This window comes from Coregonus clupeaformis, chromosome 17 (assembly GCF_020615455.1).
Source record: "Coregonus clupeaformis isolate EN_2021a chromosome 17, ASM2061545v1, whole genome shotgun sequence".
In the NCBI taxonomy this organism is placed as follows: domain Eukaryota; kingdom Metazoa; phylum Chordata; class Actinopteri; order Salmoniformes; family Salmonidae; genus Coregonus; species Coregonus clupeaformis.
Genome location: NC_059208.1, coordinates 12,212,130 through 12,283,046, shown reverse-complemented (window position 1 = coordinate 12,283,046; position 70,917 = coordinate 12,212,130). Strand labels below are relative to the sequence as shown.

The 70,917-nt window shown below is 46.8% G+C and overlaps 5 protein-coding genes across 6 annotated transcripts; 4 read left to right on the top strand and 1 right to left on the bottom strand.

Moving 5' to 3' along the window:
- Positions 1-10,691: 10,691 nt before the first annotated feature.
- ahdc1 (AT hook, DNA binding motif, containing 1) lies at positions 10,692-14,634 on the top strand. Its single transcript, XM_041902085.2, has 3 exons — positions 10,692-12,014; positions 12,162-13,900; positions 14,173-14,634. Exons 1-3 carry the CDS (start codon positions 10,986-10,988, stop codon positions 14,531-14,533), a joined length of 3,129 nt encoding a protein of 1,042 aa, XP_041758019.2. The 5' UTR covers positions 10,692-10,985; the 3' UTR covers positions 14,534-14,634.
- A 5,172-nt stretch (positions 14,635-19,806) lies between these two features.
- LOC121586606 (methyltransferase-like protein 24) lies at positions 19,807-38,332 on the top strand. 2 transcript variants are annotated; one of them, XM_041903434.2, is made up of 5 exons: positions 19,809-20,435; positions 32,234-32,332; positions 33,114-33,244; positions 33,503-33,764; positions 37,108-38,332. In XM_041903434.2, exons 1-5 carry the CDS (start codon positions 20,163-20,165, stop codon positions 37,417-37,419), a joined length of 1,077 nt encoding a protein of 358 aa, XP_041759368.1. In that variant the 5' UTR covers positions 19,809-20,162; the 3' UTR covers positions 37,420-38,332. The 2 variants fall into 2 exon arrangements, with proteins under 2 accessions (XP_041759369.1, XP_041759368.1); XM_041903435.2 differs by lacking the exon at positions 32,234-32,332 and having other exon boundaries at positions 19,807-20,435.
- Positions 38,333-38,813: 481 nt separating this feature from the next.
- wasf2 (WASP family member 2) lies at positions 38,814-54,320 on the top strand. Its single transcript, XM_041903433.2, is given in 11 exon segments — positions 38,814-38,928; positions 44,179-44,342; positions 45,238-45,372; positions 45,793-45,946; positions 46,023-46,140; positions 51,791-51,912; positions 52,133-52,294; positions 52,514-52,758; positions 52,761-52,814; positions 52,817-52,981; positions 53,089-54,320. Coding segments are annotated over 10 exon segments (1,446 nt in total). The 5' UTR covers positions 38,814-38,928; positions 44,179-44,209; the 3' UTR covers positions 53,247-54,320.
- A 4,137-nt stretch (positions 54,321-58,457) lies between these two features.
- On the bottom strand, positions 58,458-61,107 carry gpr186 (G protein-coupled receptor 186). The gene is made up of 2 exons (XM_041901958.1): positions 60,900-61,107; positions 58,458-59,885 (listed from the first exon to the last, which is right to left on the bottom strand). The coding sequence occupies exon 2, from the start codon at positions 59,865-59,867 to the stop codon at positions 58,866-58,868; it is 1,002 nt and encodes a 333-aa protein (XP_041757892.1). The 5' UTR covers positions 59,868-59,885; positions 60,900-61,107; the 3' UTR covers positions 58,458-58,865.
- A 6,327-nt stretch (positions 61,108-67,434) lies between these two features.
- cd164l2 (CD164 sialomucin-like 2) lies at positions 67,435-69,977 on the top strand. The gene is made up of 6 exons (XM_041901957.1): positions 67,435-67,854; positions 68,421-68,507; positions 68,729-68,806; positions 68,984-69,019; positions 69,127-69,274; positions 69,521-69,977. Exons 1-6 carry the CDS (start codon positions 67,767-67,769, stop codon positions 69,534-69,536), a joined length of 453 nt encoding a protein of 150 aa, XP_041757891.1. The 5' UTR covers positions 67,435-67,766; the 3' UTR covers positions 69,537-69,977.
- Positions 69,978-70,917: the final 940 nt, after the last annotated feature.

Sequence of the window (70,917 nt, the reverse complement as noted above, 5' to 3'; positions counted from 1 at the left end):
TGATTGGGTGGGCCTGGCTCCCCAGTGGGTGCACAGAGGGCATTGAAAGTTGTGAAAGATCAAAGGTCTAGGGGTGTTATTGATGTGTGTGTGTGTCTTTGTGAGGGTGTATGTGTTCTCTCTCTCTTCTCCCCTTCATAACCTCTGTGTTGCTTTCTCTTTCTCCCTCTCTCGCTCTCTCTCTCTACTCCCTCTACCCACACCCCCTCTCTGTCAAGTTGCTCTCTCTCCCTCTGTACTATAATCAGAGCCATATGTTGGAAAGGAAGGCTGGCTGACGATCAATGTTGGGGAAGCTACTCTAAAATTACTTCACACTAGAAGAAGTTAAGCTACACTAAAGCAACCCTTAAGCATTCAATTTTTTAAAAGTAGTTCACTACAGCCAAGCTACTTGGGAAAAATGTCACTCTGGGGTCAGGTGATAACATTATGTGCAATTTAGCCTAGCAGCCCAGCTAGCGCATAACGTTTTGAGAACCATATGTTTCTAAGAGCTTGGTGAGAGCATGGTTTTCCTATGGTTATTTTGCATACAACCTTCCCACAAAGTTCTGGGAATGGTGCAGGATACCCAGATAGCACATAATGTTCTGAGAACCATATGTTTCTTAGTGTGAATTTCAGTACTTCAGAATAATGTTTCCAACAGGTTTCCTTATGGTTCTATTTAAAGTAATGTTTTCAAATTGTTCAGAGAACATTAAGAAACAGTGTTCTTCTGTGGGAATGTCATTACTTCAGCATAACGTTTTCTAAAGGTTTCCTCATGGTTCTATTTAAAGTCATGTTCTCAGAACATTCAGAAACAACATTCTTCTGTGAGAATTTCAGTACTTCAACATAATGTTTTCTGCAGGTTACCTTAGTCATGTTCTCAGAACATTAAGAAAACTTTCCGTAAAAACCACAAGAAAAACATTAGTAACGTTCAAAGAATGTCCTAAGAATGTTATTTAAAAACATATACATTCTGTTCTCAGCATCTACAAAACGCTCTTCTTCTTCGGTGGGGTTTAACGGTGGTTGGCATCCAATATTAATGGTGCATTACCACCACCAATTGGACTGGAGGATAAATCCATTATACTTTGTGATACAAAAAGGGGAAAATGGAAAAAATTATCCTGCAACTAACCCTACACTCATTAAAACCCACCATCCCATTCCACTATTTTGACCCCATCTGATCCTACACCAGGCCAACGGCTTGGGAGGACGGGACACTACCACTCAACACACCCCGTAACTCTTCTGCAATAAAATCTAGTAATCCCAAGTACTTCTCTGCACCTGCCACAACAATACCTATTTTCGGTGACTTACATTCCATTTCTGCGGTACAGTTGATAACCATGACAATGAATGCTAAAAAGCCAACCATACTGAAGCACATTTCATTCGTAGGCCTATCACTCTGTACTGGCAAAAGTCTACTACTCACCAGGAGCCTCTTAGGATCCCTCACTCTTGACCCATCTTCTTCTACTTTCTCCACTGCCTCAGCATACAACACCTTCTGTACAACTCTGACCCTGGCAACCTCAACCTGCCTCTCTCGCACCTGACATTTCTGATCCCCAGCAACATGGGCACCCCTACAGTTAACACATACCACTTCTTTCACCGATACTACACATTCCTTTGTCCCATGCCCTCCTGCACACTTCTCACATCTAGGAACCTCCCTCTACACACTGCTGCAACATGACCATAAGCTTGGCACCTGAAAAACCGTAGTGGGTTCGGCACAAAAGCTCGTACAGGATAACTGATATATCGTAACATTACTTTGTCGGGTAATGACTCAACATCAAAACTCAAAAGGACAGACAGTGATTCTACTGTTTCACCGCGCTCGCCACCGGGTTTGCATCACACCAAACGGCGGGCGTCACAGACACCTTATCTTCAACTTCAGTTGATCCACCTGCACCATTACCACTACCCCAGTGATCACTCCTTTCAATGGCGTCCTGTTCCTGAGAGCAAAGCAAGTAACAGGTCTTTCACGTGATGCGGAGCGCCTGCTCCCTCTGGACGGAGAAACACAAAAAAATCACCACAAATCCACTTCAGGTTACCTTCCCCAATTAAACAGTACCCAACTCCTTCTTCACCCAACCTGACACCACTTATGGGTCAGCCAAAAGGCAGGGGTCCACTTTCTCCAAAGATTTCATTCCTACTGGACCAGATTCATCTTTATCATGACCATCGTTGCGAGGCTCGGGCTCCGAGATCTTCACCACACCTGCCACTTCAGGTACAGTGGGGAAAAAAAGTATTTAGTCAGCCACCAATTGTGCAAGTTCTCCCACTTAAAAAGATGAGAGAGGCCTGTAATTTTCATCGTAGGTACACGTCAACTATGACAGACAAATTGAGGAAAAAAAATCCAGAAAATCACATTGTAGGATTTTTTATGAATTTATTTGCAAATTATGGTGGAAAATAAGTATTTGGTCACCTACAAACAAGCAAGATTTCAGTCTCTCACAGACCTGTAACTTCTTCTTTAAGAGGCTCCTCTGTCTTCCACTCGTTACCTGTATTAATGGCACCTGTTTGAACTTGTTATCAGTATAAAAGACACCTGTCCACAACCTCAAACAGTCACACTCCAAACTCCACTATGGCCAAGACCAAAGAGCTCTCAAAGGACACCAGAAACAAAATTGTAGACCTGCACCAGGCTGGGAAGACTGAGTCTGGAATAGGTAAGCAGCTTGGTTTGAAGAAATCAACTGTGGGAGCAATTATTAGGAAATGGAAGACATACAAGACCACTGATAATCTCCCTCGATCTGGTGCTCCACGCAAGATCTCACCCCGTGGGGTCAAAATGATCACAAGAACGGTGAGTAAAAATCCCAGAACCACACGGGGGGACCTAGTGAATGACCTGCAGAGAGCTGGGAACAAAGTAACAAAGCCTACCATCAGTAACACACTACGCCGCCAGGGACTCAAATCCTGCAGTGCCAGACGTGTCCCCCTGCTTAAGCCAGTACATGTCCAGGCCCGTCTGAAGTTTGCTAGAGTGCATTTGGATGATCCAGAAGAGGATTGGGAGAATGTCATATGGTCAGATGAAACCAAAATAGAACTTTTTGGTAAAAACTCAACTCGTTGTGTTTGGAGGACAAAGAATGATGAGTTGCATCCAAAGAACACCATACCTACTGTGAAGCATGGGGGTGGAAACATCATGCTTTGGGGCTGTTTTTCTGCAAAGGGACCAGGACGACTGATCCGTGTAAAGGAAAGAATGAATGGGGCCATGTATCGTGAGATTTTGAGTGAAAACCTCCTTCCATCAGCAAGGGCATTGAAGATGAAACGTGGCTGTGTCTTTCAGCATGACAATGATCCCAAACACACCGCCCGGGCAACGAAGGAGTGGCTTCGTAAGAAGCATTTCAAGGTCCTGGAGTGGCCTAGCCAGTCTCCAGATCTCAACCCCATAGAAAATCTTTGGAGGGAGTTGAAAGTCCGTGTTGCCCAGCGACAGCCCCAAAACATCACTGCTCTAGAGGAGATCTGCATGGAGGAATGGGCCAAAATACCAGCAACAGTGTGTGACAACCTTGTGAAGACTTACAGAAAACGTTTGACCTGTGTCATTGCCAACAAAGGGTATATAACAAAGTATTGAGAAACTTTTGTTATTGACCAAATACTTATTTTCCACCATAATATGCAAATAAATTCATTAAAAATCCTACAATGTGATTTTCTGGAGAAAAAAAATCTCATTTTGTCTGTCATAGTTGACGTGTACCCATGATGAAAATTACAGGCCTCTCTCATCTTTTTAAGTGGGAGAACTTGCACAATTGGTGGCTTACTAAATACTTTTTTCCCCCCACTGTAATTCATCCTCATTCTCTTCCATTACAGAGAAAGGGGATACCTAGTCAGTTGCACAACTGATTGCATTCAACCGAAATGTGTCTTCCGCATTTAACCCAACCCCTCTGAATCAGCTCGGTCTGGAGTACAGCTCTTTCTGTTTGTACTTGACGCCACTCTTCCTCGACACACTGTCTCCCTCGTAGCTAGCTTCATCGGATTCAAACTCATCATCTGCTTTCTTCACTCTTCTTATCCTCTTCTTCTTTTTCTGTGGGGTTACTCTCCTCATCGACCTAAAGCCTGGAAATATACAGTAAATTCGGAAAGTATTCAGACCCTTTGACTTTTTCCACATTTTGTTACGTAACAGCCTTATTCTAAAATGGATTAAATAAAATGTTTCCCTCATCAATCTACACACAATACCCCATAATGACAAAGTGAATACAGGTTTTTAGAAATGTTTGCAAATGTATTACAAATAAAAAAAAGAAATACCTTATTTCCATAAGTATTCAGACCCTTTGCTATGAGACTCGAAATTGAGCTCAGGTGCATCCTGTTTCCATTGATCATTTTTACATTTACATTTACATCATTTAGCAGACGCTCTTATCCAGAGCGACTTACAAATTGGTGCATTCAATTTATGATAGCTAGTGGGGCAACCTTTTTTGGGGGTGGGGGTGGGGGAATAAGGATTATTTTATACTATTCCAGGTATTCCTTAAAGAGGTAGGGTTTCAAGTGTCTCCGGAAGGTGGTCAGTGACTCCGCTGTCCTGGCGTCGTGGGGGAGCTTGTTCCACCATTGGGGTGCCAGAGCAGCGAATAGCTTTGACTGGGCTGAGCTATCATCCTTGAGATGTTTCTACAACTTGATTGGAGTCCACCTGTGGTAAATTAAATTGATTGGACATGATTTGGAAAGGCACACACCTGTCTATATAAGGTCCCACAGATGACAGTGCATGTAAGAGCAGAAACCAAGCCATGAGGTCGAAGGAATTATCCGTAGAGCTCCGAGACAGGATTGTGTCGAGGCACAGATCTGGGGAAGGATACCAAAACATTTCTGTAGCATTGAATGTCCCCAAGAACACAGTGGCCTCCATCATTCTTAAATGGAAGAAGTGTGGAACTACCCGATGGTCAATCTGACAGAGCTCCAGAGCTCCTCTGTGGAGATGGGAGAACCTTCCAGAAGGACAATCATCTCTGCAGCACTCCAACAATCAGGCCTTTATGGTAGAGTGGCCAGACGGAAGCCACTCCTCAGTAAAAGGCACATGACAGCCCGCTTGGAGTTTGCCAAAAGGCACCTAAAGGTCTCTCAGAACATGAGAAACAAGATTCTCTGGTCTGATGAAACCAAGATTGAACTCTTTGGCCTGAATGCCAAGCGTCACGTCTGGAGGAAACCTGGCGCCATCCCTACGGTGAAGTATGGTGGTGGCAGCATCATGCTATTGGGATGTTGTTCAGCGGCAGGGACTGGGAGACTAGTCAGGATCAAGGGAAAGATTAATGGAGCAAAGAGATCCTTGATGAAAACCTGCTTCAGAGACCTCAGGACCTCAGACTGGGCGAAGGTTCACCTTCCAACAGGACAACGACCCTAAGCACACAGCCAAGACAATGCAGGAGTGGCTTTGGGACAAGTCTCTGAATGTCTTTGAGTGGCCCAGCCAGAGCCCAGACTTGAACCCGACCAAACATCTCTGGAGATACCTGAAAATAGCTGGGCAGCGAAGCTCCCCATCCAACCTGACAGAGCTTGAGAGGATCTGCAGAGGAAAATGGGAGAAACTCCACAAATACAGGTGTGCCAAGCTTGTAGCGTCATACCCAAGAAGACTCAAGGCTGTAATCACTGCCAAAGGTGCTTCAACAAAGTTCTGAGTAAAGGGTCTGAATACCTACAGTGGGGAGAACAAGTATTTTATACACTGCCGATTTTGCAGGTTTTCCTACTTACAAAGCATGTAGAGGTCTGTAATTTTTATCATAGGTACACTTCAACTGTGAGAGACGGAATCTAAAACAAAAATCCAGAAAATCACATTGTATGATTTTTATGTAATTAATTTGCATTTTATTGCATGACATATGTATTTGATCACCTACCAACCAGTAAGAATTCCGTCTGGAACAGACCTGTTAGTTTTTCTTTAAGAAGCCCTCCTGTTCTCCACTCATTACCTGTATTAACTGCACCTGTTTGAACTCGTTACCTGTATAAAAGACACCTGTCCACACACTCAATCAAACAGACTCCAACCTCTCCACAATGGCCAAGACCAGAGAGCTGTGTAAGGACATCAGGGATAAAATTGTAGACCTGCACAAGGCTGGGATGGGCTACAGGACAATAGGCAAGCAGCTTTGTGAGAAGGCAACAACTGTTGGCGCAATTATTAGAAAATGGAAGAAGTTAAAGATGACGGTCAATCATCCTCGGTCTGGGGCTCCATGCAAGATCTCATCTTGTGGGGCATTAATGATCATGAGGAAGGTGAGGGATCAGCCCAGAACTACACGGCAGGACCTGGTCAATGACCTGAAGAGAGCTGGGACCACAGTCTCAAAGAAAACCATTAGTAACACACTACGCCGTCATGGATTAAAATCCTGCAGCGCACGCAAGGTCCCCCTGCTCAAGCCAGCGCATGTCCAGGCTCGTCTGAAGTTTGCCAATGACCATCTGGATAATCCAGAGGAGGAATGGGAGAAGGTCATGTGGTCTGATGAGACAAAAATAGAGCTTTTTGGTCTAAATTCCACTCGCCGTGTTTGGAGGAAGAAGAAGGATGAGTACAACCCCAAGAACACCATCCCAACCGTGAAGCATGGAGGTGGAAACATCATTCTTTGGGGATGCTTTTCTGCAAAGGGGACAGGACGACTGCACCGTATTGAGGGGAGGATGGATGGGGCCATGTATCGCGAGATCTTGGCCAACAACCTCCTTCCCTCAGTAAGAGCATTGAAGATGGGTCGTGGCTGGGTCTTCCAGCATGACAACGACCCGAAACACACAGCCAGGGCAACTAAGGAGTGGCAAAGTAAGAAGCATCTCAAGGTCATGGAGTGGCCTAGCCAGTCTCCAGACCTGAACACAATAGAAAATATTTGGAGGGAGCTGAAAGTCCGTATTGCCCAGCGACAGCCCCGAAACCTGAAGGATCTGGAGAAGGTCTGTATGGAGGAGTGGGCCAAAATCCCTGCTGCAGTGTGTGCAAACCTGGTCAAGACCTACAGGAAACGTATGATCCCTGTAATTGCAAACAAAGGTTTCTGTACCAAATATTAAGTTCTGCTTTTCTGATGTATCAAATACTTATGTCATGCAATAAAATGCAAATTAATTACTTAAAAATCATACAATGTGATTTTCTGGATTTTTGTTCTCTCACAGTTGAAGTGTACCTATGATAAAAATTACAGACCTCTACATGCTTTGTAAGTAGGAAAACCTGCAAAATCGGCAGTGTATCAAATACTTGTTCTCCCCACTGTATGTAAATGTAATTTTGTAATACATTTGCAAAAAATAAAAATAAAACTGTTTTTGCTCATTATGGGGTATTGTGTGTAGATTGATAAGGGAAAAAAACGATTTAATCCATATTAGAATAAGGCTGTAACGTAACAAAATGTGGAAAAAGGGAAAAAGGGTTCTGAATGCACTGTATACACTGAACAGAAATATTAACGCAACATGCAACAATTTCAAAGATTTTACTTAGTTACAGTTCATATACGGAAATCAGTCAATTGAAATAAGGCCCTAATCTATGGATTTTACATGACTGGGAAGGGGGTGGGCCTTGGAGGGTGGGCCTTGGAGGGCATAGACCCACCCACTTGGGAGTCAGGCCCACCCACTGGGGAGCCAGGCCCAGCCAATTAGAATGAGTTTTTCCCCACAAAGGGTTTTATTACAGACAGAAATACTCCTCAGTTTCACCAGCTGTCCGAATGGCTGGTGTCAGATGATCCTGCAGGTGAAGAAGCTGGATGTGGAGGTCCTGGGCAGGTGTGGTTACACGTGGTCTGCGGTTGTGAGGCTGTTTGGACAAATTGCCAAATTCTCTAAAACGATGTTGGAGGTGGCTTATGGTAGAGAAATGAACATTAAATACTCTGACAACAGCTCTAGTGGACATTCTTGCAGTCAGCATGCCAATTGCACGCTCTCGCAAAACATCTGTGGCATCCTGACTTATCAGCCTCTGAGGCTGCTATTGAATCTGATCAGCCTGCCAGGAATAGAGTGCACCCAGTCTTGATCATATACATAATGCACTGACTGCTAATCTGCCTGCAAGGAGCTTTACCTATGAAACAGCCTACAGGGCAGAATCCCGACTTGAATCTGATCAGCCTGTCAGGAATGGAGCTCACCCACTCTGTACATTTAAATATTATCCATAAAACATTAAGTGTCCCTTACAATTATACACATACTGTATCAGTTACGCAAGCTAACAACCAGCATAGATAACAAACTAGCTAGCTAACAAAACTAACTAGCTAGCTCAATCAACCACAAGACTAGTCAAGTTAGTTGTGTTGTTGCTTGCATGCATGCGATTGGCTGTGGTCTTGGGGTTGGCACACAGCCTGGGAGACAGGGCTGCCTGTCAGGCATCGTTCAGGGCTTAAATGCCCCACAAGGGCTTAAATGCCCAAAGAGCTCTTAGCTCAAGGTAAGGGACATTTAGCTTGCTAACATTCTAACTTATAAATTGACAATGAGCTCCAAACACAAAAGCATGATGTTAGCATGATGTTAGCTTGAAATGTACCATCCCTTAGTGTAGCAATCAATAAAAACATATCTATCATCAATCTATCATCAATACGTCCACTACTATTTATAGTTTATCTTGTGATCTCGACAAAACAACTTTTGTTATGTCGTGATCATGAGATAAATAAGTTGTGATCTCGACATAACGAGGGAATAATTGTTTTATTAATATGTCCTCTCTGGACTTCCGTACACTGACACTGTGTCACAATAATACAAAAAATGCCTAAGCAAATGAATTTCATGTGTCCTATCTGTGCTTCGAGTTCAAAACAGTTAACCTAAGCTAGCAGTGTTATTAAAAGTCTTATTGAAACATGTAAAATTGAACGTTTTTTTAACGTTCCGTTTTACCGGTCAGGAAACGTATGGCTTCGTTCCCAGAACCAATGAGAAACCAAAAACGTACGTTCCCCACAACTTCCAAGGAACCAAATGTGCTAGCTGGGAGGTCTGATATAAAAATATAAAATAAATGATTGCCTATTTCACTCATATTTTCTTATATTTTTGCAAGAAAAGTAGTGTGTAGTTCCAGTAGTTAGCTACACCACTAAATGGCAAAAAGTACTTCTGAAAATACTACCAAGATTTTAATTTAGTTCAACTACCACCAAGCTACGGAAACATATTGTTTAATTACTAGTTGAACTACATGTAGTTCACTACTCCCAAACACTTCTGGCAGTGGAAAGGATTGTGTGTGTGTATGTGTGGTTTTTAAGATACCATTCCATTCTCATTTGGCTCACATCTTACTGTGTTTTTTTTATACATCCTTCCATCTCTCAACCCTCCATCTCTCTATCCCTCCATTTCTCTATCCCTCCATCTCGCTCTCTACCAAACAGAATCTGACTTCTATTCATAATTTCTCTGCCTCCCTCTGCTGGTTAATATTCACACATTTCTCTTTCCCTGTTTGGGACTGTAAAGTCACAATTGTGTGTGTGTGTGTGTGTGTGTGTGTGTGTGTGCCTGCGCACGTGCGTGGTGGGTAACCTTCTAGTCAAACATCACGGTTGTCCTGTTAATGGCTGTCCATCTCCCTCTTCCTCCTTTTCTCTTTCTCTGGCGCTCTCTCTTTCCCCCCTTTTTTCTCTCTCTCTCCCCCCTTTTTTGTGCTTTCTCTTTCTCACTCTCTCTTTAGAAGTGATGGGCAGTCGAGAGCAGCAGCTGAGAAAGAGAGTAGAGTTTATAGTGTGTGTTAGAGACGAGTGTGTAGTGTGTGTGTGCATGAACTGTACTGTCATACTGGCGACCCAAAGAACCACAGCAGACAGACAGCCAGGCCACAGGATAAACTCTACCAGAATGGTAAATGACAGCACTGGGATGTTATGCTGTGTCAATGTTGTATCATTGTTACTTCTTGGTTACAGTAGAGGAAAAGTTCAGTAGAGGAAAATGAAACTGTTACATCAAAGTTATTGATCTGTTACATTAAAGTATTTGGGGTCCACACTAAGGGCTCTATTCAATCTGTATCGCTGAAGCGTTACAGATTACTCAATAAAAATGTAAAGGTCATTTTCGATTGAGCCGACATATGCCGCGTTTACCGTGAATGCAGTCTCCGCCTACGTGGGAACATTGCCTTTAAATTTCAGTCACGATGTAACGCTAAACTTCTAAGATACGGATTGATTCGAGCTCTAAGTCTGTTTACAAAACAATCCCAATCCTAAATGAATGACAATGATTGACATCATCTAATCCCAACGTCTCCCTTTAACATTAAGTTAATTATCTGTTAGAATCTACTGTTTGGAGTGTGTTGATCTTATGTATTTCTCTCTCCTCAGGTCCCTAAGCCTTCTGGATATAAGCCTGTGACTTCAGAGGAACACACATAAACACAGACAAACGGAGAGAGGGAGAGAGCTCCCTAACCTCTCCGAAGAGGATCACTGGGGCTCAACACTCTCTGACTTTGACATCATCATCGCCATCACCCTGGGTGGATGAGCCGCCTGTCTGGACGCCTACGGTCGGGGGGAGGTGGGGGGGTGGGGTGCGACGGGAGGGCTGTAGCGGAGGAGCAGGGGTGTGAGGGGGCGCAGGCGGCGTATGGGGGGGAAGGGGCTGTAGGGGTACAGGAGGGGGTCACAGTGGAACCCAGCGCTGAGGCTGGAGCTCAGGAGACCTTTGAACTTTTACCCTCCCCCTCACCCCCTTCCCTGGCTAACGGTCTTCACCTGCACAGGAGGCCTGTCCTTGGAACACGCAGACGGAGGCAGACAGAGACACATACACACACCGACACACACACCGATGCTCCAACACACACACCTGGACAGACAGTCATAGGCATGCAGACACACAAGGACGTCCAAATGCACACACCTGCAAAGACGTGCACGTACGCTCACACACACACAGGCGCTTACACACACATGGATGCTCACACACACTCGGACTCTGCCGGTCCAGAGCAGCCCAGAACTGATTCATCACCAGAGACTCACACCAGATCACCTCAGCGACAGGCCCTCCTGCCTGTCAATCATTCAGCCTGCACCAATCAGCAAGCTGCTTTCTCTCCCTGCAGCCCCCCTCCTCCACACTCTGCAAACAGAGACACGCCCCCAGCCATTAGCCCTGCCCCTATTATTAGTTCAACACCTCTTGATCTCTCTAAACCCTCAAAAGCTATTGGTCCAAATCTTCCAGGCCATTCTCCTATTGGTCCACCCTGTCCAGACCTTTCTACTATTGGTCCAGACCCTGTAGATCGTTCCCCTGTACCTGTTGAGGGTGAGAGAAAGTATGCGCTTCGTAGCTCTGGTCGACCTCGCTTCCCCTGCCAGCTACGCAAGTCTTCCCGCATCCGCCGATCCACCGAGGATGGAGAGAGAAGGGGAGGGAGGGAGAGCGAGAGGGAGGAGAGGGAGGAGGAAGAGGAAGAGGAGAAAGAGAGCGTGAGTATACAAGTGAAGGTAGAGCGCCCCACAGTGGAGGAATGTCTACCTGCAGCCTCCAAGCCTGCAGCCTCCAAGCCTGCATACTCACCTGTACCAGTACCCGTAGCACCACGCCCCTCACCACACCCCTCACCACGCCCCTCCTCTCACTCCGCCCCCCGGCCATCGCCCAAACCCCAACATAGAACTTCAACCAAATCCCAACCCAAACCTTCAACCAATGCCAAACCAAAATCCCAACCCAGACCATCGATGAAAGCCTCACCCAAACCTTTGCCCAGATCAGCAACCAATCCCAGACCAGCAACCAATCCCTCGCCTCGTCCATTGACCAATACCGTGCCCCGGCCGGCAGTGAAGAAGGAGGAGCCTGGTGATCTAGATCCCCCCACCAAACGGAAACGCCGGTTCGTTGGTGTAAGTTCAAGTTCTAGTATATTATTAATCACATAGCAGTCAAAACAAACCAAATCCCATCTCGTCATGTTGATTTGACATCACTTGACAACCAGATTTCACCCGGGAAATAATATTTGTGTTTGTGTGTTTGTGTTTGTTCCCCAGGTGAGGCGTATCGTGGTGAAGGTAGCTCGTATCCCAGTCAACCTCAGCCGACGCCAGAAGAGCTACAAGATTTCCTCCATGGAGACAGTTGAGAAGGGCGGGGCAGGTGGCGAGGGCAGGTTGGAGGGAGCCGAGAGGGGGACAGCGGTAGTCCGAGAGCCGACTGCGCTCCTCCGTATGAAGAACAACGGGAAGAGCGTGATGGTCATGTTCCCGCCTGGAGAACTCCCGGTGATCCTGAAACGTCGCCGCGGCCGACCTCCCAAACAGGTTGTACCTGGAACGCCGGATAAAACCACCGGTGGGAATGGCGAGCCCAAGAAACCTCGTCGGCGCCGGCGGGCCAAGCTCCCGTCTCCGCAACCGTCGTACGTGAACGACACCAACGACGTGAAGACGGAGTACGGAGACGTTCTGTCCAAACTGGCATTCCTCAACCGCCAACCGCCGGCCACTGGCCGCTGCTCCCCACCACGCTGCTGGACACCCAGCGAACCGGACAGCTTTCACATGCCGTCCGACAATCCTGGGATCTCCGCCCTGCTCCACCGACTCACAGGGTTCAGACGCAGGGGAGGCAGGGGGGGAGCCATTGGGGGCAGGGGAGGAGGAGCAGGGGGAGGAGCAGGTGGAGCCGGGGGAGAGTGTTTCAAGAGCTCCTTCAGCGACTTTTTTGAGATGATCGGGAAGAAAAGGAAAGCGACCCCCGCTCTGTCAGAACCAGGGTTACTCAAGAAACGAGGGAAGGGTGGGGGAGGCAGGGGAGGAGGGGCTGCAGGGGGGGAGATGGGGGTTGGGGGTGAGGGGGGGAAGCCGGTGAGGAAACGACGCTCGCGCAAGAACGGGGTTCTGAAGGGGGAGGCAGGGGGGCAGCTAGAGCAAGACTGGTCTAATGGGGGAGTTGTCTGGGGGGAAGAGGGGGGAAGCATGAGGGAGAGAGGGCCAGGAGGGTACCAGGTCTGTGGCTCCCCGAGAGGGGGCTTCCCGTCCTGTGACGGGGGGAGAGGAAGTGCGTACGGCAGCCCTGGGGGCAGCAGAGGAGGTGGAGGTGGAGAGGAGCCACAGGGTTTGTTTGCTGGATATTTCCGCTCCCTGCTGGACTCTGACAACTCCTCAGACCTCCTGGACATCTCCTCCAATCGCCCCGACCCCAGGAAACCTCTTCACACCCCGGGCTACGACTCCTCCAGCCCTGCCCACGGCCCAGCCCCTCGCTGGTCCACAGCCTTCCCCAAACGCAGCTCCAAAGGCGAGCCAAGGGAGAACCCAACCCAACATCATCCCTCTTCCTCCTCTTCTTCCAGACCTCCTTACAGTTATAACCTGTCCCAGAACTCCCCTACCACCTCCTCCTTCCCCAAGTCCACCCCTCCCTCCCTCCCTCTGTCCCGATCTCCCAGCTCCCCCCATCCCTCCTCCTCCTACGGTCAGTACCCGTCCAGCTATTCCTCCTCCTCTCCTGCGGGGGGCAGCACAGCGCCACAAAGACCCGCAGACTGCAGCTTCGCAGCCTACGGGGCAGCAGGGCTGAGTAAGGCCTCCACGGCCACCACCGTAGGCCAGGGTCAGATGGGATATTCCAGTTTTTCCAAGCGGGGCTATGGGGGCTACCCTGGGCATGTTGGACCATCTTCTCCAGGGAGAGGGGGTTATATGGCCATGGCCAAGAACAGCCCCTTCCCCTCCTCATCATCTCCAGAGGGATACAGACACTACCCCTCCAACCAGTGGAACTACAGGTAAGTAGCTTCAGGTAGGTCTAAATTGCCTAGAACCACAAAGTTTGGATTAGATTACTCTACCACAATCCTACCCTAACCTCTTATAAGTGTGTACAGTATGTGTTTGAGATACATTACACTACATTGCAGTCGGACTGCTTAGAATCCCTGATCTACAAAATCACCTTGGGTCCCAAATAAGTACTTATTATGTTATTAAGGTTAGCGTGTCTGTGGTTCGCCTTGCTGAAACTGATCCTATGCTGTGTGTGTGTGTGTGTGTGTTGCAGGCAGGGCTATGGTGGCTGGGCGGCGGACAGTCTGGGTCATCTTTACCCAGGAAGCTACAGTGACTATGTCACCCCAGGCCCCAGCGAGCCCAAAGACATCCTGGACATCTCAAACTACACCCCCCAGAAGGCCAAGCGACAACCCTTCCTCGAGAGCCTATCAGAGTCCTCCTCTGACTCCTCCCACCTAGGGGTCACCGGGTCAGGAGGCGGGGTCAGTGGCGGAGGCTCGGGGTCAGGCTCCGGAGGCGGGGCTTACAGGCAGGGTGGAGGGAGGGAGTCTCTTCCTATTGATGGAGAGGGTAGGTCAAGGCCAGTCCAGCCTATCAAGTCTGGAGAAGCTGATGATGGACTGGCATGAGAGCGCCTCAGGCCCCTCCTACAACTGGAGCCAGAACGTTCTCTTCCAGGGGCAGGGGAAGCACAGCCGGGGGCGCAGGAAACGGAATGCCACCGAACCCCAAACGGAGAAGGAGGGGGGTGGCGGACCAGGAGCAGGACCAGGGCCCACCCCAGACTCTCCCACCAGCCCCCCAGCCCAGACCCAGCCCTCCACCCCAACCCAGGGCTCTGGTGGCAAACGCAGTGGAATGGGGGGACGGCAGGCCAGGGGGGTGAGAGGAGGCAGAGGAGGGCTGTCCCCGTCCCCTGGAGAGCGCCCCCCAGGGGGGAAGAAGAGTAAGGCTGCTGGGGGTGGGGTTGGAGGTGGAGGTGGAGGGGGTTCTGCTCAGGGGGGGTTGTTCCAGGAAGGCCTTGACTACTACAGTGGAGACAGCAGCAGCCTCTCCCCCCTCCCTACCCCCGCCCCACATCTCGGCTACCCCACCGAACCCTGTGAGTACCCCTCCCCGTCCCCTTACTCCGCCCACCCCTCCACCCCATCCTCAGAGGAGCACTACCCAGCCCTGTTCCCAGGTGAGGCCTCATCCTCCTCTCTCTCCCCTGGAATGACTTCCGCATCCTCCTCCTATCCTCCCAAACTATCCCCCGCTCCCCAGCCCTACCACCCCCCTCTCACCCCTGCTCCTCCCCCCGCCTCCTTCTCCCCCTCCTGCTCCCCATTGCCACGGTTACTGCCACAGTGTGGAACAGCGCTGAGCCCCCCCCATCGTAACCTGGCAACCACCTCCAAGGACCACTTCCCCTCCCAGTATGATTCTCCCAGCTACTGTAGCTCCCCCTATTGGTACGGAGGGGCATCGCTCAGCGGCAGCCCCAGCCCCCACGCTAACACACACACCACTACACACACACATGCTAACGCACATGGCAACACACATGTACACGCTAATGTTAACACTCATGCTAGCCCTAACAATCACCCTAACCCTAACCCTCACACTACTGCACACCCACACACCAACACACACACACACCCTAACAGCAACCCTCATGCAAACATGAGTCCACACACACCTCAGACAAGCATGAGCCCACACACACACCCTAACCCCAACACCAACCCTCACACACACACCAACCTCCACATCAACACACACCTTCATTCAAACCAGAACCAACATCCTCATCCACACCCCCACCCTAACACTTACCCCCACCCCCATCCCAACACCACCCAACACTCCCACCCTAACCTCTCCTCACACACTCACCCCCACCCTCACCACAACCCTAACCTCTCCCCCCACTCCCACGCTCATCTCCTGCTTTATGAGGAGCGCCCCCCTCACAGCGCCATGCCCCCCCATGGTCCCACCCAACCTCACAAACGGGACCTGCCCCACCACCTCAACTCAGGGCTGCGACCAGCCCCCCTGCAGCTCTCCCCGTACCCCTCCCCCCACCACAAGCCCCCCCTGGCGTCCTCGCCGCATTCTGAGGACATGGGTTACCCCCCGTACCCCGGGATGCACCCCCGCTACCACCCACAGCCCCCGCCTCGAGGAGGAGGAGGAGGAGGAGTGCTCTGTCAGCTACTAGACCCCCCCAGCGATGACAGCTTCAGTGTCACCAGCTTGTAGCTGCAGGTAATACACAAGAGGACCTACTCTCTCTCTACTAAAGGGTTAGACACAAGAGGACCTACTCTCTCTCTACTAAAGGGTTAGATACAAGAGGACCTACTCTCTCTCTACTAAAGGGTTAGACACAAGAGGACCTACTCTCTCTCTACTAAAGGGTTAGACACAAAAGGACCTTCTCTCTCTCTACTAAAGGGTTAGACACAAGAGGACCTACTCTCTCTCTCTACTAAAGGGTTAGACACAAGAGGACCTACTCTCTCTCTCTCTACTAAAGGGTTAGACACAAGAGGACTTACTCTCTCTCTACTAAAGGGTTAGACACAAGATGACCTACTCTCTCTCTCTCTACTAAAGGGTTAGACACAAGAGGCCCTACTCTCTCTCTCTCTCTACTAAAGGGTTAGACACAAGAGGACCTACTCTCTCTCTACTAAAGGGTTAGACACAAGAGGCCCTACTCTCTCTCTCTCTACTAAAGGGTTAGACACAAGAGGACCTACTCTCTCTCTCTCTACTAAAGGGTTAGACACAAGATGACCTACTCTCTCTCTCTCTACTAAAGGGTTGGACACAAGAGGACCTACTCTCTCTCTCTACTAAAGGGTTAGACACAAGAGGACCTACTCTCTCTCTCTACTAAAGGGTTAGACACAAGATGACCTACTCTCTCTCTCTCTCTCTCTCTCTACTAAAGGGTTAGACACGAGGACTTACTCTCTCTCTGTCTACTAAAGAGTTAGACACAAGAGGACTTACTCTCTCTCTCTACTAAAGGGTTAGACACAAGAGGACCTACTCTCTCTCTACTAAAGGGTTAGACACAAGAGGACCTACTCTCTCTCTACTAAAGGGTTAGACACGAGGACTTTCTCTCTCTCTACTAAAGGGTTAGACACAAGAGGACTTACTCTCTCTCTTCTAAAGGGTTAGATACAAGAGGACCTACTCTCTCTCTACTAAAGGGTTAGACACAAGAGGACCTACTCTCTCTCTACTAAAGGGTTAGACACAAGAGGACCTATTCTCTCTACTAAAGGATTAGACACAAGAGGACTTGCTCTCTCTCTCTCTCTACTAAAGGGTTAGACACAACACCTATAGACATTTATTAACATCTGTTTCATTCATAGAATAATCCCATTTAGCTATGTAAAGGTTTTACTGTCTAACAATCACATCATAATTACGGTTTCTCTCTCTCTCTCCCCCCCCCTCTCTCTCTGTCTTACAGGTGCATTAAATCTCAACCTTTTTCAGATTTGTAAACTTTTTTTAAGGAGAGACTTTCAGAGACAAGATGATGGATCAGAATGTATCTGCTAACTCTAGACAGTAGATCTTTAGTTCTCCAGCTATGACAATCAAAAGCCAACTGCAACACAAACCCACACACACACACACACACACACACACACACACACACACACGCACACAGCTGGAAAGAGGGAGTGGCCTAGAGGAGCTGTGGGAGGAGTGACAGACGCTGACGAACAGAGAGGCGGAGCCTAAAGGACTAGTCCCGCCCCTATCCCTAAACACACTAACCTCCTATCCACCCTATCCCCTAAACCCTACACTCTTCACTCTGTGTGTGCTATATGAGAGAAGTGGACTACAGCATCAGCTCTTGAATTACCAGCATCTGTACATAGACTCCAACTCCAGCCACAGACCCATAACCTCACCACACATTGAAACAGTTAAGACAACGTTACTAACGTTCCATCAGTGTTTTCTAACGTTCAGGCTTTTAGCTAGGACCACAGACCCACAACCACACCCAGGGGCGGACTGGCCATCTGGCATTTCGGGAAAATGCCAGATGGGCTGGTCCATTTTAAGCCTAGTGGGCCTGTCTAACTTGGGTTTTTCACGCAAAAAGATCACTATTTGGCTAATAATGGGTGCCTCAAGGGAAAAAAAGGGGCCAATGTGTGGACCTTGAGGAAAAAAATGGGCCGGTGTGTTAGAAATGCCAGGGCCAATTTCTGGTCCCAGTCTGCCCCTGACCACAGCTGTGCTACAACAGCTCTACAACAACGTTCCATCATCGTTTCTCTGACGTTCTGCCATGGTCTCTACTCCGATGGAAGGACTGCAGCATGGAGACTCTACATCCTGTGTTTCACTGTTTTTACTAGGAGGGAAAGAGACCCGACACACACTCTGACCCCAAAGAGACTGACGTGTGTTTATTTGTGTGTGTGTGAGTGTGTAACCACACGGATGGTCTTCTGTATGTATGTGTGTGTGTTTAGGGTCTAAAGAGGTGGAGCTCTATATCTGAGATGGTGGATGAATGAACAGGGCTTCACTTCCTTCTCTTACTCTCTCCCTTCTTTTTTCCGTGGTCTTGTGTTGTTTGGTGGTTTTTGTGATGAACAGTTGTATATCTGTCTGTTAATGTCATGATGTATCTACAGTGCCAATATTTAAATACACTCTGATCTGGCCATTGGTAAACTGCCTGGACTCCTAATGCTTTATAGGGTGGGGGGAGGGGTGTGTGTGTGTGTGTGTGTGTGTGTGTGTGTGTGTGTGTGTGTGAGAGAGAGTTCCTTGGTATTCAGCGCTGCTCATGCAGTGCAGGGAGCAAGTTTAGACAGGGACACGGCTGGGAGGGAAGGAGGCGGCGAGAGAGGGAGGGAGAGCGAGGAGGAGAGAGAGAAAGGTAGTTAAGAGAGTGGCACAGAGAGAGGAGGGGACAAGGGGAGGTAGAAAGAGGACAGGAAAACAGAAGCTTGATGGGATTGAGACTGGGGTGAAAGAGGAGAAATAAACAGAGAAAGACTGGCTCCATTGTTCATGAGTCCATAATCAGTCTAAAATTAATCCTGAGAGGGCCTTTAAACCCTGGGGGCAGTCACACTTCCCCCACTGGATATCTGAGAATTTAGTCTGCCAATGTGTGTGTGTGTATGGTGTGTGTGTGCTTGTGTGTGCACGTGTGTGTGTGTTTGTGTGTGTGTGTGTGATGGGCTTTACTGTATTTGTATATTTGACTGTGTTTACATATGAAGCGGTTTGTCAACAGGCTGACTGGAAAGAGTGTTTGATGTTCCTCATCTGGTGGTTGGAAGGAAGGGGGGGGGATCAGTCTATGGGACAGCTAGGAGAGGGAGAGAGATGGTGGGTGAGAAAGGAAGGAGGCGAGATAGAGGGAAAGAGAGTGGATGGGAGAGGGGGAGAGAAGGAGGAAGGGAGAGGGCAGGGAGAAAGAGAGAGAGAGAGAGAGAGAGAGGGGGGGGGGGTAAGATTCCACAGGAAGGTAATTACGCTGAGCCCCCGATTTTTCACTTTAAAATGTATATGCCAAACAAAACCCATTGATTTCAAAGTTTAACAAAACATACAACTCTATGCACAATGGCTACTTTGAACTATTTAGATGTAGATGCAAAGTTTGTATCTTCCTGTCAATTAGTTTTTGTAAAATCTTCAGTGGAAATTCTTAAATGTAGTCCTTGTGCAGAGTTGCATGGTTTTTTAAACTTGGAAATCAATGGTTTTTGTTTGGTATACATTTTTAAGTGAGTCTCAGCGTAATTCCGTTACCATGGAATTGCCCGGATACTTTTCTATTCCCTAATTCCCATGATACTTTACTTAGCCTGCTGATTAGAGCGCCACTGGGCTATTAAATGTCCTTTGTTTTTCTGTGAGAAACATACTTCTAAAAATACCGTAATAGGCTAGATATCAACCAATCGGCCACTGACCCTGGAGCTCTGCGTCACCACTCTGCCCTCCCGCTGGTTACAGAGCAGGAGAAAGTGTCTGTAGCCTTCAGTTGAAAGTGGGCAGAACAAAGGGAAGCGGAGGGGAGGATGAAATAGAGGGAGTGAAGTTATTGAACGGCTAGCGACTGCGCTTCACGCTACTGTTTTTAACTCCCCACAGCTCCGCAGCAGTCAGTCGGTCAGTTGACTCCCGCGAGGCACCAGGCCGGTCCGGTTGGGAAGGAGAACAAAGGCACGAGATGCTCACCGGTTTCCCGGAGGAGGCATGTCAGCCGGTGGCGGTGTGCAGCGCGTGCTGCTGTTAATTATCCCGCTGTTTCTACTCGCGCTACAGATCCTGGTCGGGCTCCGGTTGCCGCGAGCAGACAACGCAGGTAGCCCCGGGGTCTTTAAGGACGGGGTCGCCTTCACCGTGATCAGCATAGAACCGGAGAGAAGAAGCGCGCGCCAAACCGGATCTTTGGTATTTTTACGGGATGAGGAGACGGGAGCGAGCCGCGGGTACGAGGATGAAAACGAGATGCCCATTGGCAACCGGGTGAGAGCAAACTACGAGCGCGCAAACACACACGCACACAGTTGAGATGAGGACAGGATAGGGCAGACTGACCCCCGATCAGTGACAGTGGCAGCTTTCCTGCAGCTGTAGTGATCAGCTGCGTGTGTGTCAGTGGTCAGCGAGGAACAGGAGGTTTCAGCTTCTCATCTTTGTTGGTATGTCAATAATACATCCCCCATCTCCCTGTCTCTCATCCCCCATCTCTCTCTCTCATCCCCCTCTCTCCCTCACTCCTCCTTCCCTGTAAATCCCCCATCATCATCTCCCCCTCTCATTTGTTATTTTTCGCTTGGGCTCTCAAATTCTCTCTCCCCTCTTAAGGCTAGCTCCTACTCAGTCAGTCTGGTGAGTCATCATCGACCCCTCTCCCTCCTCCTTCCTGGGTTACCATGGTGACCAGCAGGGGTCTCTAGGGGTGGGGTGGGCTGTGTGCTTGTGTGTATATGTGTTTGTGTGTTAGTATGCCACAGGCATGCATGTCACTAGCAGGGCTGGAGTCAGGGCCCTTGACCTGTCTGTACATCTCTCATACCTGAGGGGCCAATGCACACACGCACGCACACACACACACACACACACACACACACACACACACACATTCCTCTACATTATTTATTCTCCTACTCTCTTTGACCTCCACTCCAACTTACACCTAAGTGTACCCTCAACCTCTGGAGTATGTGGGTGTGTTTCATTTACATTTTTATTAATTTACAAATACTGAGCTGACATGTACAGATGAGCAGTGTTGGAATACTCATACTAACCGCACTAACCGTACTATTTGAGACGTAAATTGATTATGTAGTATGCTTATTGGTCATAGTATGGATAGTTAGTATGCCAAAAGTTCCCAGATGTCGTACTACATTCGCCAAAATACGAAGTATACAAGCAGTGGACACTATTTCTGGCCCATAATGCAATTCTTCAGGAAATGGGCGCGGCTTCACAACATTTGAAGAAAATATGCACCGACGAGAGTGGATACAAATTCATTGCTTTAACTAATTATGACAAATGTTAAGAAAATGTTGAGCAATGTAATAAAGTAAAGCGTTTTCAAATAAGTTATGTTACACGTTATGTTGGCAGACAATTTGTTAGGTATGCTAGCCTTACGAACCGCATAGCATATCATTACAGCCGTTGCTTGAATGCAGTGGCGATTTTAGCATGTAAATCTTGGTGGGGCAAACTCCCAAAAATGTTTTTAGATGCATGCCAGCAAAGCCACAACACAACACTAAACAATACATTAATTGCACTATAACGGTGACCACAAACTGTTAGAGCCTACATAAAGCTGTCCCAACAGCAGAGCTTTCTTTTCAGCACCATGGAGTGAATCCTTAACACTGCTACCCCTGGCTATCAGCGGAGCCTTGTCTGGCATCGAAACAGTTAAATTCAGCCTCATTTACTGCCTTTAAAAAAAAACATAACTGATATGGCTGACTTACTTAAACAAATGTGGTTTCTATGGAGATGTACAAACTATGGCATAAGGGGACGACGAGCGGATAAGAGGCAATCCGTAATTTCGATTAAGACATTCATGAGCGGGTAAGGACAGAAGTAGTCAATATAACTATTTGTTCAGCACTTTTGAAATGTACAGCGACAGAATTCAGAACATGGGCCGTTCTTATAGTATTCTCCCTGTACACCAAGTCAGAACCGTAGGATAAATAAAGGGGGCATATAAGCAGACAATGAAAGCTCTTGCAATATTAAATTATTACATTTCTCTAAAACAGGCTATAGGCTACATGTGCACCACCAAGTCAGAACAGTAGGCTAAGTTATGAGGGGGAAGGGGACCAAATTATAAGGGTGAGGCACATGGGCTACTAACAGCTTACTACACAACATAAACGTAATATTACTTTCTTAGCTATAGTATACATATCTCCCTGGCATATTACATAATTTATGCAGAAGCATACAATACATTTTTGGACTCACCTTGTTGTGCTGTGCTCACTTGAACAGGAAGGTGGCGCAGCGGTCCTTCTTATGGGCAAATTTTGTCATCAAACTTTGTCATCAATGTCTGGCATTCTCTGGATTTATGGTGCTTTCAAGACAACTGGGAACTCGGGGAAAAAAACAAGGTCGAATCATGCCGTTAGTGATCTTCAGGTCAGAGCTCTAGAAAGAAGCCCAAGTTCCCCACTTGGAATTCCGAGTTGGATGACCGTTCAAAACGTATTTTCCCAGTCGGAGCTAGTTGTCTTGAACTCACTGATGTCTGAGATTTCCCAGTTCCGAGTTTCCAGTTGTTTTGAATGCGGCAGAAGTCATGCTGGATTGACAGCATAGCCCATGGTGTTGCATGTGAATGTTTATCCTTTTAAGCTGGGAAAAGAGACCCTTAAACCCAGACTTGGACCACACACCCACTCCACTGAATAGCAGGCTAGTGATTGCTTTGCAACACTTGCAGTTAGCCACTGATTCCTTCCAAACTACTCATTGTTGAATTTGCGATTTCCAACTTGTTGTGTAATGTTTATGTCCAATGGCCGATGAGCACCGATACGTTTTATCTATAATTTCTCTTCATATGACAAGGATTGAAAAGGATTTGCCAGTAGATTGTCGACTTGATTCATGATGATGACTGCTGGTCTAGCTTGCTAGCTAAGATTTTGATAATATGATGTTAACATGATCAGTGCAATCAAAGCTACGGTAGATTTAATGGGATTGACATCATTTTATGTGGCCAATGACCTTGAGCCTTCTTGGATGGACACTTCTAATGTAACTCTATGGCAGCACCCAAGGGGCTTGAATTTTTGAGCTCTCCCCGTAGACTTTGCGGTGATGTAGTGTCCCCATGAGTGATAGAACACTGAGCCAATCATGGCGCAACTAGAGAACATTACCAACCCCTACGCTCCGTATTTTCCGCTGGCTGCCCCACCAACACAGAAAGCACTGAGCTAGGCTGAAACACCTGCATTTTGGAGCTGCCGTACTCATATTATTAACTTAATATATATATATTTTTACATTGTTTGCAAACTGATGTGACACGTATTAATGCCAAAATAACATGCAAAAAAGGCAACAAATAAATAAAATATATATTTTTTCTTTTTTAGCTAAACAGGTAGAGCTCTGCCTCACCTGCCCTGAATGACAGGTCGCTACTGTGTAACACCAGCCTTGGCTTTGGCTCCCCCTCCTGTCCAGCTCAGGCGTTCGGCGTCGCCGGGCCTTCTAGCTGCTGCCGAACCTGCTGCTGGCAAACGCCCTTCACTCATCAACCCCGGACTTGTCTCGTCATCATTACACACACCTGGTTCCAATCCCCACTCTATCACTGTATACAGTGGGGAGAACAAGTATTTGATACACTGCCGATTTTGCAGGTTTTCCTACTTACAAAGCATGTAGAGGTCTGTAATTTTTATCATAGGTACACTTCAACTGTGAGAGACGGAATCTAAAACAAAAATCCAGAAAATCACATTGTATGATTTTTAAGTAATTCATTTGCATTTTATTGCATGACATAAGTATTTGATACATCAGAAAAGCAGAACTTAATATTTGGTACAGAAACCTTTGTTTGCAATTACAGAGATCATATGTTTCCTGTAGGTCTTGACTAGGTTTGCACACACTGCAGCAGGGATTTTGGCCCACTCCTCCATACAGACCTTCTCCAGATCCTTCAGGTTTCGGGGCTGTCGCTGGACAAAACGGACTTTCAGCTCCCTCCAAAGATGTTCTATTGGGTTCAGGTCTGGAGACTGGCTAGTCCACTCCAGGACCTTGAGATGCTTCTTACGGAGCCACTCCTTAGTTGCCCTGGCTGTGTGTTTCAGGTCGTTGTCATGCTGGAAGACCCAGCCACGACCCATCTTCAATGCTCTTACTGAGGGAAGGAGGTTGATGGCCAAGATCTCACGATACATGGCCCCATCCATCCTCCCCTCAATACGGTGCAGTCGTCCTGTCCCTTTTGCAGAAAAGCATCCCCAAAGAATGATGTTTCCACCTCCATGCTTCACGGTTGGGATGGTGTTCTTGGGGTTGTACTCATCCTTCTTCTTCCTCCAAACATGGCGAGTGGAGTTTAGACCAAAAAGCTCTATTTTTGTCTCATCAGACCACATGACCTTCTCCCATTCCTCCTCTGGATCATCCAGATGGTCATTGGCAAACTTCAGATGGGCCTGGACATGCGCTGGCTTGAGCAGGGGGACCTTGCGTGCGCTGCAGGATTTTAATCCATGACGGCATAGTGTGTTACTAATGGTTTTCTTTGAGACTGTGGTCCCAGCTCTCTTCAGGTCATTGACCAGGTCCTGCCGTGTAATTCTGGGCTGATCCCTCACCTTCCTCATGATCATTGATGCCCCACAAGGTAAAATCTTGCATGGAGCCTCAGACCGAGGGTGATTGACCGTCATCTTGAACTTCTTCCATTTTCTAATAATTGCGCCAACAGTTGTTGCCTTCTCACCAAGCTGCTTGCCTATTGTCCTGTAGCCCATCCCAGCCTTGTGCAGGTCCACCATTTTATCCCTGATGTCCTTACACAGCTCTCTGGTCTTGGCCATTGTGGAGAGGTTGGAGTCTGTTTGATTGAGTGTGTGGACAGGTGTCTTTTATACAGGTAACGAGTTCAAACAGGTGCAGTTAATACAGGTAATGAGTGGAGAACAGGAGGGCTTCTTAAAGAAAAACTAAAAGGTCTGTTCCAGCCGGAATTCTTACTGGTTGGTAGGTGATCAAATACTTATGTCATGCAATAAAATGCAAATGAATTACTTAAAAATCATACAATGTGATTTTCTGGATTTTTGTTTTAGATTCCGTCTCTCACAGTTGAAGTGTACCTATGATAAAAATTACGGACCACTACATGCTTTGTAAGTAGGAAAATCGGCAGTGTATCAAATACTTGTTCTCCCCACTGTATATACTCCCTCTGTCATTGTATATGTTGCTTGTTTTCCTGAGAGGAATCTCTCCAACTATTTACTGAGTACTTTATATTTTGCACTGTGGGTTTCGTCCCGCTTTGAGCTATGATGCTTTAAATAATTCAGTAGTTCTAAACCTGTGACTGCCTCCTGCCTACTCCTCTCTACACATGTGACAGAATGACCGACCCAAGAAAACAGGATGCAGCAGGACATCCCGACCTCTCCGACTCGTGCCTGGAGCACCTCGGGACTGCCATGGACGTGGTGATCTGGTCCGTACGCCAACTGCAGGCTACACCTCCACCTTCCCAGCTCCTCACGGTCGTTCCAGCCACCCCACCACCATCTACATCACCCGGTCTGATCAGCAACGTCCAACCTGCACCTCCCGGAGCGGTTTGACGGCACCCCAGCTCACTTTAGGGGGTTTCTCCTGCAGTGTGACCTCCACACGTCATGCCGGGACGGCCTCTGAGAGGGACAAGGTGGCCTTGGTGATTTCAGTGCTGACAGTCCTACAGAAGTACAGTCCTATGAGCGCTTTACCCAACTCTTCTGTGCTGTTTTCGACCACCCAACAGAGGATCGAGAGGGAGGTGAGCGTCTCCTCCATCTGTGCCAGGGGTCCAGGACAGCGTCTGAGTATGCTCTGGATTTCTGGATGGTGGCTGCGTCCACTGGCTGGAACGACCAGGCCCTGTTGACGGTTTTCCGCAGCGGGCTACAGGCGGACTTCCAGACCGAGCTGGCCTGTCGTGATGAGGACCTCATGCTGGACCAGCTCATCGCCATGGCCATCCGCCTGGATAATCTCCTGCGTGCCCGTTGTCGCCCATCCCAGGGGTTCGGGTCTCTCCCAGGAACCTCCAGCGAGACTGAGCCCATGGAGGTGGGCACAACACACTTTCCCCCAGAGGAACGTCAACGCCGCCGTCAACAGGGTCTCTGCTACTACTGCGGGGAGTCGGCCACCCCTGGAACACCTGTCCCAGTAGGAGGACCAGGCGAGGAAGCGACAGGCCGATAAGCGCTACTGCACCTTCCCAGGTAGGCGTGGACGTGCCTTGCTCCTCTCTGTCCACCCAGCCCGTCCTCCTCCCTGTCACCTTCCCGGACTATCCTGGTCCCCCACTGAGTCCTGTTGTAGTGGATTCCGTTGTTGCAGGCAATTTCCTAGACGGGTCAGTGGCCTTATCATTACGCATCCCTCTAGTCCCTTTACAACCCCCATCCCAGTCCATGCCCTAGACAACCGTCCGCTAGGAACAGGACTGGTGAGCCAGACCACGATTCCTATTACCCTCACAGTTGATTACAACCACCATGAACGCATCACGTTCCTCATCTTAGACTCTCCTGTTCACCCTGTAGTTTTAGGTCTCCCCTGGTTACAGTTGCATAACCCCAGTATATCGTGGACAGAGAGGAGGTTGTTGGGTTGGTCGCAGAAGTGTCAGGGGAGGTGTCTCTCGGTGTCTATCTGTGCCATCTCCATGGAAAGTCTGGACCAGGCCACCCACGTCCCTATCCCGGAGGAATACCGGGACCTACAGGTGGCTTTTTCGAAGACTCGTGCCACGTGCCTGCCCCCTCATCGTCCATTGGACTGCACTATCGACCTACTGCCTGGTTCTACCCTCCCGTGGGGGCACATCTACCCTCTCTCGCATGCAGAGACTGAAGCATGGAGGTCAACATCCAGGAAGCGCTGGCCCAAGGATTCCTCTGTCCGTCCACCTCTCCGGCCTCTTCCAGCTTATTTTTGGTGAAGAAGAAGGACGGAGGTCTCCGCCCCTGTATCGAATAAGGCTACGGTTAAATTAATTTATCCCCTGCCTCTCATACCCACTGTGATCGAACAGATGCACGGTGCAAAGTACTTTACCAAATTGGATTTACACAGTGCCTACAAACTGGTGCGCATCAGAGAGGGGGATGAATGAAAGACCGCCTTCAGCACCGGCACTACGAATACAGGGTAATGACATCCGTCGAGCCCTGAAACGGGAGCCCTCACCTGCCCACTGTCCCGAGGGGCGTATCTACGTGCCCTCTGATGTGCGGGACCGTCTCCTCATCTGGGCACACACAGCACCTGTGTCGGGCCACCCGGGTAGAGCCCGTATTATCGACTGTCTCTCCGCCAAGTACTGGTGGCCCACCTTGGCCCAGGACATCCGGGTTTACGTCTCTTCCTGCTCCACCTGCGCACAGAGTAAGACACCGAGACACCTCCCCTATGGCAAACTCTACCCACCGTCCTGGTCGTTGTGGACCGGTTTCCCAAAGCCTGTCGTCTGATTCCTCTGCCTGGTCAACCTACGGCCATGCAGACCGCGGAGGCTCTCTTCTCTCATGTCTTCCGGCACTACGGGATCCCGGAGGACATTGTGTCTGACCGTGGTCCTCAGTTCACCGCCTGTGTCTGGAAGGCCTTCATGGAACGACTGGGGGTCATGGTCAGCCTTACCTCCGGGTACCGTCTCCAATCAAATGGGCAGGTGGAAAGGGGTAAATGAGGAACTGGGTAGGTACCTTCGTAGTTACTGTCAGAACCGGCCGGGGGAGTGGGCTGCGTTTCTGCCTTGGGCAGAATACGCACAAATCTCCCTCCATACTCCTCCACTAACCTCACACCCTTTCAGTGTGTTTTAGGCTATCAGCTGGCCCTGGCACCCTGGCACCGGAGTCAGATCGAGGGTCCTGCGGTGGACGATTGGTTCTGGCGTGCCGAGGAGGTATGGAACACAGCGCACACCCGTCTCCAGCGCGTCGTCCTCTGGCAGAAGCCGCAGGCCGATCGTCACCGCAGTGTGGCCCCGGTCTTTCACGCCGGTGACAGGGTCTGGCTTTCTATAAAGGACCTGCCCCTCTGCCTGCCCTCCCGGAAGCTGAGCCCGCGGTTTGTAGGGCTGTTCAAAGTCATGAGGAGAATCAATGAGGTTACGTACAGATTACAGCTCCCCGTCAATTACCGTATCTCACCCTCATTTCATGTATCTATCCTCAGGCCGGTGGAGCTGGTCCCTTGGCTAGTGCTGGACCCCACGACGCACCTCCCCCTCCCTTGGACGTCGAGGGAGCCCTGGCGTACTCCGTCCGCAGCCTGTTGGACTCAAGGCGTCGTGGGGGGTCTCTCCAGTACCTGGTCGACTGGAAGGGGTACGGTCCCGAAGAGCGGTGCTGGGTTCCGGCGCGGGACGTCCTGGACCGTTCTCTCATTCGGGATTTCCACAGGTGTCGTCCCGACTGACCTGCACCGCTTCTCCGGGGTCGTCCCCAAGGTCAGCGGCGCCCCGCTGCTGGAGCAGCGCATCGGGGGGGGCTCCCCCTCCTGTCCAGCTCAGGCATTCGGTGTCGCCGGGATTCTAGCTGCTGCCGAACCTGCTGCTGGCAAACACCCTTCACTAATCAACCCTGGACTTGTCTCGTCATCATTACACATACCTGGTTCCAATCCCCACTCTATCACTGTATATATACTCCCTCTGTCATTTGTCTTTGTCGGTCATTGTATATGTTGCTTATTTTCCTGAGAGGAATCTCTCCTACTATTTCCTGAGTACTTTATATTCTGCACTGTGGGTTTCGTCCTGCTTTAAGCTATGGTGCTTTAAATAATTCAGTAGTTCTAAACCTGCGTCTGCCTCCTGCCTACTCCTCTCTACATGTGACACACTGCTTGTATGTACCGGCATGTCAGTGGCGGTCTGTGCCGTTTAAGATGAGGGAGGCAGAGTTTTATTTTTCATGAGCATGGCCTTATTTCTATTACAGTATATTGGATGACTGTCATTCATATTCCGTTCACCCAGTTAAATTAAACATCGATAGGTTTAGACTACTACATGATACTCAAATTTTCCCTAACCCATCATGAGGTTGCTACAAACTAGCCTATTAATTAATTAAAGATTACAACGTAGGTGCACACAGGTCGAGAGAAAATGTTGAGGTCACAGACACTGACACAGCCTTGCACACTCTTGCCTGCATCTAGCTGATCTCGGGTGTAATCATTAGTCCAACAGTTGCAAACAAGAGTTTCTATTGGACAAATTCAGGTATGTTTATCCCCGTTTAGTTTAGTTTGCTTCCGTTTAAGAAACGTTTTTTAACAGAATCAGCTTTTTAACAGAATCGCATCTATGCACTCTCCTCTTCTAACCTTTTCCCTTCGTTTGTGGATTTCAATGCACAACACATCTGCTGTATGTGACCAGGCGAAAAAACCTTTCCAAGCCAAACCATATAACTGCTACACACAGCCTACATCGTTGTCACCATGTTAGCTAAAGTAACGTCATAGTCAACATAGCTAATATAACTAAAGCGTTAGTAAACCCGCTACAATCATGCAGTAACTTTACAGTTTATAGTCAGTTAGCAGTTTAGCAGTTACACTGGCGGGCCCCGGTGGCAATAAATCAGTCAAACCAAAAGCTTACCTTGACTTGCAAGAGTTCCAGTGTTGTGTTTCATAGTCATAGCCAGCTAGCTAACATTGCATCCCTCTGTTTGAGCAGGGTGTTTGAGTAGGCTAAACTAGCTACCTGCATTTGCTAGCTAAGTAAGTAACACTGAAAAAAATTACATCTCTCTCGCTCTCTCTTGCTTGTCCATTTAAGAAATTAATTTATTTCTCTATTTTTTCTCTCTCACTCTTCTCTCTCTTTAAGTCAACTACTCACCACATTTTATGCACTGCAGTGCTAGGTAGCTGTAGCTTATGCTTTCAGTACTAGATTCATTCTCTGATCCTTTGATTGGGTATACAACATATCAGTTCATGCTACAAGAGCATTACAGCCTTATTCTGGATAAAATAAAATACAATCCTCATCAATCTACACACAATACCCGATAATGACAAAGCAAAAACAGGATTTTATAAATTGTTGCACATTTATTACAAATATAAAACAGAAATACCATATTTACATAACTATTCAGACCCTTTGCAATGAGACTCAAAATTGAGCTCAGGTGCATCCTGTTTCCATTGATCATCCTTGAGATATTTCTACAACTTGATTGGAGTCCACCTGTGGTAAATTCAATTGATTGGACATGATTTGGAAAGGCACACACCTGTCTATATAAGGTCCCACAGTTGACAGTGCATATCAGAGCAAAAACCAAGCCATGAGGTCGAAGGAATTGTCCGTAGAGCTCCGAGACAGGATTGTGTTGAGGCACAGATCTGGGGAAGGATACCAAAACATTTCTGTAGCATTGAATGTCCCCGAGAACACAGTGGCCTCCATCATTCTTAAATGGAAGAAGTTTGGAACCACCAAGACTCTTCCTAGAGTTGGCCGCCCGGCCAAACTGAGCAATTGTGGGAGAAGGGCCTTGTCAGGGAGGTGACCAAGAACCCTATGGTCACTCTGACAGAGCTCCAGAGTTCCTCTGTGGAGATGCGAGAACCTTCCAGAAGGACAACCATCTCTGCAGCACTCCACCAATCAGGCCTTTATGGTAGCCACTCCTCAGTAAAAGGCACATGACAGCCCGCTTGGAGTTTGCCAAAAGGCACCTAAAGGACTCTCAGACCATGAGAAACAAGATTCTCTGGTCTGATGAAACCAAGATTGAACTCTTTGGCCTGAATGCCAAGCGTCACGTCTGGAGGAAACATGGTACCATCCCTACGGTGAAGCATGGTGGTGGCAGCATCATGCTGTAGGGATGTTTTTCAGCGGCAGGGAGTGGGAGACTATCAGGATCTGGGGAAAGATGAACAAAGCAAAGTACAGAGAGATCCTTGATGAAAACCTGCTCCAGAGCGCTCAGGATCTCAGACTGGGGCGAAGGTTCACCTTCCAACAGGACAACGACCCTAGCATACAGCCAAGACAACGCAGGAGTGGCTTCGGGACAAGTCTCTGAATGTCCTTGAGTGGCCCAGCCAGAGTCCGGACTTGAACACGATCTAACATCTCTGGAGAGACCTGAAAATAGCTGTGCAGCGATGCTCTCCATCCAACATGACAGAGCTTGAGAGGCTCTGCAGAGAAGAATGGGAGAAACTCCCCAAATACAGGTGTGCCAAGCTTGTAGCGTCATACCCAAGAAGATTCGCGGCTGTAATCGCTGCCAAAGGTGCTTCGACAAAGTGCTGAGTAAAGGGTCTCAATACTTATGGAAATGGGATATTTCAGTTTATTTTTTATACATTTGCAAAAATTTATAAAAACAAGTTTTTGCTTTGTCATTATGGGGTATTGTGTGTAGATTAATGAGGGGAAAAAACATACTTTTTTGAATAAGGCTGTAATGTAACAAAATGTGGAACAAGTCAAGGGGTCTGAATACTTTCCGAATGCACTGTAAGTGGTATAGTCGTTGTGCGTTCTCAATGGTCGTAAGATGTCTAGCTAGTAATTTGTTAGGTAAGCTAACAAGCTAGGAAGAAGTTGCATAGCAACAGCATCAACTTCCGTTAGACCGGCGAAGCACTAGTACACTCAACTGAAAGGATACTGTTTGTTTACAGCAGGGTTGCCCAACCCTGTTCCTGGAGAGCTACCCTCCTGTAGGTCTTCGCTCCAGCCAGGTGCTACTGACCTGATTCATCTTATCAACCTGGTAATTATTAGAATCAGGTGTGTTAGATTAGGGTTGGAGCAAAAACCTACAGGACGGTAGCTCTCCAGGAACAGGGTTGGGCAGTCCTGGTTTACAGTATACTATATGTAGTATATACTCATTAAGTATGTAGTTTACAGTATGTTAGTATGGGTATTCGAACACAGCTTATGTGTGTGTTTGTGATTGCGAGTGGCGTGCATGTGTTACCTTGATGACGCATGTGTCTACCCACAGGAGAGAGGTAGAGGGTTTGAGCTGCAGCAGTGGGCATCAGGTGAGCCCTCCTTCACTGCAGAGCTGGAACGTGTCATCGCTTACATTACCACACCACAGGTACATAACCATGCCCACTTTACACCCAGGCCCACACATCATAAATAATTCAGATAGAAATGCACTGTATATAACAGACCTGGGTCCGTAGTCATGAAGCGTCTTAGAGTAGGAATGTTGATCTAGGATCAGGTCCCTCCTGTCCATATAATATTTTTCATTATATTATATTTTTCATTATAAAACTGATCCTAGATCAGACCTGGGTTTTAAATACTTTAAACATTTGATCAACTACGTGTGCCTGTTTGAGCTTGCCTGGCTTAATAAACCAATAATAAACTCCTAAAACTGCAAAGCCTGCCAGTCTGGCACGCCAGGCAGACTCAAGCAAACGCTCAATGTATTAGAAATGATTATTCAAGTACTTGAACCCAGGTCTGTCCTAGATCAGCACTCCTACTTTGTGAGGCTTGACACATACAGCCTAGGTTCTGAAGTATTTCATCATATTTCAAAGATGCTGGGGTCAGAGAGTAATGACAGTGTGGTATTTGAGACCAGACACTTAACATGTCACTGTAAACCATTATATATGTTTGAACTAAAAACCTCTGAACCAGGGTTTCCCAACATGTTAGAGAACATCAGTGGAAAAAAGCCCCCTAAAAAACAGATTTGGGGCAACAGACAGCATAAAAAAAAAAAAATTCTCAACGTCCCCTCTCTCGCTCAGACAGGAAGTCAGTGTCACATGACTTCCTCTGGGCCTAATGATGACTCAGCACTTCCATTCCTCCTCCAGCCAGGCCCCTCATTGCTCTGTCCTGTCCCCCTGCAGGTGAACTGTTCCCGGGTGCTGCTACCAGGCGAGTCACACGCTTCACAGGTCTCTGGAGCTCTCTGGCTGCTTTGTGTGGAGGGCTGGAGCCTGCCAAGCCAGGGTCCTCCGTGTGTAGCATACTCTTTCAGGTGTGTGTATGAGTGTGTCTGTGCGTCTCTGTATACGTGCCACTGGAACTTCAATACAATGTAGCCTATTCTATAGCAATGTGAACCAAACAGTTTATTACCATCATTATACAATATCATAACATCACTGACATGCTCCCTCCCCGAAACTTGTTAATAATGTAAAACAGTTTTAAACAAATCATAATCTCTTCCTCACTCCCATATCTCTCTCTTATCTACAACTCTCTCTCTCCATCTCTCTGTCTCTGTGTGTAGTATGGATGAAGGTGATACAGGGTTCCTAGAGGCTCTCTCAAAGGCCTGTGAAGTCCACAGATTTGACCCCAGTGGTCACCATGGTGACAGAGCCAGCAGTGGTTACCGTAACCGTGGTGACGATGGTTCTGGTGGTTTCCGACAGCACCGGGTGTGGCTGGACTGGCGAGCAGCGAGAGGACGCAAGCAGAAGAAGAAGGGGGTTCTGGGTAGCGGGTCCCGGACACTCGAGGACATCATGGAGACTCTGGGACATCACACGGTAAAAGCCAATTTATGGTCAATCCGTGTTCTGCAGTGGCCATACAGCATTTACGGTGATGCGGCCTCTGCAGAAGTCAGAGCATTCATACTTCTTGCGCTTCGGGGAGCTGTCATACACACCCAATAAATTAGTCTGCACTCATAGTGATTCAGGGCTAATCTCTATAGCCATCCAGCTATCCAGCAACTTTACACAGCCATTGAAGAGGAGTGGGACAACATTCCACAGCCCACAATCAACTGCCTGATCAACTCTATGTGAAGGAGATGTCGCGCTGCATGAGGCAAATGGCGGTCACACCAGATACTGACTGGTTTTCTGATCCACACCCCTACCCAGATTAGTTGAATGTGCGCTAATCCAGCATCCTTCCATCCCCCACAGTCTGCATTCCATTGACATCGTTACTGCATCTATCCCCATTACCTCCCTGTTCAAACTCATTTTTGTGTCTTTGAAATCCCTACACGAGGTATCGTAAAGATGTTTATATTTGTGAACTTGTCCTGATAGTCTTTCGTCAAAGTTCTGCATGTTTGTTGTGAAGGAAGTTGTCAAGGAAGTGAGTTTATGTTTATACAGGATGTACCGCCCCCACCTACAATCAACCAATCATGTCAATGCGGAGCTATTCGGCGCTATGTAGAGCCCTCCGCATTGTAAAATAATTTGGGAGGCGCACGGCATCGCCATACAGAACTCGATTTGGCCTCCGCAAGCCTCCAGAGGCTCTGCAATTGCGTCACACCCTCCGTACAGAGCCTCCGGACCACTTTTCCGGATCAAGCATAAATCGGCTTTTACACACACAGACACACACACGGTCACTCACACAGCAACACTGTAACACATACAGTAACTCACACTACAGTACACAACATACATACACACGTAACATTCACAGTACTCACAGACAGGGCTGCCTGCACTCCCGTTTCCATGGCAACAGGGATGAGAGCTGACCCTGGCTGCCATAGCAACAGTGAATCACACCACTGCTGCAGTTACACACTGCAACCACTGGAGGGGAGTGAAACATTCACTTTTTCTTTCTTTCTTCCTTCTCCCAAATCGATCCCACTAGCCCAGCGTTTCGCAAACTCGGTCCTCGGGACCCCAAGAGGTACACGTTTTGGATTTTGCCCTAACACTACACAGCTGATTCAAATGATCAAAGCTTAATGATTAGTTGATTATATGAATCAGCTGTGTAGTGCTAGGGCAAAAACCAAAACGTGCACCCCTTGGGGTCCCGAGGACAGAGTTTGGGAAACCCTGCACTAGCTCCTGTGTACATCGCAGACCATTGGTTAGGTATAAGCAATATAGTAGTAGTTCCTTTTATTTTCCATATTGCTTATCTAACATCTCCACAAGTGCATAGGAGGTAGGAAATAAAAGATTTGGGGGTGTCATCCCCACTAAGAATGGGATTCATACTCCGACCTTCCGAACCCATTGCTGTGCTCTGTTCGCCTGCTCTGGAGCATGGTGGTAATTAGAACAAAGAGCCATAGATACTGGATATACAGTTAAAGTCAAAAAATGTATGCACGCATAACTGTAAGTCGCTTTGGATAAAAGCATCTGCTAAATGGCATATTATTATTATTATATTATAAGTTTACATACACCTTAGCCAAATACATTTAAACTCAGTTTTCACAATTCCTGACATTTAATCCTAGTAAAAATTCCCTGTTTTAGGTCAGTTAGGATCACCACTTTATTTTAAGAATGTGAAATGTCAGAATAATAGTAGAGTGATTTATTTCAGCTTTTATTTATTTCATCACATTCCCAGTGGGTCAGAAGTTTACATACAATTAGTATTTGGTAGCATTGCCTTTAAATTGTTTAACTTGGGTAAAATGTTTCGGGTAGCCTTCCACAAGCTTCCCACAATAAGTTGGGTGAATTTTGGCCCATTCCTCCTGACAGAGCTGGTGTAACTGAGTCAGGTTTGTAGGCCTCCTTGCTCGCACAAGCTTTTTCAGTTCTGGCCACAAATGTTCTATAGGATTGAAGTCAGGGCTTTGTGATGGCCACTCCAATACCTTGACTTTGTTGTCCTTAAGCCTTTTTGCCACAACTTTGGAAGTATGCTTGGGGTCATTGTCCATTTGGAAGAACCATTTGCGACCAAGCTTTAACTTCCTGACTGATGTCTTGAGATGTTGCTTCAATATATCAACATAATTTTCCTTCCTCATGATGCCATCTATTTTGTGAAGTGTACCAGTCCCTCCTGCAGCAAAGCACCCCCACAGCATGATGCTGCCACCCCCATGCTTCACGGTTAGGATGGTGTTCCTCGGCTTGCAAGACACCCCCCTTTTTCCTCCAAACATAACGATGGTCATTATGGCCAAACAGTTCTATTTTTGTTTCATCAGACAAGAGGACATTTCTCCAAAAAGTACAATCTTAGTCCCCATGTGCAGTTGCAAACCGTAGTCTCTTTTTTATGGCGGTTTTGGAGCAGTGGCTTCTTCCTTGCTGAGCGGCCTTTCAGGTTATGTCGATAAAGGACTCGTTTTACTGTGGATATAGATACTTTTGTACCTGTTTCCTCCAGCATCTTCACAAGGTCCTTTGCTGTTGTTCTGGGATTGATTTGCACTTTTCGTACCAAAGTACATTCATCTCTAGGAGACAGAACGCGTCTCCTTCCTGAGCAGTATGACAGCTGCGTGGTTCCATGGTGTTTATGCTTGCGTACTATTGTTTGTACAGATGAACGTGGTACCTTCAGGCGTTTGGAAATTGCTCCCAAGGATGAACCAGACTTGTGGAGGTCTACCATTGCTTTTCTGAGGTCTTGGCTTATTTATTTTGATTTTCCCATGATGTCAAGCAAAGAGGCACTGAGTTTGAAGGTAGGCCTTGAAATACATCCACAGGTACACCTCCAATTGACTCAAATGATGTCAATTAGCCTATCAGAAGCTTCTAAAGCCATGACATCATTGTCTGGAATTTTCCAAGCTGTTTAAAGGCACAGTCAACTTAGTGTATGTAAACTTCTGACCCACTGGAATTGTGATACAGTTAATTATAAGTAAAATAATCTGTCTGTAAACAATTGTTGGAAAAATTACTTGTGTCATGCACAAAGTAGATGTCCTAACCGACTTGCCAAAACTATAGTTTTTTTAAAAGAAATTTGTGGAATGGTTGAAAAACGAGTTTTAATGACTCCAACCTAAGTGTATGTAAACTTCCGACTTAAACTGAATATACACACACACTGATGAAACATAGCCCCGAGCTGTCTTTTCATTGTTTTGCTACTTTTTAATGACGTATATAAACACATATGGTTGTCTGTTTTTGCCAGGTGGACTTCCTGTATGCTGACCTGCTGAGTGCTGAGTGGAGGGTTCTGCAGAACTGGGCGGAGCTCGGAACTCTAGGGCGCGTCAGTCACCTGGTTGCCACGGTGCACCTCCAGTGGGCCGGCTTTGAGGTCGGCGGGACAGAGGCTGAGGTGGTCCGTTATTGGTTCAGCGTTCTACAGGGGCTCCAGGACGCTGCGTTTCGATTGGTCCATAGCTCTCCGGGGGCGGGAAAAAGCGTCCTCCGGCACAAAGTGGAAAACGCACACAGCTCTTATACACTAAGCTGGGTTAACACTGGGCCTATACACTGAGACAAACACATGCGCACGCCTTACGCACGCACGCACACACAACACACTTTCTCCCCCCCTCTCACACACACATCAGAATAGTCAGTGGCTATGTTCAAGAGCATCAAAACCGTGATGTATCATGTGTACGTTCATGTGACTGACTGACTGATCTACAAGTAATAATGAGTCGTTATTTATGATGCAAGGTGATTTGCAGATCAGTCAATCTGCAGTCACCTGCGCTGTTGGCTGCAATGTCGAACAAGCTCAGTCTCTCACTGACTGGTGTCAGTCAGTAAAATTCCACTGCATTGTGTCCCTCTGGTGGTGAAAAAAAAGAACCTACACCAGTGTTACCCAGTCGAAGGGTCAGGAACTATTAGTCGGTTGCAACCAAAACCACTCCCTATTGGGTCAGGGCTTTATTTTGAAGGTTTAGGCAGGTCCCTCACCTAAAACCTTGCAGCCATAAAAACAGTCTGGGCAGTGGGCTCAACAATATTCTGGGAACCAGCCAGCTAGCCACTGCCTAGAGATTAGCCTGCCTATTCTATTAACCATTACAGTTAGGCAATACAGTCTGGCATAGCTTGGCATTGAGCACACCCTTGACAACTGTTGAATGGTAATAAAGTAATCTATTCTATCTGGGACTTCTCACTGCAGAAACAGAGATCAGGGGTCAACGCCAGTCCTTCATTCAAACAATTTAGTCACCTTTGCCTTATTAATCATTAAGGTTTTATGTACTTTTTATACATTTGTATAATCTACTTATGTGAGTTGAGCATGAATATAGTATTTCTTTGTGTGAAAATTACAGTGTTATTACTTGGGGTGGGGTTGATTATCTGCCGACGTGCAATGTAAAGACATTTATTGATTTCAAAGATGCTTTCATATTTTTATAAGTGCAATAAAAACAGTTTTGACACCCCATTTGTCCTGTATGTTGTTTAATAGAGTCTGCTACATTGTACTGGTTTCATAATGAGTGAATGTGCAATGTGTATAATGTTCTACGTAGAATGTGCAATTCTACATAGAATTTTCAGCACACTCGAAAATGTAACAGATCGTACACTACACATGACAGTGACACGGGGTAGTTATAAACCGTCATAACTTCGTATTCTGCATCAATATGCACTCATAATGCCAGTCATTCCTGGGACGGGTTGCAACCCGCTTCAGCAGACTGGAATGTGCGTTACGTTACTCCACCCTTCCCTACGCAAACTGCGGACAGATGTTTACGACTGGGTGGAGTTACCTATTGTACGTCCAAATTTCCATGTCCACGCTGCTGATACAGACTGACAGTGAGAGGAACCAATCAGCGCCTGGAATGTCGAAGCCTTGTCCAATCAGAAGTTTAACAAATCTGGGACTTCTCTCTGTGTTCTCTCAAGTCCCCCCCCCCTCCGGTTTACAGTAAACCATACTTTTTGTTTCTACTGAAACACTCAGAAAAGTATAAACAACTAGGCAACAACAAGACTGATTTGGCTGATTCTACGGTTGACGGTAAGCGATCAGTGCTTATTTAGCGCCTTTTTCTGAAGTTACTAAATAAGAATAGGTTTTCCCGAAGATTTTCGGACATAATGAGGGGCGCTTTCAACTTTACTTCCTGCTAAACTGACAAGGCCGAGAGCCGAAGTTTTATGTCAGCTACCCTCGCCCTGATTATTGTAATGTAGTTTCTGAGTGTGTTTATATGCTTACGACTTAAAACAGCTCTCATTTAGACGAGTTCTATCTTGGGAAATTAATTATTTCTCAGGCACAGAGTTGGGATAGGCTTTCTTGTTTGTTGTGTCAGTGTAAAAGTGAAGTTGTGACTCACCGGTGTATTCCACTGTGGGGGTAGTAGGGTGTTGGTAGGTAAAATATTTCAATCTCTCTGCTACATAGTTTGGGCAATGGAACATCAGGGATCATCTCACTACTTTAACTTTGTTTGGTCAGGGAAGGGCGTTTTTCGTGTTTACATCACACCCAAACCTTTTAATCAACGAGTAAATATTAATTAAACCAATGGACCAATGAGCTTGCCTGTCAAGTTAAATGCACTTGTAAAGCTAGCTACTTTACTCTGCTAGACAGTTGGCAAATTTTAACTCAATAGAAGCGCTGCATAGTTTATAGACTGGATAAAAAAAAAATCACTTTATTTGAAAAGCCGAGGATAATTCCATTAGGCTGTGTTATAAAGGGAGTTGGTGTTGACTAGCGCGACGTGGGGCTGCCAGGTGCATTACAGTATTCTGGTGCTAAAGTTGATGGTCCCATTACGGAAACATATAAACTCAGCAAAAAAAGAAACGTCCCTTTTTCAGGACCCTGTCTTTCAAAGATAATAAATAAATCCAAATAACTTTACAGATCTTAATTGTAAAGGGTTTAAACACCGTTTCCCATGCTTGTTCAATGAACCATAAACAATTAATGAACATGCACCTGTGGAACAGTCGCTAAGACACTAACAGCTTACAGACGGTAGGCAATTAAGGTCACAGTTAAGAAAACTTAGGACACTAAAGAGACCTTTCTACTGACTCTGAAAAACACCAAAAGAAAGATGCCCAGGGTCCCTGCTGATCTGCATGAAAGTGCCTTAGGCATGCTGCAAGGAGGCATGAGGACTGCAGATGTGGCCAGGGCAATAAATTGCAATGTCCGTACTGTGAGACGCCTAAGACAGCGCTACAGGGAGACAGGACGGACAGCTGATTGTCCTCGCAGTGGCAGACCACGTGTAACAACACCTGCACAGGATCGGTACATCCGAACATCACACCTGCGGGACAGATACAGGATGGCAACAACAACTGCCCGAGCTACACCAGGAACGCACAATCCCTCCATCAGTGCTCAGACTGTCCGCAATAGGCTGAGAGAGGCTGGACTGAGGGCTTGTAGGCCTGTTGTAAGGCAGGTCCTCACCAGACATCACCGTCAAATATGTCGCCTATGGGCACAAACCCACCGTCGCTGGACCAGACAGGACTGGCAAAAAGTGCTCTTCACCTGACGAGTCACGGTTTTGTCTCACCAGGGGTGATGGTCGGATTCACGTTTATCGTCGAAGGAATGAGGGTTACACCGAGGCCTGTACTCTGGAGCGGGATCGATTTGGACGTGGAGGGTCCGTCATAGTCTGGGGCGGTGTGTCACAGCATCATCGGACTGAGCTTGTGGTCATTGCAGGCAATCTCAACGCTGTGCGTTACAGGGAAGACATCCTCCTCCCTCATGTGGTACCCTTCCTGCAGGCTCATCCTGACATGACCCTCCAGCATGACAATGCCACCAGTCATAGTAATAGCCAATTCCATTTACACTAAACGGGGCTCTGCTATTCTTTCTGTTAAACGGAGGCTTCACTGAAGCAAGTTTGCAAGGGAAACAAGGTCACTTGTAAACTCATATAGTGGCAGAGTTCTGTGTGTGATTTCCTGCAAGACAGGAATGTCAGTGTTCTGTCATGGCCAGCGAAGAGCCCGGATCTCAATCCCATTGAGCACGTCTGGGACCTGTTGGATCGGAGGGTGAGGGTTAGGGCCATTCCCCCAGAAATGTCCAGGAACTTGCAGGTGCCTTGGTGGAAGAGTGGGGTAACATCTCACAGCAAGAACTGGCAAATCTGGTGCAGTCCATGAGGAGGAGATGCACTGCAGTACTTTAATTTTGTAATTTTGTAATTTCACCTTTATTTAACCAGGTAAGTCAGTTGAGAACAAGTTCTCATTTACATTTACGTCATTTAGCAGACGCTCTTATCCAGAGCGACTTACAAATTGGTTCATTCACCTTATAGCCAGTGGGATAACCACTTTACAATGTTTTTTTTTTTGGGGGGGGGGTAGAAGGATTACTTTATCCTATCCCAGGTATTCCTTAAAGAGGTGGGGTTTCAAATGTCTCCGGAAGGTGGTGAGTGACTCTGCTGTCCTGGCGTCGTGAGGGAGCTTGTTCCACCATTGGGGTGCCAGAGCAGCGAACAGTTTTGACTGGGCGGAGCGGGAACTGTGCTTCCGCAGAGGTAGGGGAGCCAGCAGGCCAGAGGTGGATGAACGCAATGCCCTCGTTTGGGTGTAGGGACTGATCAGAGCCTGAAGGTACGGAGGTGCAGTTCCCCTCACAGCTCTGTAGGCAAGCACCATGGTCTTGTAGCAGATGCAAGCTTCAACTGGAAGCCAGTGGAGTGTGCGGAGGAGCGGGGTGACGTGAGAGAACTTGGGAAGGTTGAACACCAGACGGGCTGCGGCATTCTGGATGAGTTGTAGGGGTTTAATGGCACAGGCAGGGAGCCCAGCCAACAGCGAGTTGCAGTAATCCAGACGGGAGATGACAAGTGCCTGGATTAGGACCTGTGCCGCTTCCTGTGTAAGGCAGGGTCGTACTCTCCGAATGTTGTAGAGCATGAACCTACAGGATCGGGTCACCGCCTTGATGTTAGCGGAGAACGACAGGGTGTTGTCCAGGGTCACGCCAAGGCTCTTCGCACTCTGGGAGGAGGACACAATGGAGTTGTCAACCGTGATGGCGAGATCATGGAACGGGCAGTCCTTCCCCGGGAGGAAGAGCAGCTCTGTCTTGCCAAGGTTCAGCTTGAGGTGGTGATCCGTCATCCATACTGATATGTCTGCCAGACATGCAGAGATGCGATTCGCCACCTGGTTATCAGAAGGGGGAAAGGAGAAGATTAGTTGTGTGTCGTCTGCGTAGCAATGATAGGAGAGGCCGTGTGAGGATATGACAGAGCCAAGTGACTTGGTGTATAGCGAGAATAGGAGAGGGCCTAGAACCGAGCCCTGGGGGACACCAGTGGTGAGAGCACGTGGTGCGGAGACAGCTTCTCGCCACGCCACTTGGTAGGAGCGACCGGTCAGGTAGGACGCAATCCAAGAGTGAGCAGCGCCGGAGATGCCCAGCTCGGAGAGGGTGGAGAGGAGGATCTGATGGTTCACAGTATCAAAGGCAGCAGACAGGTCTAGAAGGACAAGAGCAGAGGAGAGAGAGTTAGCTTTAGCAGTGCGGAGAGCCTCCGTGACACAGAGAAGAGCAGTCTCAGTTGAATGACCAGTCTTGAAACCTGACTGGTTTGGATCAAGAAGGTCATTCTGAGAGAGATAGCAAGAGAGTTGGCTAAAGACGACACACTCAATAGTTTTGGAGAGAAAAGAAAGAAGGGATACTGGTCTGTAGTTGTTTCTTGCTCAGACGGGAAAGGGGAAGTCAGATGTGTGGAAGAAATTAGACTTAGTTGTGGAAACTACTGGAGAGCAAGAAAAAGAAGGAATGCAAGGAGAAAGCGCTGCATAGCCGTGCATATTATGTATGCCAAACAGGTGCTGTTAGATTACAATATTTTTTTTATCCCGGACCATTTGGAACAGTGTAAACAACACTAGATACATTTATAAGAGCAAAGACTAAAAACAGTCGTTTATATTATTGTTTAGGCTAATTATTCAATGCTTCCTTTGTTACTTCATTTTATTACAAAAATGCTTAATTGCATTTCAAATCATGAATGACTCATATGCTGTGTGATGACATGAACGAATGAATGATTGATTGGTACAGTAGCCTATATATTGACATATAGGCCTAAGTAGGCCTACAGCTCGATAGTGGTTATACAAGGCTGCTATACTAAGCCTACTAATGATAATGACATTATGTATTATTATAATGATCATAATAATAATTGTAATAATAAGAAGGAGAAGATCAAGAAAAAGGAGGGTATAGGAGTGAGAGCTGCATGCGGATTATTTGTGACAAACAGGTGCTGTTAGATTACAATATTATAATTTTTCTGACCATTTGGAACAGTGTAAACAACACTAAATAAATTATAAGTAATACCAGAGAGGCTGTTGTAATGGAAAGAAAGCGTAAAGCCTTTATTACAGCATAGCAAAGATTAAAAACAGACATATTTGTCAAATTGCTTTTTCCGACATGTTGTGGTTGCATAAGGCTTGGAGCTCACGGAAACAGGCTATTAAGCAAACACTCCAACAGGCAACAGAAGCAGGATTTGTCTTATTTCTGTAGATATATATGAGTGTAGATATATAGATATATTCTGTAGATATATAAATCGGATGATTTATAAAGTCAGGCACATTTAACAGTTAGGCTATTGATTATAGACCTATTTACGTTGGGGTTTCATCTCTCTTCACTTTAGACAATCAAGGCAAAGGCCGTTTTCTCGTCTCCTCACTCCGCTGCTGCCTCCTCCACATTGTTCTCAACACCAATATGCTGGTTAACTTTCCTATTATGCACATAGCAACATGGTCTAGGAAAAGGCGCCAGCCAATTCAACAGCGCACTGATGTTTCAGAACCACAGACAGCGGACCGCTATCCAACGCGGGAGAAAGCTCATTTGTTATAAAATAATATTATTTTTATTAGTGTTGCACCATTGTTCTTACATAATAAAACCAAGTACAATTTCAGTAGCACATGTCATAGAGTGATGGACTGTGACATCCCCACAGCCTCCACAATGGATTAGTCCACAATCAGACTGGTGTCTTGTGCTCAGCTGACTGCTTGACAAAAATACTTGGTCGACCAACAGCCTATCAACCAAACAATCGACCAGTCGACTAAATGGGGTCAGTCCTAGAATTGGGTATGTCTTCTCTATTTGAATGGTGCTAGGTGTGTGTCTGTCCGGCCATGCGTCTGTCTCAATCTGTCTGTCTGCCTTTCTCACGTGCTCCCTAACCCCCCCCCCCCTCTCCAGGGAAGCCCCCCGTTCCCCCTCCCGTCCCAGAATGCCATTGGTGACGAGGAACATCGAGCCTCGTCATGTGTGCCGCCAGACGATCCCCAACACCATCCGCAGTGAGCTGGAGTGTGTCACCAACATTAGCCTCGCCAACATCATACGCCAGCTAGGCAGCCTCAGTAAGTTACTCACTCTGCGTGTGGTGTGTGAGTTTATACCTAGGGAAGTGCATGTGTATTGTAATATGAGATTGTGTGTGTAAATTGCAAGTGTGTGTCTCATATGTAATCAATCGGCGGCAGGTAGCTTAGTGGTTAAGAGCGTTGTGCCAGTAACCGAAAGGTCTCTGGTTCTAATCCCCGAGACGACTAGGTGAAAAATCTGTCGATGTGCCCTTGAGCAAGGCACTTAACCCTAATTGCTCCTGTAAGTCGCTCTGGATAAGAGCGTCTGCTAAATGACTAATTATTATTATTATTATTATTTAATTATGTGTATATACACTGAGTGTACAAAATATTAACAACACCTTCCTAATATGGAGTTCCTTTTGCCCTCAGAACAGCCTCACCTGCTACCATACTCCCGTTCAAAGGCACTTAAATATTTTGTTTTGCCCATTCACCCTCTGAATGGCACACATACACAATCCATGTCTCAATTGTCTCAAGGCTTAAAAATCCTTCTTTAACCTGTCTCCTCCCCTTCATCTACACTGATTTGAAGTGGATTTAACAATTGTGGTCCTCTGGAGCTCAATTGGTAGAGCATGGCGCTTGTAACGCCAGGGTAGTGGGTTCGATCCCCGGGACCACCCATACGTAAAAATGTATGCACACATGACTGTAAGTCGCTTTGGATAAAAGCATCTGCTAAATGGCTTATTATTATTATTATTATTATTATTATTATTATTAACAAGTGACATCAATAAGTGATCATAGCTTTCACCTGGATTCACCTGGTCAGTCTATCATGGAAAGAGCAGGTGTTCATAATGTTTTGTACACTATGTATTTAGGCTATAATATACATTGTGTGTGTGTGTGTGTGTGTGTGTGTGTGTGTGTGTAGGTAAGTATGCGGAGGATGTGTTTGGAGAGCTGTTTGTGCAGGCGGGGACATTTGCTGTCAGGGTGAACACACTGGGAGAGAGAGTGGACCGTCTACAGGTCAAAGTCACCCAGCTCGACCCTAAAGAGGAGGAGGGTAAGAGACTGACAGTATACACCATGGGGGGGTTTCCCGCATGCCGATTAAGCCTATTAGACTTAAAAGCAATTTAAATGGAGAATATTCATTGAACATGATCTTTAGTTCATAATTAGGCTCAACCTGTGTCCGGGAAAACCGCTTTATGTTACATGCAAACAGTGCCTTGTATTTAGTATTCAAAGTCAGAATTCAGTAGACTTTAAGTATAATGTAATGCAACACATACTGCCACATACTGTATACTTTTGACTCAAACAAAAGGAATACTAACCCTCTCTCTCTCTCCACCTATCTCTCTCTCTCTCTCCATCTCGCTCTCTTCACCTCTCTCTCTCCATATCACGCTCTCTCTCCACCTCTCCCCACCCTCCATCTCTCTCTCCACCCTCCCTCCTCCCTCCATCTCTCTCTCAGTCTCTCTGCAGGCCATCACCCAGAAGAAAGCGTTTCATAGTAATCTGACTCAGGACCAGCAGTTGTTCTGTAGACCCTCTCTACCACTGCCTGTACAGGAGACCTATCTGACCTGCAACCCACCTCCACCACTCAACAACCTCAGCCAGTACAGGTACACACACACACACACAGACACACACACACATACACACACACACACTAATATTGTCTGTTGTTGTCATGTCTAGGGATGATGGTAAGGATGCTCTGAAGTTCTACACGGATCCCTCCTACTTCTTTGATCTGTGGAAGGAGAAGATGCTGCAGGACACCAAGGATATCATGAAGGAGAGACGCAAACACAGGGTAAACACAGGGTAACATACACACACAGTAAGATGGCGCTGCAGAGGATAGCAACCGTTTTACGGGCTCCTGACCAATTTTGATATTTTGTGTTGTTTTTTATGCTGATCTTAACTTTTTTTGTACAGCATGTCTCCGCTATCATTTCATCAGAACGCCGATCACTAACCTTGATTTGGATGACAATTTCTACTTTTATGATTCGGCAGCTCTGGCCGTTCTGCTTACTCCGGACCAGGCCTTAATCCCCGGGACTCGAAAGAGGAAGTGCCGGCGCAAGAGAGGTAGAAGAGACTACGTTGGCGAGCAAATAAAACGCCTCTACCCTCCGTTCTATAAGCGAACGTACAGTCACAAGATGAAAAAACTGGACGTGCACCGTTGGAGACTATCCTATCAACGGGACCTGAGGAACTGTAATATTCTATGTTTCTCGGAGTCGTGGCTGAACAACGACGCTGTTTTTTCAATCCATTGTCTAGACCAGACAGTAGCCTCGGTTAAGACGAAGAGGGGAGGGGTGTGTATCTTTATTAACAACAGCTGGTGCGCAATCTTTAATATTAAGGAAGTCTTGAGTTTTTGTCGCCTGAGTTAGAATACCTCATGATAAGCTGCAGACCATACTATTTACTGTCACTAAGACCATACTCAACAAGCTGTACAGGGCCATAAGCAAACAAGAAAATGCACATCCATAGTCAGCGCTTCTCGTGGCCAGTGATTTTAATGCAGGGAAACTGAAATCTGACATCCGTTTTACAAAATTTTTACCAGCATGTCAGCTGTGCAACTACAGGCGACAAAACTCTAGATCACCTTTACTCCACACACAGAAACGCATACAAGGCTCTCCCTCACCCTCCCTTTGGCAAATCTGACCATAACTCTATCCTCCTGATTCCTGCTTACATGCAAAAACTCAAACACATCAGTCACCAGCTTCATTAATAAGTACATCAACAACGTCGTCCCAACAGTGACCGTACGTACATATCCCAACCAGAAGCCATGGATTACAGGCAACATCCATACTGAGCTAAAGGATAGAGCTGCAGCTTTCAAGGAGTGGGGCACTAATCCGGACACTTATAAGAAATCCTGCTAAGACTTCCGACGAGCCATCAAACAGGCAAAGCGTAAATACAGGACTACGATCGAATCCTACTACTCCGGCTCTGACGCTCGTCGGATGTGGCAGGGCTTACAAACTATCACAGATTACAAAGGGAAACCCAGCTGCTCAGTGACGTGAGCCTACCAGACGAGTTAAATGCCTTCTATGCTTGCGTTGAGGCAAGCAACACTGAATCATGCAACCAGCTGTTCCGGACAACTGTGTGATCTCGTTGTCCATAGCCGATGTGAGTAAGACCTTAAAACAGGTTAACATTCACAAGGTTGTAGGGCCAGAAGGATTACCAGGACACGTATTCAGAGCATGCGCTGACCAGCTGTTAAGTGTCTTCACTGATATTTTCAACCTCTCCCTGACTCAAGGAGACCAAAGACTGCCAAAGTAACCTGTCTATCGGCCCATAGCACTCACATCTGTAGCCATTAAATACTTTGAAAGGCTGGTCATGGCTTACATCAACACCATCATCCCAGACATCCTGGACCCACTCCAATTCACCCCAACATTACATTTACATTTAGCAACTGAATCTTGGACTTCCTGACGGGTCGCCCCAAGGTGGTGAGGGTAGGTAACAGCACATCTGCCACGCTGATCCTGAACACGGGGGGCCCCTCAGTGGTGCGTGCTTAAGGCGTCAGCAAACTTCAGTTCGGCTGGCCCGAACAAGTGTGCTTGCATACTCCCTTAAAAGACCTACGGTACTGTTTGTCCATTTTGAGACGCCGTAGCCAGTATACACTTTCTCAAAATAGTCTTATTAATTAATCTCAATCAACTCAAGAAATCTGTCATTAATTTTTATGTTTTTGCCAAGGAGATCTTAGTCGCGCAATTTTACATCCAAGTGTTTGGTGCATTATTTCGCAATGAAAGAATGTGCATGAAAACGAGTCATCTCTCATTGAATGACAACAAATATTTTATTGAAGAATCCCTACTGTTGACCAATCACAGACGAAGGGGCGTAGACTTCGGCTACCGACTTCGGCTACCGACTATGGCTACCGACTTCGGCTTGCCTCTAGATTCTTTTGTGTGTGCCCGAAGTCGGTAGCCGAAAACTTACAAACAAAAATGGCACAAAATGTTGTCATAATATATACACAATCTCTTCTGAACTGTTTCGGCGGTGAAGCATGTGGACGCCTTTAGTCCCCTCCTGTACTCCCTGTTCACCCACGACTCCAACACAATTAAGTTTGCTGACGACAGAACTGGTAGGCCTGATCACTGTGTGGTCCGAGGACAACAACGTCTCCCTCAACATCAGCAGGACAAAGGAGCTGATCGTGGACTACAGGAAACTGAGGACGGAGCAGGCCCCCATCCACATCAGTGGAGTGGGTTGAGGGCTTCAAGTTCCTCAGTGTCCACATCACTAATGAATTAACATGATCCACACACACCAACACAGTCGTGAAGAAGGCACGACAATGGTAAAGATTTGGCATTGGCCCTCAGATCCTCAAAAAGGATGCTCCATTGAGAGCTTCTTGACTGTCTTCATTATAGCTTAGTATGGCAACTGCTTGGCATCCGGCAGCAAGGCGCTACAGAGGGTTGTGCGTACGGCCCAGTACATCACTGGGGCCGAGCTCCCTGCCATCCAGGACCTCTATATCAGGCAGTGTGAAAGGAAGGCCCTAAAAATTGTCAAAGACTCTAGGCACCCAAGTCATAGACTGTTCTCTCTGCTACCGCACAGCAAGCAGTACGGATGCACCAAGTCTGGAACCAACAGAACCGTGAACAGCTTCTACCCCCAAGCCATAAGACTGACAAATATTTAACCAAATAGCTACCCGGACTATCTGCATTGACTAACTCTTTTGACTCATCACATTCACTGCTGCTATTGTTTATCTATTCTGTTGCCTAGTAACTTTACCCCTACCTACACTGAGTGTACAAAACATGCTCTTTCCATAACATAGACGGACCAGGTGAATCCAAGTGAAAGCTATGATCCCTTATTGATGTTACCTGTTGAATCCACTTCAATCAGTTTAGATGAAGGGGAGGAGACCGGTTAAAGAAGGATTTTTAAGCCTTTGAGACAGTTGAGACAGATTGTGTATGTGTGTCATTCAGAGGGTGAATGGGCAAGACAAAAGATTTAAGTGCCTTTGAACGGGGTATGCTAGTTGGTGCCAGGCGCTCCAGTTTGACTGTGTCAAGAATTGCAACGCTGTTGGGATTTTCATGCTCAACAGTTTCCTGTGTGTAGCAAGAATGGTCCACCATCCAAAGGACATCCAGCCAACTTGACACAACTGTGGGAAGCATGGGCCAGTATCCCGGTGGAACGCTTTCGACACCTTGTGGAGTCATGCCTCGACGAATTGAGGCTGTTCTGAGGGCAAAAGGGGGTGCAACTCAATATTAGGAAGGTGTTCCAAATATTTTGTACACTCAGTGTATATGTACAGTGCATTCGGAAAGTATTCAGACCCCTTCCCTTTTTCCACATTTTGTTACGTTACAGCCTTAATCTAAAATGGATTAAATTTCATTTTTTCCTCATCAATACCCAATACCCCATTATGTCAAAGCAAAAACAGGTTTTTAGAAAGTTTTGCACATTTATACAAAATAAAATACAGAAAAAACGTATTTACATAAGTATTCAGACCTTTTGCTATGAGACTCGAAATTGAGCTAAGGTGCATTCTGATTCCATTGATCATCCTTGGGATGTTTCTACAACTTGATTGGAGTCCACCTGTGGTAAATTCAATTGATTGGACATGATTTGGAAAGACACACACCTGTCTATATAAGGTCCCACAGTTGACAGTGCATGTCAGAGCAAAAACCTAGCCATGAGGTCGAATGAATTGTCCGTAGAGCTCCGAGACATGATTTTGTCAAGGCACAGATCTGGGGAAGGGTACCAAAACATCTCTGCAGCATTGAAGGTCCCCAAGAACACAGTGGCCTCCATCATTCTTAAATCGAAGAAGTTTGGAATCACCAAGACTGTACTCCTGAGTGGCGCAGTGGTCTAAGGCACTGCATCGCAGTGCTAACTGTGCCACTAGAGATCCTGGTTCGAATCCAGGCTCTGTCGCAGCCGACCGCGACCGGGAGACTCATGGGCGGCGCACAATTGGCCCAGCGTCGTCCAGGGTAGGGGAGGGAATGGCCGGCAGGGATGTAGCTCAGTTGATAGAGCATGGCGTTTGCAACGCCAGGGTTGTGGGTTCGATTCCCACGGGGGGCCAGTATAAAAAAAATATGTATTCACTAACTGTAAGTCGCTCTGGATAAGAGCGTCTGCTAAATGACTAAAATGTAAATGTAAAAGACTCTTCCTAGAGCTGGCCGCCCGGCCAAACTGAGCAATCGGTGAGAAGGACTTTGATCAGGGAGGTGACCAAGAACCCGATGGTCACGCTCCAGAGTTCCTCTGTGGAGATGGGAGAACCTTCTAGCAGGACAACCATCTCTGCAGCACTCCACCAATCAGGCCTTTATGGTAGAGTGGCCAGACAGAAGCCACTCCTCAGTAAAAGGCACATGACAGCCCGCTTGGAGTTTGCCAAAATGCACCTAAGGACTCTCAGACCATGAGAAACAAGATTCTCTGATCTGATGAAACCAAGATTCAACTTTTTGGCCTGAATGCCAAGCGTTACGTCTGGAGGAAACCTGGCACCATCCCTACCGGGAAGCATGGTGGTGGCAGCATCATGCTGTAGGGATGTTTTTCAGTGGAAGGGACTGGGAGATTAGTCAGGATCGAGGGAAAGATTAACGGAGCAAAGTACAGAGAGATCCTTGATGAAAACCTGCTCCAGAGCACTCAGGACCTGAGACTGGGGTGAAGGTTCACCTACCAACAGGACAATGACCCTAAGCACACAGCCTGTTTTTGCTTTGTCATTATGGGGTATTGTGTGTAGATTGATAAGGGAAAAAATGGGAAAAAATGAATTCAATCAATTTCAGAATAAGGCTCTAACGTAACAAAACGTGGGGAAGGGGTCTGAATACTTTCTGAATGCACTGTACATATCTACCTCAATTGCCTCGTACCCCTGCACGTCAACTGGGTACTGGTACCCCGTGTATATAACCAAGTTATCGTTACTCAGTGTATTTATTCCTCGTGTTATTATTTTTCTATTATGTTTCTATGTTTCTCTCTGCATTGTGGGGAAGGGCCCGTAAGTAAGCATTTCACTGTTAGTCTACACCTGTTAGTCTACACACACACACACGTCCTTCAATGAGACAGTGGAGTTTGTTTTCGGCCTGTTGGTAAATGCATCTCATCTCCTGCTTAAACAAAACAAGGAAGTGCACTTATAGCGCTGTTAAATTGCCCTTTCCTGTTGTTTCTCTCTTTCTCTCTCTATTTCCCTGTCTTTCTCTCTGTCTCTCTCTCGCACGCTCTCTCCGTCTCTCTCCCTCCCTGTCTATCTCTTTCTCTCTCGCTCCTCTCACTCTCTCCCTCCTTTCCTCTCTCTTTGTCACCCCCCTCACTTTATCTCTCTGTCTGAGTAGAAGGAGAAGAAGGACAATCAGAATATGCGGACTCTGAATCCCAGGAAGATCAAGACCAGGAAGGATGAGTGGGAACGGCTCAAGATGGGGGAGGAGTTTGTGGTGCCCAAGAATGACATGGGGTGAGAGAGGAGAGAGAATGAGAACAGGGCGAGAAATGGAGAGAGGAGAAAGAGGGTGGGGCGAGAGTGTATGAAGTGGAGTGAGGAGAAAGAGAATATGAGGGAGGGAGATCGTGAGTGTGTACAGGAGAGTGTTGTCCTATAGAATGGTTTTAAACTGTTTAATTGTGTTGTCATTGATGAAAATATTCACTCTTTTTTTTGTGCATTTTGTATGTAGAGAATCTCTTGAGGGTCTGAATGGCAGTATTGGTTCAGGAGAAGGCTGTTACTCCCCTGATGGTTTGGACCAGAGTACAGGGTCATACGCCTTCGATCCTGGCTCCCCCCTCCCTCCCCCCGCCCCGGACGACTTCCTACCCCCTCCACCCCCAGACATGACGTATGTAACAGGGATGGAGTGGAGCAGTGTATGCACATTTAAATTGTGCATATACTGTCGTTTTTACACATATGTTATGCTAATTTAGCGTTGTTAGCATTAGTATTTACTCGCCAGTCAACACCCTTCATCTCAAGTGGACAAAATCGTTTGCCGAAAGTTGTGTTTTGGAGAATCCGTGCGCTGACCTTAATCCTTCCCCTGCTCTCTCATTGGCAGGTATCATGACGGACAGTACGGAGCACCAACCCAGAAGCGCACCAGCGTTCTGAGCCCCACACACCCCCCTCCAGCCCCTCCCATGCCCTCTTCTGCTCCCATTGGCGCCCGGCCCAACCTGGGCTCTCCCCCTGCCCCACCTCCTCCTCCCCCCTCCGCTGGCTTCGGAATCCCTCCCCCTCCTCCCCCCTCTGGATTTGACTCTTCCCCACCTGCTCCCCCTCCTCTCTCTTCCTCCGCCTATCCCTCCCCCCTGCCCCACCTCCTCCTTCCTCTCAGACCTCCATCTCTCCACCGCCTCCCCCTCTCTTCCCCAGGGTGGTGGCGCACCTCCTCCTCCTCCTCCGCCTCCCCCAGGCCCTCCTCCCCCCTCTTCTGGCCCTCCTCCCCCTCCTCTTAAATCCACCCAGGCTCAGCCAGAAGCCCCTGCTGACGCTCACAGTGACCTGCTGTCGGCTATCCGGCAAGGTACGACATATATATATTTATCTCTATAGACAGACAGACAGACAGACAGACAGACATACAGACACACCCTAATCCCCCCTCTCTCTCCCTCCCTTTCTCTCTGGCAGGTTTTAACCTGCGTAAGGTGGAGGAACAGAAAGAGCAGGAGAAGAAGGATAACTACGGCAACGACGTGGCGGCCATCTTGTCTCGCCGTATTGCTGTGGAGTGCAGCGACAGTGAGGATGACTCCTCGGAGATGGGCGATGACGATTGGTCCGAGTGAGACCTCCTTCATCACCGCCACCCTCATGGTCTTCCTCGGTCCTCCTCAGAGAGAATGCATCATGTCCTTATCCCATTACTTCTTTATAACCAATTATCTAAGGAGTAGAGGTCCAAAGATAAGTTTGTGTGTGCCAGTGTGTGTGTGTCACTACTACACTCTTCCTCAGTGTTCCCCACTCCTGTCTAAGCCAATCACATTCCCTGTATGTTTATGTAGAACTGAACTGAAAAGCCAATGATTTCAATATGAGAATGGTCCAAATATCAAAAAGCCAATTATTATTATTATTATTATTATTATAAGGTGCAGAGAGCCAAAGGTAATGATAATTATACTCTCATAGGCTAGACACGGATATCAACACACAAACACACATACAGTATACCGTACATATATTGATCCTTACATGCATACAGACAGTCCCATTATGGTATAATTGATTAACTGTATTCATATTTTACTTTAAGATAATTATAAGATGTGTTAAATAATACCAAGAACACAAAGAAAGGTTTTTATTGCTGTTTTCTCCTTGTTCTTTTTTTACCTGTCTTTCTCTCTGTGGTTGGCATGGGAACTGTTACCTGGGCGACAGAGGGACTCATTCACGGATGGGGGGGGTCCGAACCTTATCTAACATTTCTGTAATGTTCTGAGTCAGCCCTAGCTGAATACTAAAACCATGCTGGCCCCTATCAGTCAAAACATTATCTGACCAATCAGTGATCCCTCTCTTGCCCTAGTCCCGCCCCTCCATAAGTGCCTTTGCTTTTCATGTTTATGTGCGAGGAGGATAAAGTTACCCTTAGACACTGATCTAAGGTCAGGTTTGTGTTTCTTTCCCATCATAACCATAGGATTGGATAAAGGGTAACTGATCCTAGATCTGTGTCTAAGAGACAACTTGATCCTCTTCTGTTTAAGTGCCTTCTGTTTGTTTTAAAGCCAAAGTGTAATGCCACAATCAGACCTGAGCATGTTAATATCCAACCACCTGTTTCTGCTTGTCCTGTCTGTCTCTCAACTTTATCAGTGACGATTATTACAATAATAAAGATACAATGAACTACACTGCTGTTTCGAGTGCATTTGTGTGCTGTGTAGATTATGTATATGGTTGAGTTCCAGACCGACTAGGAAAGGCGTCTGTGCAGTTTCCCCTCCTGCCCTCGCATGCTGCCTGCGCCTCCTGGCACAACTTTAGAGATCCCTGTTTTTCTACAGTCAAAAGACTACAATAGCCACCAGGCTGTTGAAAACCAACGCATCCATTACTGCAGTTGTTTAACATAGCGGTAAACCTATTTCCTGTAGTCTTAAAATTATTAAATGTTTTGTTTCATGTAATAATGTTTATTTTTGTTTTATACTTCAAATGGAACATACTTTGTTAATAACGTATTAAATCATATGAAATTATGTCATAAAAATAAATTGATTCACCCATATAAGTATACCTGGATGCACAAATATAATTTTCTTTGTTTGGGCTAATGGCTAGGCTATTGTGGATTCTAGGCTACCTGTCACATGGCAGTGGTATTAGCCTGCAATTCACACCTCCCATGTAGATGGAGGTAATTAGCATAACTTGGTGCTCGGCTCCCTTTTTCCCGCCAAATATTAATTTGGTCAATGAGCTGCATGAGCTCGGCTGTTGAGACCAAGGGCCCAGGGTTCCAGTCTGGAAGCACGCTTTTGACTGCACCTACAGTATTGCTTCGGTACAGCAGTTTAACTGAATCACGGCAGAGAAAGACAATTCCCATAGAGAAGTCAAATTACAAAATTATTCAAATGATTGTCACCGAGGCCGTTTTTTTTTTTTCATCACTCACATCCGAAGATATTAACATTTTATATTCATGCTCTGAGGTTATGACCCGAGCTGGGTCTGGTCTACTTAGTTCATTGACTTTCATTGAACCAGAGAAAATCGTTGAGTGGGGTGTCTCGCTTCCTCTTCCGTCTCTGGATACGTTTTTGGACTATGAACCCAGCGTGAAACGGCAGAGTTCGCCCATTGGTTGTTGCATCGCCTCGCCTTAGTTGAGGAACATGCCCTATGTGTGTGTGTGTGTGTGTGTGTGTATGTGTGTGTGTGTGTGTTCTGACACTTCACAAAGAACACTATGAATATTCACACTGGGTTATAAATATTTAAATCCTCCGTTTGGGACACCCCCCTCTTATTGGCTCAGAAAGATAACTTCACTGGTGGTGTGTGTGTTTAAGGATAGCAACTTTCTCCCTACTTGAACAGTTTTGTTGTTCATTTCCCTTCAAACCTTCTGTGGGATATGCACATTGGCAAACAGATGTTGAACCGTTGCTAAAGCCACTTCTCTCACAGCCCCTAGCTTCATGACCACAGGCAGAGGGGAAATGTCAATCATATCAAGCCTGATTGAATAGTCATGGGCAAGCTCTACAACTTGTTTCCCCCACTCGCCAGCTACCATCCCATGTACCAGAATGCTGCTATTGGCGAGGACACTGAGCACTGTTAAGGCGAGGCTTCAGGTTCTACCAACAAAATACAACCTAGCACTCTGGTACCCTGCAAACCATCATCCGTTTTGTATCTTACATGAGTCAAATGTAATGGAGTCTGTTTCACATATTGTTAATGATTGCTGTTCATACAAGGACTTATACATCGCTAGACGTGACCGCTTCGTCAACCTGATAGCTAATGAGGTGAGACCGGCGGTAACACCATCAGTGCATATTCATGCATGTTGATGATGTTTTCTTATATGTCAGATATTGTTGTTGTGGGGGAGGCCGGAGGGAGGTGCTCATTTTGGAAGAGGGTTGCTATTTTCACCCCTACGTGGAGCAGGCCTTTGATGACAAGTTGCTGAAGTACCAGCCCCCCATGTCACACCTGAATAGCCTTGGTTATCAGTGCAAACGTAGTGCTGATATTTGGGAGTCTTGCCCATGTACAGTTGAAGTCGGAAGTTTACATACACTTAGGTTCATTAAAACTTGTTTTTCAACCACTCCACACATTTCTTGTTAATAAACTATAGTTTTGGCAAGTCGGTTAGGACGTCTACTTTGTGCATGACACAAGTAATTTTTCCAACAATTGTTTACAGAGATTATTTCACTTATAATTCACTGTATCAAAATTCCAGTGGGTCAGAAGTTTACATACACTAAGTTGACTGTGCCTTTAAACAGCTTGGAAAATTCCAGAAAATGATGTCATGGCTTTGGAAGCTTCTGATAGGCTAATTGACATAATTTGAGTCAATTGGAGGTGTACCTGTGGATGTATTTCAAGGCCTACCTTCAAACTCAGTGCCTCTTTGCTTGACATAATGGGAAAATCAAAAGAAATCAGCCAAGACCTCAGAAAAAAAATGGTAGACCTCCACAAGTCCGGTTCATCCTTGGGAGCAATTTCCAAACGCCTGAAGGTACCACGTTCGTCTTGCAAGTCGAAGAACACCATCCCAACTGTGAAGCACGGGGGTGGCAGCATCATGCTGTGGGGGTGCTTTGCTGCAGGAGGGACTGGTGCACTTCACAAAATAGATGGCATCATGAGGAAGGAAAATTATGTGGATATATTGAAGCAACATCTCAAGACATCAGTCAGGAAGTTAAAGCTTGGTCGCAAATGGGTCTTCCAAATGGACAATGACCCCAAGCATACTTCCAAAGTTGTGGCAAAATGGCTTAAGGACAACAAAGTCAAGGTATTGGAGTGGCCATCACAAAGCCCTGACCTCAATCCTATAGACATTTTGTGGGCAGAACTGAACAAGCGTGTGCGAGCAAGGAGGCCTACAAACCTGACTCAGTTACAGCAGCTCTATCAGGAGGAATGGGTCAAAATTCTCCTGTGGGAAGCTTGTGGAAGGCTACCCAAAACGTTTGACCCAAGTTAAACAATTTAAAGGCAATGCTACCAAATACTAATTCAGTGTATGTAAACTTCTGACCCACTGGGAATGTGATGAAAGAAATAAAAGCTGAAATAAATCATTCTCTCTACTATTATTCTGACATTTCACATTCTTAAAATAAAGTGGTGATCCTAACTGACCTAAGACAGGGAATTTTTACTCTGATTAAATGTCAGGAATTGTGAAAAACTGAGTTTAAATGTATTTGGCTAAGGTAGTTAGGCTGACAGTACGTAGCCTTCAGATTGCAGGCCTGCATAGGAGAAAGGCAAAGCAGCTAGCGAGGTACTGCTCTGTGTCAGCTGTCATGGGTAGCCTTGCTGTATGGAGAAGAAGTTGCTTTCTGTATCCATGTGTCCATACTGTATATCAGTGGAGGCTGCTGAGGGGAGGACGGCTCATAATAATGGCTGGAACGGAGAGAATGAAATGGCATCAAACACATGGAAACCATGTGTTTGATGTATTTGATACCATTCCACTTATTCCACTCCAGCCATTACCACAAGCCTGTCTTCCCCCAGTTACAGTGCCACCAACCTCCTGTGCAGTATATCCATGACCTATGAAATGCTTGAATCCTTCTCAACTGTAATGTGATTTGTTGATTCAAAATAATATTTACTATATTTGTGTAGGTCAATGGGTTCCGTTCCAGTTTTCTCCCACAGGTCCACATTTCATTTTTCAGGTTGTCAGTCCATCCACCATGTTCAAGATCCTCCTGAAAAATAAAAAGATGAGTGGTTGGATTGGACACCCTTCAGAAACCGACATCCATCATCACTCGGCAGTCCCTGCCCACTGGGCACACATTGGTTGAATCAACATTGTGTCCATGTCATTTCAATTAAATTACATTGAACCAACGTGGAATAGACATTTAATTGACGTCTGTCCCAGTGGGTGAAATGGAACCCACAGGGGAAAGGAAACAGAGGGTGACCCAGAAACACTTGGAGGAGAGACGTCCAGACTACAGACTGAGAGCGGCCTCAACTGGTGTGACCTGGGAAAACTAGCTTCAAACCGAGTGAGATGTAGGACAATCAACAACAGACTATGGGCTTAAGTCAAGTAAGTCTGTGTGTGTGTGTGTGTGTGTGTGTGTGTGTGTGTGTGTGTGTGCGTGTGTGTGTGTGTGTGTGTGTGTGTGCGTGCATGCATGCGAGTAGAAAGACGGAGACTCCACTTCACTTTTTGTACAAAATAAATTAGCTTTTATTTTGAAGTAGAAAAAGACAACATTCATAAATTTTATAAAAAATACAAATAACATTGGCAAACGGAAACCTTTTCAGAGATAGTTAAGGTGCCTTTTACAGTATTTCTGCAAAACCTTTATAAGAGTTTAAGAGTCCTTCAAGTTACTCTGCATTTGACCTTTCCATCACCGACAGCAGCATAGTATAGTCCCACCAAGGATCCAGATTAATTACGATAGCTGGACCTCTGTGATTGCATCAGAGTGGATTGTCTTCATGTTAGTTGAGGATGAGGCACATGTTGAGATGATACAGTACGTCAGGTCTCACAGCCAATGACAGAGCTTACTCCAGCTGATTCCAAGATGGCTGCCTTCTGGAACAGTACATTCTGATTGCTTCTTATCTGAAGTGCAAGTGATGATGATGATGATGTGTATTTGTATGTGTTACAGTTATATAGGACAGTGTGTGTGTGTGTCTCCATCCTACAAGTCGACAGGCCTGTGTGTGTTGTGTGTGTGTCTGTGAGGACAGCAGGCGTGCAGCAGCACCTTGCGTATGTCTCTGTTCCTCAGGCTATACAGCAGAGGGTTGAGCAGAGAGTTCCCCGCCGCCGGCACTAGCGTAGCGTACGTATACAGGGGCGAGCTAGATGCATCACCCAGTAAACCATAAAGGGCGAAGGGCGTCCAGCAGCTGACGAACACGCCGAGCACTAACAACAGCCGAGAGAGGCCCTTCCCCCGGCCCCCGTGCTTGCTGGCATACGATTGGTTGTCAGGCAGGAAGTGCCTCTGCGTGGCGATGGCGTGGGCGTGCCGCCTAGCAACGCGGCAGATCCCGGTGTATAGCTGCAGCGTTACCATGACGACCAGCAGGAAGCCGCCGCAGAGCAACGACAGGTACGTCCGTGTCAGGGGTCGTGCCACGGAACAGGATGTGATGTCATTGAGGCAGTGCCACCCCAGCATCGGGCCCGAGCCGATCAGGCACGACCCCAGCCAGACGAGTGCCAGCAGACCAGCAGCGCATCGACGCGAGTGGCGGGAGCCGTAGGTGAGGGCGTGGCTTAGCGACAGGTAACGGTCCAGGGCCACGCCCATCAGGCTGAGGAGGGAGGCGGTCAGTGATGTCGCCAGCAGCCCTGAAGTCATCAGCTCTGACCAATCAGTGGGCTCCACACAGAACAGGAAGAGGAAGTGGAGGATCAAGGCCACGCCCGCCAGCAGGTCGGCCAATGCCAGGCTGGCGAGGAGCAGGAAGACAGGAGCACGGAGAGAAGGCGTGGCCAAGATGGCCGCAACTACAATGGTGTTCTCGGACACAATGAGGGTTCCGGAGACGCACAGTGCCACTCCCCATAGGCTGAGAGGAGGGGCCTCAGGAACGGTTGTGGGATCTGATTGGTCCAGCTGGGAAAGGGGCGAAGACATCCCTGAACCTGATGACTCCTCGAACCAGATGTCCATGTTATTCTGGGTCATCATGGGTCAAACACACAACACCTGAGAGAGAGCGAGAGAGAGAGAGAGAGAGAAGACAGAGATGTTAATACACAATGTCATGGTACTAAAAGTAGCAAGTCTCCCTCTCCCTCTGTTCCTGCATGTGGTTTCTTATTGTTACGTAACAGCAGCAGACAGACACCCTGCACTGGGGCTGCATCTAGTCTACAGTAGCTTCCTCTCCTCCTCTCCTGTCCTGCATCTCAAATAGTCTACAGTAGCTTCCTCTCCTCCTCTCCTGTCCTGCATCTCAAAAAGTCTACAGTAGCTTCCTCTCCTCGTCTCCTGTCCTGCATCTCAAATAGTCTACAGTAGCTTCCTCTCCTCGTCTCCTGTCCTGCATCTCAATAGTCTACAGTGGCTTTCTCTCTTTGCCTCCTGTCCTGCATCTCAATAGTCTATAGTGGCTTCCTCTCCTTGTCTCCTGCATCTCAATAGTCTACAGTGGCTTCCTCTCTTGGGTCTTAGGCCACTTCGTTATCTGCCAAAAGGTCCGGGCCTTTATGGCACAGTAGGTAGTACACTTGTACCACAGTGTTACTGGTCCATCTCAAACGAGAGACTCCGCATGCTCCTCACATTATTATGGGACCATTCCATTGCCTGATCTCTACTCTTCTCTCCCTGAAGTGTGCACTTGTTCACTCCTCTCAAGCAATGTAAGAGACATATGGTGAAGACGCCCTGTCTAGCCTATATGTATGTCTAGCCAATGCTTTAAAATACACAAGGGGGAGTGAACGAGTACACACTCCAGGGAGAATTGGAATGCAGCCCTTCTGGTGTCTCCTCTCCACTCTTCTCCTATAGTGCTGTGTGGAGTGTTGTGTAACAGATGTCCACTAGCTTGGAAAACCATGTCCTAGTGCTTTATCGCTGATATCATTTGAGGTTTACATACACATGACATACACCGCCCCCACACACAGACAGACATACAGACTTATGCTACAGAAGATCTCACCGCCCCCACACACAGACAGACATACAGACTTATGCTACAGAAGATCTTACCTTCTAACAAGACCTTGATTACGATTCTTCCAAATCAGCTCTGTTGACAGAGAATCCAGGAGACAGGAGACTGTGATGCGGTGATGCTGTCTGTGTCCAGGTTGTCTCTGGTATATCAACGGTCGGTAATATCTCAGTAAGGTTTGTCTGTCTCCATCAGAGTAATAACATATCCTCCTTACGATTAGGTTGTCTCCGTTTCTCTGGTGGTGAACGCCAGAATGACTGGATGGCTCTCCTGCGCGCAGGTTCCTTCACTAGGGAAGGTCTGACTGACGTCAGTGGTGGCGGGCTTTAGCCAATGAGGTGCTCGGAGAGTTGGGGGTGTGGGGGTGGGATGGGAGGCTCCTGTAGAGTAATTTCATTCAGAAAAATGCGGCAGCTTCCCGCCCCTCCCACTGCGGCTTGCCTCGCGTGCAGCTTTTCCTTAAATAATGTCCGAAAGGCGCTTCCTAAACATACGCACGCACGCACACACACACACACGCACACACAGGGCAGTAGTGATTCCGATAAGTGTAAATGGTTGAGAGCGAGAAGAGGGCGTAGCGGGGGCTCGCACCTTGAGGAGCTGTCCAAGGTGCTGAAACGCAGTTGTATGCTAGAACTTGCTTGCATAATCGATTGTTGTGATTGTTTTTTGGCGGTATTGAGTAAGACTATAAAAATGCATTTGAGGTCATATGTGTAGTTGTCTCTGAAGAATTAGAAAAGTTAACCGTTGAAACGTGTACGTCATTCAATAAGCAAGAGCAAAATGGGATCTAAGTGCATGAATAGCCTGCATGCAGTGTCCTAAGGTGAGTCACTGGCTAAGCACCGTTTGTCTCGGATGAATCATACATTATCATTTCGTGACCTTGGGACTATAAGATTCTATATGCGCAAAGCATGGTTCTGAGATACTGAGCATCAAAGTTTTCACATCCCAGAACTCAAAACTGTTTTGTAGTGATTTGTTTTTTCTTAAAGGTACCTCAAGTGTAGAGTATCAAAATATTGTGACATTTGTAATCCGTTTTTTTAGGAGGGTTGCAATCGCAGATAGAACCTGGCTCCGAAATGTCAGTCTGGGTTCAGCCATAAGGTTTATCTGACACATCTGAATTAGACATTAAGACAACTGTAGCTATTTGAATACATAAATGATAGAATAACACTATTTTACCAAGATAGAGTCAGAGCACATTAAGAAATGTATTATGATCATCAGAAGAATTACTGTCATCACTGAACAATGACGTGACAACATCAACATCAACTTTCTAGTTTTTCATTTTTTCACTTAAAATGTATTTTTTCAAATATCTATCTTCACAGACATATGAAGAACCATCTAAAGATCAATTAAATATGACTATCAATTGGCCAAAATGTCAGATAGAACCTTATAGTCGGAAGGTCTCGATTTGAGAAAAAGTGCGTAGGCTATATATCTATCTCTCTAGGCCTACATGTCCTTGGGTGTTTTGAAAGGCACGAAATTAATAATGTTTAGGCTTACTATCTATTTTGAATCATGAACAGCTGATTAATGTTGATTGGTTAATGATGTAGGCTATCAGATGAGAGATGATTGATAGATATATCTGGGAAACCCGGTCATGGATGAGTTACCTGGCAACTGGGATTGTCGGTTTCCCCGGTAATAAAAAACAGCGTGCGTGGGCTGCAGTGGTTGCTGCAATGTGTCTGCGTGATTACGCACGGGCCACGGCACTGCGCAGAGAGGGGGACCCTCGTTTTGTCGTTGACATAGAACCATGTAAGGAAACTGACTTCCGGTTCTCTTTGGGAGAAAATAAAATGTATAGCATTACGTCATTTACACATTAGAGGGAAAAACTGAGAGAGGGAGAAGAGGGAGAGGGAGATATTATAGTCCAGCCTATTATATTACAGTGAACAAAAATATAATCGCAACATGCAGTCATTTCAAAGATTTTACTGAGTTACAGTTCATATAAGGAAATGAGTCAATTGAAATAAATTCATTAGGCCCTAATCTATGGATTTCACATGACTATGAATACAGATATGCATCTGTTGGTCACAGATACCTTAAAAAAAAGGTAGGGGCCTGGATCAGAAAACCAGTCATGCAGCATGACACATCTCCTTCGCATAGTGTTGCTCAGGCTGTTGATTGTGGCCTGTGGAATTTTGTCCCACTCCTCTTCAAAGGCTGCTCGAAGTTGCTGGATATTGGCGGGAACTCGAACACACTGTCGTACGTGTCGATCCAGAGCATTCCAAACATACTCAATGGGTGACATATCTGGTGAGTATGCAGGCCATGGAAGAACTGGGACATTTTCAGCTTTCAGGAATTGTGTTCAAATCCTTGCGACATGGGGCTGTGCATTATCATGCTGAAACATGAGGTGATGGAGGCGGATGAATGGCACGACAATGGGCCTCAGGATCTCGGCAAGGTATCTCTGTGCATTGAAATTGCCATCAATAAAATGTAATTGTGTTCGTTGTCCGTAGCTTATGCCTGCCCATACCATAACCCCAACTCCACCATGGGGCACTCTGTTCACAACGTGGACATCGGCAAATCGCTCGCCAACATGACACCACACACCCTGTGTACCATCTACCCGGTACAGTTGAAAACGGGGTTAATCCGTGAAGAGCACACTTCTCCAGTGTGCCAGTAGCCATCGAAGGTGAGCATTTTCCCACTGAAGTCAGTTACGATCCCGAACTGCAGTCAGGTCAAGACCCTGGTGAGGAAGTGCTTCTACACCTGCATTACTAGCTGTTTGGGGTTTTAGGCTGGGTTTCTGTACAGCACTTCGAGATATTAGCTGATGTACGAAGGGCTATATAAAATAAAATTGATTGATTGATTGATTGATTGATTGACGACGAGCACGCAGATTAGCTTCTCTGAGACGGTTTCTGACGGTTTGTGCAGAAATTATTCGGTTGTGCAAACCTACAGTTTCATCAACTGTCTGGGTGGCTGGTCTCAGACGACCCCGCAGGTGAAGAAGCCGGAGTTGGAGGTCCTGGGCTGGCCTGGTTACACGTGGTCTGTGGTTGTGAGGCCGATTGGATGTACTGCCAAATTCTCTAAAACGATGTTGGAAGTGGCTTATGATAAAGAAATTAACATTAAATTATCTGGCAACAGCTCTTTTATTTCAGCTCATAAAACATGGGACCAACACTTTACATGTTGCGTTTATATTTTTGTTCAGTGTACTTCAGCCCTCTAGATGTCACTGCAATTGGATGGAGTGTTGCACCACAGTAACTGACTGAGCTAAAGCCTAGGCAGCAACCAGAGGAGCTAATGCAAGTATTCAGGTTTCAGGCAAGAATAACCTCCTAATCAAGTACGTGTTGTTCACCGAACCCCCTTTGTTACGCTACCTTTGAACACCTAAATGGGCTTTTAGGCAGAAGAAGATAACTGTGTGTTTACGGTATTTTAACGGGAAGATGGAGAGGAGACAGGCGGTTAGATCTGTTCCTTACCGTCTGACTGCCCTCAGGTGCTGTTAACGGGAAGCTCAAGCTCGTGCTCTCGTGACTGCGGAAATTCCTCGGTTATCTAACACGTACACATACTGCCTCTCCACCTACACACACACGCACACACACACACACACACACACACACACACACACACACACACACACACACACACACACACACACACCTCATTGACACTGCAGTACAAATCGATGTGTGAGAGGAGGGAGAGGATGGAGAGGAGGAGAAAGGAGAGGAGAGGAGAGGAGGAGAAGAGGTTGGGTTGTGTGTGTGGGGGGAAATGTGTGTGGGAGGAGTGTATGTGATGGAGAAGGCATGGGTTTGTATGAGGTGAAGGTGACAAGTGTTTATTGACTTAAATTGACTTTATTTGTAGCACAGCTATATTTGTAGCACTTTATTGACTTATTGACTTTTCGGTGTTCCTCAAGGTTCCGTTTTAGGACCACTATTGTTTTCACTATATATTTTACCTCTTGGGGATGTTATTCGAAAACATAATGTTAACTTTCACTGCTATGCGGATGACACACAGCTGTACATTTCAATGAAGCATGGTGAAGCCCCAAAAATTGCCCTCGCTAGAAGCCTGTGTTTCAGACATAAGAAAGTGGATGGCTGAAAACTTTTTACTTTAAACTCGGACAAAACAGAGATGCTTGTACTAGGTCCCAAGAAACAAAGAGATCTTCTGTTAAATCTGACAATTCATCTTGATGGTTGTAAAGTCGTCTCAAATAAAACTGTGAAGGACCTAGGCGTTACTCTTGACCCTGATCTCTCTTTTGGCGAACATATCAAGACTGTTTCAAGGACAGCTTTTTTCCATCTACGTAACATTGCAAAAATCAGAAATTTTCTGTCCAAAAAATGATGCAGAAAAATTAATCCATGCATTTGTTACTTCTAGATTAGACTACTGCAATGCTCTATTTTCCGGCTACCCGGATAAAGCACTAAATAAACTTCAGTTAGTGCTAAATACGGCTGCTAGAATCCTGACTAGAACCAAGAAATTTGATCATATTACTCCAGTGCTAGCTTCCCTACACTGGCTTCCTGTTAAGGCAAGGGCTGATTTCAAGGTTTTACTGTTAACCTATAAAGCGTTACATGGGCTTGCTCCTACCTATCTTTCCGAGTTGGTCCTGCCGTACATACCAATACGTACGCTACGGTCACAAGAACGAGGCCTCTAATTGTCCCTAGAATTTCTAAGCAAACAGCGGGAGGCAGGGCTTTCTCCTATAGATCTCCATTTTTATGGAACAGTCTGCCTACCCATGTGAGAGACGCAGACTCGGTCTCAACCTTTAAGTCTTTACTGAAGACTTATCTCTTCAGTAGGTCATATGATTGAGTGTAGTCTGGCCCAGGAGTGTGAAGGTGAACGGAAAGGCTGGAGCAACGAACAGCCCTTGCTGTCTCTGCCGGGCCGGTTCCCCTCTCCACTGGGGTTCTCTGCCTCTAACCCTGTTGCAGGGGCTGAGTCACTGGCTTGCTGGTGCTCTTTCATGCCGTCCCTGGGAGGGGGTGCGTCACTTGAGTGGGTTGAGTTACTGACGTGATCTTCCTGTCTGGGTTGGCGCCCCCCTTGGTTTGTGCTGTGGTGGAGACCTCTGTGGGCTATACTCGGCCTTGTCTCAGGATTGTAAGTTGGTGGTTGGGGATATCCCTCTAGTGGTGCGGGGGCTGTGCTTTGGCGGAGTGGGTGGGGTTATATCCTTCCTGTTTGGCCCTGTCCGGGGTTTCTTCGGATGGGGCCACAGTGTCTCCGGACCGCTCCTGTCTCAGCCTCCAGTATTTATGCTGCAGTAGTTTATGTGTCGGGGGGCTGGGGTTAGTTGGTTATACCTGGAGTACTTCTCCTGTCTTATCCAGTGTCCTGTGTGAATTTAAGTATGCTCTCTCTAATTCTCTCGTTCTCTCTTTCTCTCTGAGAACCTGAGCCCTAGGACCATACGTCAGGACTACCGGGCATGATGACACCTTGCTGTCCCCAGTCCGCCTGGCCTTGCTGCTATTCCAGTTTCAACTGTTCTGCCTGCGGCTACGAAACCCCCTACCTGTCCCAGACCTGCTGTTTTCAACTCTAAATGATCGGCTATGAAAAGCCAACTGAGAGACCTGAGCCCTAGGACCATACGTCGGGACTACCGGCCGTGGTGACTCCTTGCTGTCCCCAGTCCGCCTGGCCTTGCTGCTATTCCAGTTTAAACTGTTCTGCCTGCGGTTATGGAACCCCTACCTGTCCCAGACCTGCTGTTTTAAACTCTAATGATCGGCTATGAAAAGCCAACTGAGATTTATTCCTGATTATTATTTGACCATGCTTGTCACTTATGAACATTTTTGAACATCTTGGCATGGTTCTGTTATAATCTCCACCCGGCACAGCCAGAAGAGGACTGGCCACCCCTCATAGCCTGGTTCCTCTCTAGGTTTCTTCCTAGGTTTTGCCTTTCTAGGGAGTTTTTCCTAGCCACCGTGCTTCTACACCTGCATTACTAGCTGTTTGGGGTTTTAGGCTGGGTTTCTGTACAGCACTTCGAGATATTAGCTGATGTAAGAAGGGCTATATAAAATAAAATTGATTGATTGATTAAAGCATTATTCATTGCAATGTGCGTGTGTCAATCAATATGTTAATTATACAGTTAGAAAATCAATGTATAGACAGGAATTAACAATACATTGCATATATACACCACATAAATACGCATTTGACAAAATACACATGTCTATACAGTACCTGTAGTATCTGTGTCGGAATGATAATCAGCGTGTGTGGGTGCACACGCCTGTGTGTGTGTGTGCGGGCATATGAGTGTGTGTTTGTGTTTGTGTGCATGTGTGCGTGCTTGCGTGCATGCTTTTGTGTGTGTGTGTGTGTCCCAGGGCTCTGAGGTAAACAGGTGTCAATCTGTCTCCGTGGTGTGTGTTTCAGGGTGGTGGAGAAGGGGAGGGGGGTGGCTTGGTAACCAAGTAGACTAGGGTTGAGTTACACCGGTTCCTGTCTCTCTCTTTCCCAAATGCAGATGACTCCTCTCCTCTTCATTTAATATTTTCTAAAGCTAGAAACCCATTTATTTTTTGTTGAGTTTGAGGCCTCTGCAAGGGAAGCAATCTACAACCAACTGAAAAGTACTTAATCTTACATTTGGAATGTTCTGAAACATTCTGGAACCTTTTGGAACCTTCTAGAACCTTGGAACCTTATGATCCCTGTGGACATCTAGGAGCCACCCGAGGAACTGAAGCTATTTTTTGCTTTTCTCTGACTAGTCTGTGGTCTCTACCTGTCTGTACTGGTCTTTGCTGGTCTGTACTGGTCTGAACTGGTCTGTAGTGGCCAGGATGCGAGGGTTAGAGCTAAAGGCCCTCGGTGCAGCGTTGCTGGTCCTCGCAGTGGTGAGCACCTCTCACTGTAAGTCGGACTCTTCAGGTAGGTGTGTGTGTGTGAGTGTTTGTGTGTGTGTGTGTGTGTGTGGTCTATCATTTTAACTTCCTGACTCTCAACTTTGACCCCTCTGTTCTTCTTGGCCCCACTTCCATTTATAGTATTGTTTCCTCCTTCCCTTGACTCCTTCCCTTGTCCCTATTCTTCATGACATCTAATCTGAAATGACAGGATATGTGTAAGCAAATGAAACATAGGTAGTTTGGCGAACAATGCTCAGACCCCCTAAATGCTTAGGGTTTAGCTCAATGCCTAGGGTTTAGCTCAATGCCTAGGGTTCAAATCATCCCTAGGGTTTAAATCAATCCCTAGGGTATAGCAATTTTTTTGCCATTTTGTCTTTTTCTGTGTTCCTCGCCCCATCTACTATTGGTTGTGTTTGTTGGATGAGTAAATTATTTTGGACTAAAGATTTTGTGACAAAAGTTCAAGTAATCTTGAATGATGCCTTGATTCCTGTTATGAGGTTTGATCTTGAAAGCAGAGATCCTCCCTGAGCGTGTGTGTTAGTCTACCCTAGTAGATTGATTGACAACTGTCGCCTCCAATAGACTGCTCCCAGGCTGAGTCATGTGACCTGTGTGTCGGAGACTCCACCCTCAACCTGACTGGCTGTGTCTGGAGTGTCTGCGGGAACAGTGAGACACACACACACACACACACAAACACACACACACATTTAATAGAAATTGGATCCCTTGCTGTAGGTAAGACAACCCTCCAGATCTTTACCAGATGATTCAATTATTCAGTGTGTCAGGATCTGACCTACGCACACGCACGCGTGCACGCGTACACACACACACACACACACTCACACACACACTCACACACACCCCTTTCCTCCTCTCTCTCGTAGGTAATGATACTGGGTGTGTATCTGATCAGGATGATTCTCAGAACTGTAATGTAACAAATGACCCAGCCATGTGCACAGGTGAGTAACACACACACGCACAGGCCACACACACACACACACACACACACACACACACACATACACACACACACACACACACACACACACACACACACACATTCCATAAAATAGACAATGTGAGTAAAAACTGTTAGATAACAATAACATTGATTACATTTCTTTATGTGTTTTCAGTCATAGAGATTGCGGCAGAAGGTGAAGGGGACTCAGGTGAGTTTGACCTCACCATTCCTTCACTCCATCCATCCCTTATTGATCTCTCTATTATTACTCATCCCTCCCCCCCTTTTCTCTTCCCATATATCTCCCCCTGTCAGATAAGTCTCCTCCAGAGCCGTCAGAGTTCTCCCAGGCCAGCTTTGACCTGTCCAGTTTCATAGGAGGCATCATCCTGGTGCTGTGTGTCCAGGCTGGGGGATTCTTCACTATGCGCTTCCTCAAGAAAGATGCCACCTACGACCCCATGTGAGTGAGGGGGAAGGGGAGAGAGAGAGAGAGAGAGAGAGAGTGTGTGTGTTTGCACCATAGTGACATCTAGAGAGCTGAAGTAATATAATAGGCTGAACAATAATCTCTCTCTCTCTCTCTCTCTCTCTCTCTCTCTCTCTCTCTCTCTCTCTCTCTCTCTCTCTCTCTCTCTCTCTCTCTCTCTCTCTCTCTCTCTCTCTCTCTCTCGCTCTCTCTCTCTCTCTCTCTTTCTCCCCTCCACAGAGAGCAGCCAGCCTAGAGGAGAGGAGAGAGAGAAGAGGAGGACAGTGGAAGATGAACGAGGGAGGGATGAGGGGGGAGCTGTGACTCACAATGCTGTCACCATGCTTTGTATGACGTCAATCTCACATACAGTGTGTGTGTTATTCTTATTTTTGTGTCCCAGATGTGAACCTGTCGGTCATTTTGTGTGTTTGACTGACTGTCCATTATGTTGTGTAACTCCTGTTTGTGTGTGTGTATTCCCTTTTTCCTGTCAGTTGGCCTAAATGCCTTCTGAATTTACATTTGTCAAATAGTAATGTCTTAGAGGGTTGTAGTTATGTGAATGTGTAATGATTTTGAATCGTGTTTAAACATGTTCGTTAATTAGTGTTGTTGAACTGGTTTGGCTTGAGCTGCATTCAGGAGGGAGGGATCTGGGATCTGTTCTGTGTTTTTGTGTTTATGAAAATAAAGATAATGCTAAATAATAGGTGTTTATGTGAGTGTGTGTGTGTGTGAGAGAGAGAAATAAACAGGGAGAGAGTGAGTTAAAAAGGATTGTGTATTTAGATGTGATGATAAGGATATGAAGTAACATTGTGCTGGGTGACTATGGGTTCCTCAACATGAGGCTAGTAGAGCTGGGTGACTATGGGTTCCTCGACATGAGGCTAGTAGAGCTGGGAGACTATGGGTTCCTCAACATGAGGCTAGTAGAGCTGGGTGTGTCTGGGTTCCTCAACATGAGGCTAGTAGAGCTGGGTGACTATGGGTTCCTCAACATGAGGCTAGTAGAGCTGGGTGTGTCTGGGTTCCTCAACATGAGGCTAGTAGAGCTGGGTGTGTCTGGGTTCCTCAACATGAGGCTAGTAGAGCTGGGAGACTATGGGTTCCTCAACATGAGGCTAGTAGAGCTGGGTGTGTCTGGGTTCCTCAACATGAGGCTAGTAGAGCTGGGTGACTATGGGTTCCTCAACATGAGGCTAGTAGAGCTGGGAGACTATGGGTTCCTCAACATGAGGCTAGTAGAGCTGGGGGACTATGGGTTCCTCAACATGAGGCTAGTAGAGCTGGGGAGACTATGGGTTCCTCAACATGAGGCTAGTAGAGCTGGGTGACTATGGGTTCCTCAACATGAGGCTAGTAGAGCTGGGAGACTATGGGTTCCTCAACATGAGGCTAGTAGAGCTGGGAGACTATGGGTTCCTCAACATGAGGCTAGTAGAGCTGGGAGACTATGGGTTCCTCAACATGAGGCTAGTAGAGCTGGGTGACTATGGGTTCCTCAACATGAGGCTAGTAGAGCTGGGTGACTATGGGTTCCTCAACATGAGGCTAGTAGAGCTGGGTGTGTCTGGGTTCCTCAACATGAGGCTAGTAGAGCTGGGTGACTATGGGTTCCTCAACATGAGGCT

Excerpts from the sequence above, each read along its gene's own strand:
- cd164l2 (XM_041901957.1), top strand. The coding sequence starts at position 67,767 with ATGCGAGGGTTAGAGCTAAAGGCCCTCGGTGCAGCGTTGCTGGTCCTC. Across the intron at positions 68,508-68,728 it reads CTGGAGTGTCTGCGGGAACA|GTAATGATACTGGGTGTGTA; the intron begins GTGAGACACACA and ends TCTCTCTCGTAG. Across the intron at positions 69,020-69,126 it reads AGAAGGTGAAGGGGACTCAG|ATAAGTCTCCTCCAGAGCCG; the intron begins GTGAGTTTGACC and ends TCCCCCTGTCAG.
- LOC121586606 (XM_041903434.2), top strand. The coding sequence starts at position 20,163 with ATGTCAGCCGGTGGCGGTGTGCAGCGCGTGCTGCTGTTAATTATCCCG. Across the intron at positions 20,436-32,233 it reads AGATGCCCATTGGCAACCGG|GAGAGAGGTAGAGGGTTTGA; the intron begins GTGAGAGCAAAC and ends GTCTACCCACAG. Across the intron at positions 32,333-33,113 it reads CTTACATTACCACACCACAG|GTGAACTGTTCCCGGGTGCT; the intron begins GTACATAACCAT and ends GTCCCCCTGCAG.
- ahdc1 (XM_041902085.2), top strand. The coding sequence starts at position 10,986 with ATGCAGACACACAAGGACGTCCAAATGCACACACCTGCAAAGACGTGC. Across the intron at positions 12,015-12,161 it reads GGAAACGCCGGTTCGTTGGT|GTGAGGCGTATCGTGGTGAA; the intron begins GTAAGTTCAAGT and ends TTTGTTCCCCAG. Across the intron at positions 13,901-14,172 it reads TCCAACCAGTGGAACTACAG|GCAGGGCTATGGTGGCTGGG; the intron begins GTAAGTAGCTTC and ends TGTGTGTTGCAG.
- gpr186 (XM_041901958.1), bottom strand. The coding sequence starts at position 59,867 with ATGATGACCCAGAATAACATGGACATCTGGTTCGAGGAGTCATCAGGT.